This window comes from Gordionus sp. m RMFG-2023, chromosome 1, assembly GCF_954871325.1.
Source record: "Gordionus sp. m RMFG-2023 chromosome 1, tfGorSpeb1-WG-v2, whole genome shotgun sequence".
Lineage (NCBI taxonomy): Eukaryota > Metazoa > Nematomorpha > Gordioida > Chordodea > Parachordodidae > Gordionus > Gordionus sp. m RMFG-2023.
Window position 1 is genome coordinate 37875716 of NC_088775.1, and position 72089 is coordinate 37947804.

Here is a 72089-nt window from a genome sequence, read left to right on the forward strand (position 1 = left end):
TGGTATAGTTAAATTACGGATGTTATACTAATAAAAAGTATAATAAAAATTAAAACCATTGGTATCTTTACAGAATACAAAATTTATTGAATCGGTAATCGGCCGATATCAATTTCATATAGGGAATATTGGATCGGCCTCCGAAAAGTGGTATCGATACACCCCTAAAAAATATATATCCAAAATGATTTTAATTTGATATTCAACCATCTTCTATAAAAAATTTTAAAAACAATTATCTAAGAGGGATTTAAGTATAAGTATTATTATGATAATAATAATAAAATAAAAATGTATAATATACTTTAATATGTTTAACAAAGTTTGTAGAGGAGTTTATTGAACCTTTAATAACTTTTTTACTTGTGCAATTTTGACATTCAGCTTGTACCTTGTTTTTTTTTACAAATTACTTTATAAAATTTTCCATCTAGAATTTTAAGATTGGAATTTGATTCAGGAGAACCTATCTCCATAATTTCATCTTCACTACTATGATTGTTAAACTTTCTACAAATTAAAAAATATTACATATAAAATATATCCTTCTCTTATTTAGTTTCGGTGTTGTTATTTTTAATCTATCTATCTTTGTGACCTGTAAAATTTCCAACTAATTTTGGTTATCAATATATTTAAAATATAGCGGGAAAAAATAAAGAAAATAATACAAGATTTCACGAAGAAAATAAAGTTACATTGTGTGATATGTAAATATTTTAAACATGAATATTAAAAGAAACAGTATCTGTATCTTTTTAAAGAAAATGAAAAAGATAAAAGATTCTTTTCAAAATAAAGGATCTTAGATACAAATACTAGTATCTTATTAAAAATGTTAATAAGATACTGAGTACAAGATACAAAAGGATCTTGTATCATAGCTACAAGTATTCGTGGTACTGCCCAACTCTGTGTATTTCTTATTGAATATTTGGTACTAATTTACATAATTTAATTTTATTCAAGTTTTTATTATTATATGAGATTTATAATTATAATGATCATTTCTTTTATTGTTATGTGTCTCTGTATAATATTGTTTTTTAATTTTTTACTTCCATTTTATTATATTGATTTCTGTTATAATTATTATCTGTTCCACGATAATAATTATTATAATGATTATTTTTATAATTTTGACATTGAAAACTATTATTAGGATAATTTTCTTTTATCACTGTTACCGATTTATAATTACATAAATATTTTAATCTAAACATTGCTTCCTTGTAAGTTGAACTTTCATCTCTCGGTTCCATTGCTTCCATAGCCAAAAATAATTCATCTGGTAAATTATGTATTAAGCTTAAAGTATTTTTACTATCGTAATATATCAAACAATCTTCTAATTTATCAATGGATTTTGCTTTATTATTATGGTCCTATATTGGTTTATTCATATTTAGAGATTTTATTATTAAAAAACTTCTTTTTTTTTATAAGATCTTTTACATTTCGATCATATCTTACGTGTTTTAGAATTAAATAAACATAACATTCCAGAATCCACTTTCATCTAGTTTGAACATGTTCCAGTAGCTAAAGTCGTGTCTAAAATTATCTCTGAAAAAATATCTAAAAAAAATCTCTGAAGTACCTATTCTGCCACCATGATAACTTCATGGAAGGCGATGATTAAATTAAATTTTATTTCTTTTTATTATGTTTTAATAACAAAAATTTCTCTTATATATACAATTTTTATAATATGATATTTACATATACAAAATTTAAGAAAGGAAGAATTTTACAAAATTTAAGAAGAATTTATTTTAGTTAAAGAAAAAGAATTTACTTTAAGGTTTTTACATATAACAAAGTACAAAAAGAAAAATTGACAAAGTAAGAAAATACAATTTTGTTTTTAAGGTTAAATAATTTAAATGACCTTAAAAGGTTTTATTTTATATTTAACAATACCTATATCTAGATATGTTTTAAAAATATTATATCTTATATAAATTTTATTAATAATTTTATTTACCTTAACAAATAAATTTATTTTATATTCTATCTATAAAAAATAATAAGATTTTTTAATGATATTTTAAATTTATTATATAGATTTTAAGTGCTTCTGACAGAAGAAGAAAAACCCAAGGTAGAGAGCATATTATTAAAATATGGCATAACATGGAATTAAACCTTGTTATAAGAGTGGAAGATTCTAGTGAAGGTGAATCAACGCTGGTTGATGTATCTTCATCTGAAGAGGATTTAGTAGAAAGTCTTCCTAAAAAAAGATGGTAAGAAGCAAAGTCTGTTACAAAAATGAGGGAATATATATATATAAAAGCCGTGTCACAACAAATTTAGCCAATAGTATTATTTTAAAAAATATTCGTCCAATTAAAATCATCCTGAAAATGTTAAGCCAAATGCAATTTCTATAGTATGATGATTTTATATAATACCCATACATCACCAGAAGACGTTAAAGATATTGGTAATTTATGTTACATATGATTTTATATTTCACATTGTATACTCAAGGTCAAGATGCCTCTTTTAAATAAATTATCAATAAATGAAAATATATCAAATTAAAAAATATAGTCTAGCCATTTCTCAGAGAGTTAATATTTAGATTTTCACAGTATCAATGTTTAAATTATCAAATATATTTTGAATTTTATACAATTATATATCTTTTAATTAGGTGATTTTTATGCATAATAAAATATTTGCATTTATATGATTACTAGCTGATAGATCAAGTTTGACAAAGTATTAGAATTTTCTCCTTAATTTGATGATGGATGAATTAAATTAAAAACCATGCTTCATGAATTATCACTTTTATAAAATATCATAGGTCTGTAATTTTAACTTGGTAAATCAATGGAATTGTTATCATGGAAGCAGATTTTGATTTTGTTATTAATACAACTCAATTGCCGTTAGCATATCTGATATTTTTAAAATTTTGCCATTTATTACCATATTGACTATCGTATAGGATATTCCATGGTATGCATGCAACTTTCAACTGAATATCTCTCTTATCTTTTCTGAAGATTTGGTCTTCCTACATCATTCCATAGTTTTGTATAATTTCTCATCACTTCATAATTGTTGTATGTATGTTATTTATATAACTTATAACATTTTTGTTAAATGTATAACCTTTTTGTTTTACTTATAATTTGACTATGATTGAAGTTAACCTCTTATTATTTGTTAACTTAGAATATCTTATTTTTTCTATTGTAATTTAATAACAATGTCTTAATTTTATATTTTGTGTAATAAATCATTTATTATTTGGAGGGGTTGTGGTTTGTTTAAAATTTAAATTAGGATGAACATATTTCCACTGATTTTTATAAGGCATGGTACTTTAATATGTATTCATGAATTTCATATAAATACCAGGAGTTAACCAGTAGAATGATGGGAAAATCAGATATTTCTCCTTCATTTGATGCTAAATTATTTTGAAAAATTTTCCCAATAATATAAGAGGCAAAAAAAAAAATGTACATATTGAACAGATTTAATTCTTATAAACCCCTTACATCGGACCTATTTTTCTGGATTCAAGGAAAGAATAAATTATGGGTTTTGCTGGGTTTGAGAATTTCACAATTAAAAAAATTTTCAAAATTAATAGGGTTTTAGATGCTTGAAAATTTTTTCATTTTAAATATGTGCTAGATATTGACCTGAATATCTTTTTTTGAAGACATGGCTAGGCCTGATCAAAAAACCAAGGCCCATGCAACTTTCATATTCTGATTTTATTTTAAATGCATTATGACTTTTAATATATTTTATTTCAATTCTCAACTACCAAAATTATTATGGTCTTTTTTGGGTTTGAGAAAATTTTCTCAAGTGCGTGGACCTGGCTTGGGAATTTTTTTAATTAGATATTAGGCAGAGGTGTAATATTTAACACATAATATTTTTATGCTCAGGTAAAAGCTAATTTAAATATATTTTTACTCTTAGTCTTTAAAGACAAGCGGGGAAACTCTTGCCCTGAGAATGGACTCGCTAGTAGTCTGTCTTGTCGTCGGTTGTACGATAATAATATTTTAGAATGTGAATAAAGTATTTTATTGTTAACTATTAAAAATAACAAATCTAAATAATGTAAAACTGATTGATTTTTATAATATAAGATCTCTTTTCATATCAAAAGTAAATCATTTATGTAAATATATATCTTATAAAATAAGGTTTTCTATATTCAATTTACATAATATAAAAAAAGTTAAATTTAATATATCACACGATCGCCTTAAACCTTCATTATCTAAAATGAAAAGGTATATTAACACAAAAAAAAATCGTTACGAATATGTAACAGTCATAATGGGTTGGACTTGGTCTGAAGTATGGGTGAGCTGGGTTAAAATGAATAAAAAATAGGTATGGTCTTAAGAGATTTACCTATCTCCAGGCATAGGAAAAAATTTTCAAAATTACTATTGGTTGGCCAGACTTGAGAAAATTTTTTTAAAAAATAATTATGGGTTGGACTGGGCCTGGAAAATATTTATATAAATTATATTAGGATGGGTTTGGGGAAAATTTTTCTAAATTATTCTCAGCTTGGATGGGTGGGAATTTTTTTATTAACTTTGGGTCAGGCATTGGCCTAAAAAAATTTTTGCAGGCCTGGGCTTGGCCTGATCAAAAAACCAAGGCCCATAAAAATCTGATTTTGATTGTATTTTTAAATTCATTATGATGGGCTTGGAAGAATTCTTTTAAAATTATTATGGCTTTGTACCTTGCATGGGAATTATTTTTAATATTAAATATTAGGCATAGGTGACCAGTAATATTTAACAAATAATATTGATAGTATCAAGTAAAAGCTTTAACTATATTGACTCAAAATATAGTATTTACACTGTTTTAATGGATTTGAAAAGGGGAGGGGGTAAAAAGAATAAAAATTGGATATTATTTTCAAATAACAGGTAACAACTATCATAAAAGTAAGGAGAAAATTCTCTATCTCCCCGTCATTTTTGACGGGCTATCTACTAGTATTCGAAATATTTTAGACTATTGGAGAAATCAGAGTAATCGATACTCAGAATTATGTAAATTGTCTGATATCATACTGGCATCCAAGTTAGTGTGGAAAGATATTTTTCAACTAGATGTAATTTGAGTGAGACGAATCTTAAAATATTAATTGTGATGCTTAATTAAAAATTTTAAGTAAATAAAGTTAAATGTTGTTCATATTAAAATTAATCATTGATATTTATTTGTTATATTTATAAATTAAATATTATTTTATAATGTTGAAGGTTTTATATGTGTTTTTTATTTTAATAATGAAATAAAAAAAATATTGTTCTCTATACATAATTCGAATGTAGGTTTGAATACAAGTGTTCAAACCGATATTTCATTTTTTACGAGCCGAACCTGAACTTTAACCGTTATTATTATCCGAACCGATATAAGTTTCGGTTTGGATCCCTGGTTGTAATTATATTCTTATTAAAGATTTATGTTTAACTTTTATTTTAAGGGCTGCAAAGAGATAAAACAGCCTCAATGATCACAAACAAACTTTTATATAAATACTATCCGGCAGCCCTAATAATTGGTATGTCAACAGCTTCTTATGAATGTAAACTATCATTCTTATACTTACATAGACATGGCGAGTCGGGCTCTTAAATATTATTTTAAGCTTATAAAAATTCCCTCTACACTCCTCCCACAACTCTCTTGTATAAAAAATGGATACAATATATCATAGATTCTTTGCCTTTATTATATGAACAATCGAGATAAAATATTTAAAAGTGGGAAAAATTTATTCAGGCTTTTTGGAAATAATTTTTTTGTATTTTATTTAATTGAATTTGATTGGTCAGGTGGGTTGCCATTGGCCTGTGACTTAATTTACACTACTTTTGCTTTATATTTAAACATATTTCCCAACGCCACAAATAAAACGCTATAATTTCTGAAAAAAATACTATGGTTCAACTATTACAATACCTATACTTAAATAAATAGTCTTATTCCATGTTATATTTATAATATTTTTTTTAAATAGTAAGGATATGTTAATAAAGCTTAACTCCAAGAAAAATTAACTGTTAGAAATCATCTATTTATGTGATAGGCTTTCATTAAAAAATTGGTTGATATAATACGGACCATAAACAGTGCTGCGAAAATAACGATAATAATATTTGATACAATATCAATATTATAAAAAAATATATATTAACAATTTTTTCTATATATACACATATTAATGTAACTAACCAAATATAATTAATTTTCCCCTGATAACAAAAAATAATATGCTAGTAGTCAACCGTCATTAATTTATTCAAATCTGAGTTAATAGTAAATGCGGAGGCTAGAAAACATGAAGAACCTATAACTCCTACAAAAGGCGTTAGATATAGAGCGTATTGAAGTGATCGAAATTTTTGGGCAAAGCTGGGTAATGGAATTGTGGAGCCCGCTGGTAATTTTGATTTTTCCAACCATAGATCCAACAAATTTTGAGATACCGCGCCAATGATGTAAGAGCTAGAGGCATCCCCGAAGGCGTGAGAGATCAACATTTGCAGGGCTTGGGAGGTGGAACGACGTTCGGGGGGCACGACCGAAAGGGTTATATCCACCACTAGCGCCCAACAGGAGCAAAAAAGACTCTCCGCCAAAAATATGGCGATCCAAGCGGAGCAATTTGCGGCAAAGCCCAGCCAAGAGGCAGGATAAGAATAGGCCGTGAATTTGGCTAGGTATAAAGCTATCATGAGTATTGGGGATCCTATTAAAAGTGCGAATCCGCAGACAAGGGGGTCTATCCGGGATTTGTTAGAATCAGAGACGCGATGTTTTAAACGTCGGGCTAACTCAGAACCACCTATTAAGCCTATGGCCCCGGCCAGACAAGTCACTAAGCCAAAACGCAAACCGATTTGTTCCTCAGTGACGGGGTGCACATTACCCTTCGAATTAGCGGATAGTTGCATGAAGGTAGGAGCCCATAGAGCTAATGCGCCAACTACGAAAGATACCCATGTTATACCGAAGGTTACTCTAGTAAAAGTGGGAATGGATAAAAGATAATTGACGTCCTTTGACCATGTGGATAAAGATCGTAAGCATAGGCAAGTGTAAGAAATAAAGCTATTCACAAAATCTTGTCGTGAAGTATAGGAGAATATTTTGAACGATGACGATGGCTGTCTATTTATCACAAGCAATGGTTCTCCTTCTCCGTCTTATTTAAATAAAATATAGTCTATAAATATTATATTCATTCATATCTGATCTAATCTACACAGTGGCCCCTACAACGGTGGGGTCTGAGCAACTGCTTATAAAAATTTAAGTGGGGGTACCATTTAAATTTATTTTTTTATTGTTTTACTATACCCATCCATAACCAAATGATTTCAGGTTTATGATCGAACTCTACCTCATGATTCCGTTAATACAAATATATTAAATTAAATAATAAGTGGGAGGGAGGGGGGGGGGTCTTATTATTACATTTTAATAAATTTTGGTCGATGTTTAGCAAATAAGGTTGTATTCCTAAATTTCTTGTCATAAAATTATTTTTCTAATTTCAAAATATGCCCAAAAATATTAACCAAAACAAATGCTTAATTAATAATTGCACATGCCATAATATAAGAGATGATAAATGGACAGACCATATTAGAAAAAAACATAATGAAAGAAAAGCTTTGAAAAAGTAGATTTTAAGAATATTTTTTAAAATTAGACGAATAGCTAAGTGGTTTTTTTATTAGATATTTAATTGTTAATACATCTTATAATAAGATGGCTTAAACTGGGGGTGTAATTATTACACGTGTACTAGAGGTTAAAGAATCTAAAGATTTGTCAGATTCTGAGAATTGTAAATTCATATAATTAAAATATTTTTACTAATACATTATTTCGCTTCTTCTTCTGATAATGATGATAATTCTAGACTTATAATTCAGATTGGAAAAACTATTCGTTTATTTAACCTTATCGTCTAAAATTTTTCTGCTTTCCCTAATTATACAATTAATTTATATAAATATTTATTAACCATTCCTACTACCTCATGTACTGCCTAAAGGGTCATGAATGAGTAAAATTAAATTAATGAGTATTAAGAAATATATATAAATTAATATAGAATTCTTTTATAGATGGCATCCTATTTCAGAATAGGGAATAAGATTATAAAGATTGAGATCAGAAAAGTAGATGGATCTATGGGATCAAGAAGATGGGTAGAAGCTACGCGAATGGAAGCACAACAAAGATACGGGGAATTGTTCCAGGAAAGGTCCAAGAGACAACATTACGAAAGAAGTACTGAGCAAATTTGGGTCAAGAAAGGCAAATTAGAGTGTTGGTCCTGTGGGGGGGGGCATATGTTGAGGTATTGTCCCACGGCGGTTTTAACATCCAATAATAACGAGTTTTTATCGGTGCAGGAAGATGGAGAACAGGCTAAAAACTCTGTAGGAAGATAATATTTAAGGGAAGTGATGTTGTATTATTGTACTTGGTTTTTTTTTTAAATTAGTATATTTGAATATTATTGTACTTGTTTTTTTTTTAATTTGTATATTTGAATAGTTATTGTACTTGAATTTTTAAATTGGTATATTTGATTATTATTGTACGGCAATTTTTAAATTTAATATTTAGTATTTTTGTATATGAATATATTGGAATATTTAATTTTTTTTAAATATATTTGAATGTTTAATGTTAAATTATTATAAAATTGTTAAGAAGTTATGAACTTCGAATTTTTTTAAATTTTTGAATATTAATTCTTATTATATTAAAAGGAAATTCAAACTTTTATAAAAAAAAACATTATAAATTTTGGTAATTATTGCATTTTGGAAATCATTAATAAAGTTGTAAATTTTTTGTTTTAAAGAATTGAATTATTTAATTGTAGTTGAAAAATTCAAACTTTTATAAAAAAATGAGATTATAAATTTTGGTAATTATTGTATTTTGGAAATCATTAATAAAATTGTAAATTTTGTGTTTTAAAGAATTGAATTATTTAATTGTAGTTGAAAGTATAATAAAGTTGACAATTTTTACGTTAAATTATTTTAAATTTTTATTTTTAGATTTCACTTCTACAACATATTTCACTTTTACACTTCTAATAATCTCTGCAAATTCTCTCGAAATATCTATCAATTACCTCTTAAGCCATAGAATAATTACCGATAAACTCAAATCGTAACAAAACCCACTATAATGTTAATTTTATATCTGTGTTCTTTATTAAGATAACTCTAATAACATTAATAATATATCCCCTGTAGATCCACCTCATAGGAGAATTGATGCTGAAAAGTATATCAACTTCGTCAAAACTTACATGTAAATCTTTGGCGCTTCCTGCAGTTTCCCATCTGAGTCTGTCTTCAGTAAGGCAGAGGATACAGATCGTTCACATCGTAGAAGCTTATGGCCAGAAAATTTATAGGCTCTCATATTTATTTAAAAAAAATCTAATATATTATAATTTTATGTATTAAATATTACAATTTTATATTCATACTAACATATATAATATTATTCAAAATAAAATTGATACATTAAATATATATTTTTTTTTAAATTATATTCTAAATTGTAGAAATAAAAATAATATTCTAAATTATAGAAATAAAAATATTAAATAAAATTATCTATTTTTTCATAGGAAATATGGATTTTTTATTACATTTAGCTCAAAGGGGGGTGGTAAAAAATCAATATAAATATCGGATCGGTATTGGTTAGATTTTGAACCAATATCGGAAAATATCGGATCGGTGAAAAATATGTGTCGGCATAGCCCTAATCGAATATATAAATTCTTTTTGAAATATGATGATAATTAGGATTTTTATATTTCTCTTATTCGATTATATTAATCCTTTTTCCGAAATAGGATAATTCGTTTATATTAATCGAGTATATTCGTGAATAAGATGAACGGCGTCCTCGTATGGACAAAAAAGCCACATTTCTATGAGAAATTGGTGAAGCGAATTCAACGGCGTCCTCATATGGACAAAAAAGCCACATTTCTTTGGGAAATTGGTGAAGCAAATTCAACGGCGTCTTCCTATGGACAAAAAGACGTATTTGTTATTGAAAGACGATGTTCAATTAAGCCACTGGTTATATATTCGGACAACGATGATCAAGAAAGCCACTGGGAAACAAGCTAACGCTCCATACTGTAGTGACTACTTATATATTTTGACAATGATGTTCAAGGCTATTGAAAAACAAGTAATTCTCGAATATTTATGGGATTAAAGTGACCGACAAACCCTGGTGCATTATATATTTTTTTAATTTAAAATATTATGTACTATGCCAACATTTAAATTATGTTGTAGCTTTTTTTTGGAATATAAGGATGCTTGATCTGTTAAGGGTGGGTGTATTATTTTTTTTACAAATGTATATTCATTTGTAAGATAATCCTGTCATTTTTTAAAAATGTATTTTGTGAATCCCAAAAAAAAACCCCCGGAATTTGTTCATAAAATTTACTTAAGACTAATAATAAAGTCATATTTTTATTTGCATTGTAATGGATACCCTCATCTTTATAAGGTATAGACAAATTAGTATTTTAGAAAAAAATATTATAAAAATATAATTTATTAATAAGCTAAATTTTTTAGGCCTTAATTAATTATTTAAAAAAACCATATACCGTCTATAAGAAACGCTTAAACAAGATAAAATGCTGATGTTCAAAGTAGTACTGGGGAAAAAAATCCCCCGTAAAATAACCCATGTATTTCTCTTCGTAAAAATTATTTGCTATAGTAATAAATATAATATCTATCCACAATTACGATACAATGATTAAGCAGTGTAAATGTAACAAAAATAAGGTATTAACAATATAATTTGGTTGAGATGTATTTTTAAATACCTTGAAAACATTTCCATAATTAATCGGTTATGTTTTTTATCCTTTCTTATATCACTACTCGAACGTTTTCTGATTTAATAATTCTCATTAATGGTGAAAGTTGACTCAAAACTCGATTGATCTAAACTGATACAGAATATTTGAAAAACATTTGGAAATGCATTTTTGTATGGGTATAAAAATTTGACAAAATCTGATGTAACACAATCTTTATAACTTTCTAAACTTTTTACTAATAATTTTATAACCATTTCAATTACCAATCCATCTTTAGTCATGTTGGTTGCAAATAAATGTTTTAATTTTGTTTATGTCTTATAAACAGGCGCGTACGTAGGAATTTGGTCTGGGGGCGGGATAATAAAATTTTTAAAAATATCAAGCATGAATTTATTAGGACTATAACTATTTCTAATACTCGATTTTAAATTAATGTGAATTATAAAAAATAATATGTATAAACCGGCATATAAAAAACTAAAATAAATGTGAATTAAAAAATATTAAACGGATATAATTGGCGGTATATGAAGAACTATAAAATAAATGTGAATTTAAAATATAAAGTGAATATAACACTATAAGAATCACTTAAATAACCCAAAATAGAAATTTGAATTTTTTGAGCCTTTAAAATTTATATATAAAGTATAAAAAATTTAAATGTTGGAAATATAAATTAATACACAAAATGTTTCTTAGGAACAGAGTTGTTAATCGCTACTTTTAAAAGTAGCGCGCTACTGCTATCGCTATTCAAAAAAAGTAGCTCGCTATTAGCTATTATTTTTCAAAAGTAGCTTTAGCTACTTTTTATAAAAAAATTTGTTTTATTTTTTGCTTATAATGTTATTGTATAGTAAATATATAAAAATCAACATTTATAAATATTAAAATATAGTTAGTTTTGATTATAAAAAAATTTATGTAATAAAAATAAATATTTATGGTAATTTGTTGCATTTTATAAGTTCAACTATCTGCCGTGGTACATATATATGATATCTCTGATAACTCTACTATTAGAGCATCTTTCATCACTTTAAAGTTATCTGCTATTTTATTCATTAGTGTGCGACATAAAATTGTTGTACCAGAGGATAGAGTTGTAATCATCATGGTAAATGATGGATTATCAACCAAGGACATTGGCTGAATTGTATCAATTGTAAAATCAACAATAACTCTATCAGCCAATTTCTAAGAAATATTAGCATTTGGATTATTAATTAATTTGGTTTGATTTGAATTAGTCTTTTTGGATGTAGAGTCGCCAAAATTATTTAAATGTTTCTCCATTTCCTTAAAGCTATTGGTATGAACAATCTTATAAAATAAATATTATTAGAATGTAAAAATGACAATTTACCTTTTGGTGTTTTTGAGGTTATAACTGGATTGATTTGAGGAAATATTTTTTTTACATTTTAAACAAATAAATTTGAAGCCAGTTTTGGTTTTTATATTTATTTTAAAAAAAATTTCAAATCTAGGGAATGGGAAATTTGTACTATAGCTATTAAGAACATTTTCTTCCCTGGTATTTCCCATTTCATTAATATCATTGTCTGAATCACTTTCAACGATTTGGATATCCATAGGCGATGGCATTTTAAATTATTAAACCGTGATTTAGGTTTATATTACAAATGAAAATATAAATTACAAATTGAAAATATATATCAATTTAAAAATTAAATAATAAATCCTAAAAATTATAATTAATTATGATATTATATTAAAATTTTAATGTTTATACTTACCTTCATTATATTTTTTAAATTTCAAAAAAAGTTGCGCTAAAAAATTAAATAATTACAAAAAAAGTAGCCGCTATTAGCTATAGCTACCAAAAAAGTTAGCGCGCTAAGTAGCGCGTTTAACAACTCTGTTTATATATTTACAATGTAAAATCCAATCTTCGTTGGTGAGCTAATTTTTAAATTATCTCATCCTTGCTTGTCGTGAAATGCCTATGAATATTCAAAAGATCCATACCTTTAAATCTACTTTCAGAAGTAGTACTTCTTTGTATATTTTTCAGAGACCTACAGGCTCGGCCCTCGGTCCGGACGGTATTTTAATCTTTTTAAATACGGGCCGGGCCTAAAAATTTTTTAAAAAAATATCCGGGCTGGGCTGTATTTTTTAAAACAGCCTATATTAATCGTTATTATTAGCTATAAAAATAAAAATAAATAAAATTTATTTTAAAAAAATCTGGACAGGGCCGTAAAAATTTTTAAAAAAAAATCCGGGCCGTGCCCTGTAAATGGTACCTCTGCAGGACTCTGTTATTTTTCTTAAAAAGAGAATGTTCTTGTCGTATTTGTAAATACGTACATTTTATATTTTTTTGTTTACGCGAAATGCCAATCAACCGATTAAAATAAGGTTGATTGGATAGAAAAATTAGATGTAATATAATATATGTTAATAATATTTTTTTTTAGTGGATAATTAATTAATTTTTATAAAAATTACGGATATTTTTTTTATAAAGAAATGAATTTTCTTTTGAATAAAATTGTTGGATTTATATTGTAGTTTTATTTGTCTTTTGATTTGATAATTTCCTATAATTCTTGACGATTCGTTTTTTAGAAAGTTTGGTTGAGTTCCGGGAATTTGTTTAAGGTTAGTAGTTGTTTTAGTTTGTGTTTGTAGTTTTTTTTTAGTGGTGTCTTGTGACGCTGATAGTTTCCTAGGAGTTATTCGGTTTAGAAGGTAAAACAAAAAATTTTTAATTATATAATTTTTTTAAGAATCTTTGACTGCGCATTTGTACTAACCATTATACGATTCTGATAGAGAAGTTTTTATTTAAGGTGCTGTATTAATATTTTCTACAAATATTTAAATTTTTGTAATTGATTATTAGTAATTAAGAAATTTATGAGCAAATGGTTTATTTTTTTTGGCCTCATAGTTTTGGGGATAAGGTTCTCTTTTATAAGGATTTGGGTTATAAAGTTATGTATAAGAACTTTAATGAATTGGATTTAGGTAAACAGTTGATTACTGTGGGAATATTATTAATGATGTATTTATTGATTATTATATTGAAATTGTTGGTAAAAAGGGGTACTGCGGTACTGGCAGGCATGTATTGCAATTGGAAGAAGGACACTGCAGTGTCAGATGTTTATAAAAAGAAAATGGCAGAAACGTATTTTAATTTAATATCGGATATTTATGGGAAGAAAATAGCAGACTTGGAAAGTAATCTAAAAGATGTTTTAGAGGAAATCAAGGCTGGAAATGTTGGGGAGAGGTCAGATAGGATCCTCCTGGAAATGAAAGAAATGAAAGTAGCAATCAATGCGTTGATAAAGGAAAGCAAAAATCCGGTTAAGAGCCAGGTGGGTGATAGAAATATGGATAAGAAATTTAATGATTACGAGGGAAATAAAGGATCGGAAAATAAAAGATTTGTGGAAATGATCATTTGCCATCGTTGCGGATGGCGAGGACATAAAAGGGATACCTGCGTAGTCCCAGAGCAAAGGTTTAAAGATGGATTTCCGTTAAAGAGACCTGATATAGGAAATGCCAATGTAAAAATGGTTAGTTTAAATGGAGTCCGATTATGTTTTAAGTGTAAAAGGCCGGGACATGTAGCTGTAGACTGCATGGAAGCATCTCAAAATTCGTGTTGACTATATGATTGCAGAGTGAATCATATAGGAGTCGGGGCTCCGAGAGTTCGGAAAAATTTGTATAATAAAATATTTAATATTATTAGTCTAAATGAGGGAAATGATAGAATTAAAGTAAGAAATCATTCTCGTAATTTCCCTGAGAGGGAGGTTAGTCGATTTAAGTGGGAACAATATCCGAGGAATATTGTTCGTTATTCTCTTAGAAGGGATGTTAGGAATTTTATTTGGGAAAGATGTCCCATGAATCTTATTAGAAGAAATGTAATTGTCAGTAATAAGAATTTAAATCCCGATTTGAATTTAGGGGGCAGTGAGAATGCCAATGAAATTATTATTTTAGTTAAAATAAACGCTGATTCTCCGATTAAAACATATGATATTTTAATGACGGAAAAATTAGATGGACCATGTTTGTGTCCGAGGGTTAGTTTGAAAATTGACCATAGGAATATATGATGCTATTTGACACCGGGGCTAGTATTTCTCTAATGTCGCAGGAGAATTTTTATAAGTATTGGCCTGGGGGTAAACTGGAAAAAGAGGCTATGTGTGTCAGGCAGTTTGATGGATCGCAAGTCGCTGTGTTGGGAAGGGCCAAATTGGGGGTTAAACTTAATGATACTATATTTTTCCTTGATTTATGGGTAGTAAAGGAAAATGTTGAGACTGTTATGGGGTGGGATTGGATTACCAAGCTTGGTCCTCCCAATAATTATTGGAATATTTTTAATACTAGTGATAATGTAATAGTGGATGTTGAAGAGAGTGAAAATTTGGATAATACTAATAATAAAATTTGTGAAATTTCGGAGGAGATGATGGAGAAATCGAGTAAGTTGGATCATAATGATGAGGGGAATGAGAAGCAAATTGTGGCCGGGGGAAAAGAGGATTGGAAGGTTAATCAAGCTATTCCTATTCTAGTAAGGCAGTATGGCATTATTTTTGATGAAAAATTAGGTTGTTTAAATGATTAACAAGTTGATGTTCAACTTAGGGAGGGTTTTTCACCGATCTTTTTGGCTTGTCGGCGAGTTCCTTTCGAATGGAGGAAGGAGATCGATGAGGAGTTAGATAGATGGGTGAAGGACGGCATTATTATTCCTGTGGGATATAGCGATTGGGCAACTCCGTTAGTGCCTGTTAAAAAGGCAAATGGTAAATTGAGACTTTGTGCGGATTTCAGGGTCACGGTAAATCGATGGGTGGTGGAGGTTAAATATCCATTGCCTAGGATTGAAGAGATTTTGGCTCAGTTGAAGGGTGCGAAATATTTTTCCAAGGTGGATTTTTCGTCGGCGTATTTGCAGTTACCTTTGAGAAAGGAGATCCGTAAATTATTGACGATAACGACTCCAAAGGGTTGTTGCGTTTTGTAGATTACCATTTGGGTTGAGTGTATCTGCTCCCATTTTTCAACGGACCATGGCGTCAGTTTTTCAAGGATTGGAAGGAGTATTTTACTATATGGATGATGTGTTAATCACTGGAGTGACGCCGGAGCAGCATAATCAACGTATGGAGGAAGTGTTTAGGAGAATTCGTGATAAAGGCTTGAGAGCTAGTAAGGAGAAAAGTGTTCTGGGGGTAATGGAGGTTGAATATTTGGGTCATCGGATTAATGGAATTGCCTTTGGATAAAAATTTGAAGAATATATCGAACATGAAACGGCCTGACACTAAGGCTGAGTTGCAGTCTTTTTTGGGTATGGTCAATTATTACCATAGGTTCGTGGAAAATTTTGCAAAGGTGGCGGCGCCGTTATATGATTTATTAAAAAAAGGAATTCATTATGAGTAGAAGGATGTACAGCAGATTGCTTTTGAAATTTTAAAGGAAAAAATTGGAAAAGAGCCAGTTTTGGTGTGTTTTGATAATGACTTGGAAATTGTTTTGGCGGTAGATGCCTCAAATAAAGGAGTTGGTGGTGCGTTATTACAGGTAATAGAGGGCTTGGAGAGACCTGTATTGTTTTTCTCGCGTGTTTTTCGTGAGGTGGAGACCAGATATTCTGTGATTGAACAGGAGGCCCTGGCTGTGATTTTCGGGTTGACAAAATGTCGTGAATATTTGATTGGTAAAAAATTTGTAATTTTTACTGATCACAAACCGTTAATTCACTTATTTCGGAAAAACAATCGGGAGTTAATGATGTCTCCCCGGTTACAACGTTGGTTGTTGTTGGTGGGCAGCTTTAATGTGGAGATCCGATATCGTTGCGGTAAAGAGAATTGTTTGCCTGATAGTTTGTCCCGATTAGGATTAAGTGAAGAAAATGATGAAGGGAACAAGGATAAGGTTCGAAACAGTGAAAAAGCCCTGGTTTGTTTGCTTTCGCATATGCTCAAAGGGGGTCCTACCAATTGGGAGGATCTTAAGTTGAGTACATTGAGAGATATAGAAATGACTAGGATAAAGTTATGTGTAATGGGGAAAAAGACTTGGGAGGAGGATTGTAAAGTTTTTAAAAAGGTGAAGGAGGAATTGTCTGTGATAGATGATTGTTTAATGAGGGGTAATCGTGCCGTATTCCGTTCAAATTAAGGGGCAAAATTTTAAATTTGTTACATGCTGGACATCAAGGTCAAGGGAAGATGAAATCGTGGGCCCGTGAATATGTTTGGTGGTCGGGTATGGGAAAAGATATTGAAAATATCACAAGGACATGTGAGCCGTGTAATTCGTGTGCGGCGATGCCCCGAAAGGAGGTGGGTCAGATATGGCCTAGGTCGAGAAAACCGTGGGAACGCTTACATGTTGATTTTTTCGATTTAGACAAAAGGTCGTATTTTTTAGTAGTGGATTCGTATTCGAAATGGATAGAGTACGAGGAGGTACATGGATATACCACGAAAATTGTTGTAAGGAAATTGAGGGCATTAATGGCCAGGTTTGGATTGCCGGATACCATTGTATCTGATGGAGGACCTGCCTTTGTTAGCGAAAATTCCAAGCAGTTTTGTAAAGAGTCTAGGATTCGACACATTTCCCGCCCTATCATCCCAGCTCAAATGGTCAAGCTGAGAGGATGGTAGCAATTGTTAAGAATTGGATAAGAAAGGCCGAATCAGGGGAATGGGGTGTATTTGGCCCAGTTGTATTACCTCAATTCTAGGAATAAGGAGGGAGTGACACCTGCTGAATTGTTTTTGGGTCGGAGGACTAGGGTTCCCCTAGATTTTCTAAGGGCCGAGAGTCACGAGAAGGGAGTTTTGGAGGACCGAAAGATTAGGTTTGAAGTTGGAGAAAAAGTATGGACTCGTTTGTTTGACGGGAAGGGCAGGAAATGGGCCAAGGGCATTGTTGGGGTAAACAGAGGTTCAAAGTTGAATTTGATTCAATTAGAAATGGGCGGAACAGTGATGCGCCACAATGATCATATAAGACCGCGGAAGTAAATCTGAGGTACCTCATATGATAATATAAATATGAAAATATATGTATAAATAAAATGAAGGTGCATCCCGAAGGATTAGACTCGTTTCCGAGCAAATATATGTAAATGAAGGTTTGGGTAACATATTGTATGTGGGAATGGGAAGTTAAAGGATCAAATAGGAGAGGGGCTCATCTTAAAGTGGTAAATATATATATTTATGCAAGGTTAAAGCATGAAGGAGTAAAATGTACGTGATCGGTCGGTAACCTTTTTGTTTGAGTTATGTATTATTATATGATGGTATTAGAATTTATTGATAGATGTTTATGTAAAAAGTGAAATTGAATAAGGATGTTATCTCGGTAATATTACGAGAAATTGAAGTATATGTATGTATATGTAATGTTAAGTTAAACTGGTTTAATGTTCCGGCTGTCGGTAATAAACAAGGAAAAAAGATTGAAATTGTGGTAATATATGTATTGTAAATGAATAAAAGTGTAAAAAAATAAAAGGAATAGAAAAGTTGTAATTCATTTTGTGAATACATTTTTGTTCATAGCCTTATAGGATTTTTGTTCATAGCCTTATAGGATAAATCACGGTTGTTGAACATTGGTATTGGTACTGGGAAAATATTTTTTTTTAAACAAAAAAAGATATAATTAATTAAAAAGTTTTTTTTTAAAAAAATTTGTTTTTTTGGTTAGCACGTGCGGCGTGTTTGAGTTATTTGGTATTAGGAATACATTGGTAAAAAAGGAATTAAAATTAAAAAGTTTTTGTTTGAGTTTTTTTTTTATTTCCCCCCCTTTTTCTCTTGTTTATAATTTAATGGTCTGTGTATGTGTGGAATACTGTAAAAGGAAATAGGAAAAGTTTAAAATGTGTTTATGTTTTGGAACGCAATCATGGATTGATTTTGTTTTTGTGTATGAAGTGAATTTTTTTTAAGGAAAATTAAATTATAAAAGTGTTTAGTTAATTTAAATTTTTTTTTGTAAACGATTTTTTTTTTAAATTATAAAATTTTTTTTTTTTTTCAATTAAATTCCCCGAAATATTAAATTATACTTCTTTTATAAATTGAAGTTTTTGTTGTTATAAAGTCAATTTTTTTTACAAGAAATCATTACTACCATTTTCTGTAAACTAAAATAAAGAAAAGGTTCACGTATATCCTTGAACCAGATATCCACAAATATTTTATCACCTTCGAGAAATGGAAACAATCTCACGACTTGTGGACCTTGGAGATTTCTATCTCCAGGTCACATTAATCAAGAAGCACGATGGTATGACCCTGGGAGAAGGACGCCGGAAGGAAAATCAGCCACCGACATATGGGATTAGACGGAAAAAATGTTATAATTGTCAGGGAGAGGGTCATCTTAGACATCAATGCACGCAACTACCCAGGAAGTTTAAAATGTGTTTATGTTTTGGAACGCAATCATGGATTGATTTTGTATTTGTGTATGAAGTGAATTTTTTTTTAAGGAAAATTAAATTATAAAAGTGTTTAGTTAATTTAAATTTTTTTTTGTAAAAGATTTTTTTTTTAAATTATAAAATTATTTTTTTTTTAAATTAAATTCCCCGAAATATTAAATTATACTTCTTTTATTAAATTGAAGTTTTTGTTGTTATAAAGTCAATTTTTTTTACAAGAAATCATTACTACCATTTTCTGTAAACTAAAATAAAGAAAAGGTTCACGTATATCCTTGAACTAAATATCCACAAATATTTTATCACCTTCGAGAAATGGAAACAATCTCACGACTTGTGGACCTTGGAGATTTCTATCTCCAGGTCACATTAATCAAGAAGCACGATGGTATGACCCTGGGAGAAGGACGCCGGAAGGAAAATCAGCCACCGACATATGGGATTAGACGGAAAAAATGTTATAATTGTCAGGGAGAGGGTCATCTTAGACATCAATGCACGCAACTACCCAGAAAGTTTAAAATGTGTTTATGTTTTGGAACGCAATCATGGATTGATTTTGTTTTTGTGTATGAAGTGAATTTTTTTTAAGGAAAATTAAATTATAAAAGTGTTTAGTTAATTTAAATTTTTTTTTGTAAACGATTTTTTTTTTAAATTATAAAATTATTTTTTTTTTTCAATTAAATTCCCCGAAATATTAAATTATACTTCTTTTATAAATTGAAGTTTTTGTTGTTATAAAGTCAATTTTTTTTACAAGAAATCATTACTACCATTTTCTGTAAACTAAAATAAAGAAAAGGTTCACGTATATCCTTGAACCAGATATCCACAAATATTTTATCACCTTCGAGAAATGGAAACAATCTCACGACTTGTGGACCTTGGAGATTTCTATCTCCAGGTCACATTAATCAAGAAGCACGATGGTATGACCCTGGGAGAAGGACGCCGGAAGGAAAATCAGCCACCGACATATGGGATTAGACGGAAAAAATGTTATAATTGTCAGGGAGAGGGTCATTTTAGACATCAATGCACGCAACTACCCAGGGATCGTGTACCTATGGGGGTGTTATCGGAGAATCCGCGGGGAGAACCATATGAGGGACAAAAGAGGATATATAACGAGATGAATGTGTAGCAGCCGACAACTTCTGTTCTTATGGGACCGGTCATACCTGCTGATAGGCGTCCTCCGAAAAGACCAAGTTATAATGATGGAGTGCCACAATTAGGGGAATCTCGCGGACATCGAGAGGTAGATATGTTGCAGAGAGCTATGGCTACTATAGCTACTGAGGTTCTACCGACGACTAGTGCAGGGGATTTTTGGAGCAGTCCCATGTCGGCTTAGGGTGAGGAATATTCATTTAACATGAAGGTGAGCATGAACATTTTTTTTATACATGTAAAAAAAAATTTTTTGTTTATCGACATGCCCTGATCCCATAAAGGGGTGGCATGTCGTATTTGTAAATACGTACATTTTATATTTTTTTGTTTACGCGAAATGCCAATCAACCGATTAAAATAAGGTTGATTGGATAGAAAAATTAGATGTAATATAATATATGTTAATATTATTTTTTTTTAGTGGATAATTAATTAATTTTTATAAAAATTACGGATATTATGAATTTTCTTTTGAATAAAATTGTTGGATTTATATTGTAGTTTTATTTGTCTTTTGATTTGATAATTTCCTATAATCCTTGACGATTCGTTTTTTAGAAAGTTTGATTAAGTTTCTAGGATTTGGTTGGGGTAGATTTTAGATAGGTTTTAGTTTGTGTTTGTAGGTTTTTTTTTAGTTCTCTCATTAGTTTACTAATGGGAAGAGTTGTTAAACCATTTTAATACATGAGGAATATAATCTAAAATGTGTTTGAAATAATGCAAAGCATCCATAGCATTTTTTGGGACTATATCAACCATAGTTAATCTTTTAAATATAGTTATTCAGCTAATAAGGCATCATAAGATACTTTAACATCTTCATGATAAAAATTTAACAAATATTTTTTTTTCCTATCACTATCTGAAAAAGGTTGAAAAGGCTTTTGTGAAAGTAATATTTGCAGATTGGTAAGAGCTGCATGATGAATTAAAAACCATTCATTTATTTGGGTTAAAAGTGTATCTAAGAGAGGGGACATTTGTTTTATAATACTCTTCTACTGATCTATGTTAATGTTTTGACGATGAGCTTGCCTTGCTGCAAGTCGAGGAGACAAATATTAAACACGTATAGCTCTGCTTTTAACTCAAAAATAACATATAAAATATGAAATTCTTCATCAACATTAACCCTAATTTCCTTGAGTTCTAATAAAATGCTCTTTGCCATTCTCATCTTCTTAATCAAGTCAATGTCATGTTTTTGAAAAATATTACATAAAATAATTGTATAATTAAATAATAGGGGAGACCGGGGCGAATTGTCCAAAAAAAATTGAGAGGCTGTGAAAATTAGGAGAAGTAACTTATCAAAATAATTTTAATGTTATTTTATTCTTTATATAATTATCTACGGTAGAAATTAATATCTAATAAAAAAATATATAAATTTTAAAAAAATGATAATTTAAATTTTATGTCCTTTCACGTTACTTGTCATAGCGCTTCTTTATTTTTAGATTTTTAAAAAAAATTTATATAAAAGTGTTGATTCTAAGTAAATAAATAAAAATAAATTGTCAAATATGTTAAATTTATTAGGGTTCATCTATATCACATATGTCGCCCGGAAGTACTTGTTGTCACTTAAATCTGTTATATAATTACTAAAAATAAGTCAATCATCTTCATATTGTCACTAGTGGTCCTAGACAAACTAGTGGCTTCTAATGTTTTTATAAATTTAGTTGGATTTTTTTTATTCAAATTAATCCTTGCTTAAAAATGGCTAATACGCACCCCGCTAAAACCTTTCCCAGGTCTTCACAATTAATTAAAATATAATTTTAAGATATTAAATTACCATAAATTGTGTCAATAATTTTATATATGATAAAATGGAAATTTTTTATCATTTAGAATTAATATTAAGTCCAAACAACGAATATAAAAAAAGTAAAAAAGTTATTAGTGAAAATGTAAAATTTTAAAAAGTTACTTTGGGTATTGAAATTTAAATTTGCATTTAAAATTTTTCATGAGCAATTTTGTCCGAAACATTTTTTGACCTACTTAAGCACCTTATTAAAATACATATTTGGCTTAAATTTCAAATCTTAAACTTTATTAATTTTTAAATTATTAGAGAAGGAAATACCTACCCCGGGAACACATTATATTTGGTCTCCCCTACATTCTAATGAGAAAAAAAATTTGGAATAAGCATTGAATCCAATAATTTTTTCTTGCTTCTGAGGAAATATTTCTTACAGGCCATTGTGATATTTCAGTAAGAGCATTAATAATCGGCTCTTCTAACTACATAAAAGCTGTTACTGCTTGATGGCGGAGAATCTATCTCGTTGGACAAGCTTGCAATTTATTTCTCCCTGTTGGCCTAGGAGTTTCACAAATAATTATTATTTGACTAGAAATTTGAAAATGGTAGATAAATATTACGACGTCAAAAATTTGAAAATAATAGGTAAATATTATGCCAAGGAAAACTTGAAATCGAAATTAATTGATAAAATAATTTAGTATATGAATGTGATAAATAAATATAATTAAATATATATTTAATATGAGATAGGAATAAATATTAACAAATATAAATTTATATAAACAATAATATTTTCAAAAAATATATCCGGCATCTGCATTTTTTGGCTTTGACCTGCCCCCCCCCCCCGCTGCGTACGCGCCTGCTTGAAAATTAAATTGGCTATCTTTGATTTAAATTTTATTCAAATTTTCTAATTAGTTTATATACAAAAAAAATGGAAAAATCTATAGTTTTATGATCCTCTTCTTCTAAGTATTCTGCAATTATAATGTTTCTCACCATAATGCTATATCATAATATATATACATAAAATTCTCTAAAAATCACAGAATAGGTTTTCTACATATGGTGGAATATATTTCCAAACAATTTTAATAAAAAGGGAATGATTCTTAACGTTATTTCCAAATTTAATTTAAAATTTCTGAGTATATCTTTTTTTTATAAAATTTTGTCATGGTATTCCAAATGTAAATTATCGAAAATTTACGCATTTCCGCTTTGTGTTAAAATTTTGATTGCATTAATGTGAATTAATAAATGTTGATAATTATATTTTAAGGCAAGGATATTGATAATAATTATTAGAATCTTGTTGATTAGTATGAAAAGATTGGTTACAATTATTAGAATATTGTTGTTTGGGGATGAGAAATATTTTGATAGATATTCTGACATTTGATTTTATCATAAGGCGATGGATTACGATGGGGAATAAAATTGGTGTTTTTTGCTATCAAGTATTTTTTAAATTTCTTCTGTGTAATAACTTTAGAATCGTATTCGGATAATATGATTTAATCTTCGATTAACAATTTGGTTCTAAGTTTCTTTATTAAGCGTTTATTAATTGTCCCTTAAAATTTTCATCAAATTTATATTTGTTTTTTTATTAGATCTTTTAGATTGTTAAAATAATCTATAGTAGATTCGAAGGTTTTTTGAAATGAGTTAAAGAATTTAAACACAAAAATGGGATTCGGTTTCTTCTCCCGAGTTTCTAAAAAAAATTATTAATTTAATTTAATATTATCGATTATTAGTTTTTTTATTTATCTCTAACGCTTACTAATAAAATATTATTTTTTAAGAGCTTGGATTTGTTATATATAAAATAAAAAAGTGATTGATTTTGATTTTTAAAATATTAATAGGTTTATTGTTCTTATTCGTCATTAAGAAGTGTAATATAATAGTAAGTAGATATCTGCAAATTTTTAAAAAAAAATTTAGGTTCGAGTTAGGTCGAGTCCAATAATTTTTTAAAAATTTCGGGCTAGGCTACGTCGGGCTTAAATTTTAAAATATATCATTACATTTTGCCAAATAAATTGATATATTTTAAAATTCTTGCAAGAAACAAAGCGCTAATATTTTTTATTTATAATATTTAAATAAATTCAGGCCTGGCTGGGCGAACAAATAATTTTTATTTTGGGTCGGGCTCTTCGGGATAAATAAAAAAAATTTCGTTTGGGATCGGCCGGACTGGACAAATTTTTTTAAAAAATTCGGGGGGCTTGAAAAGGCCCGATGCAGATCACCAATAGTTTGATAGATAGTGATAACGCCATAATGTAAAAAGATATTATATTTATTTTTATGATATTGCCAGCCATTGGGTTTGTTAAATAATTAGTTAATCAGTATTACAATTTCTTCCTTGTTCCATAAATATCTCATTTACTTATATGCTTCTTGAACGTTCTAAAGCATATAAGTTTTTCCTTTTAACAAATAAAATACAGTATTTCATTACAACCCATTTATAAGGTTATGGAAACCGTCGAAGATTTATAAATCCAAGAACAAAAGGCCAAAATGGCAAATATTTTGCTGCTAGATTTTTGTTACATATGATACGGGGTAACTAAAAATAATTATATCATTGAATAACTTTATTATTAGATTACAAAATCAAAAAAATCCAAGCTTATATAATAGTTTGGGAGCTATTTAATTTTTTTCGCCAACGTTTTAACTTTAATAAGTAAATATTTCAAATTTGGTCAAATAATGTATTTTAATAAAATGAAGAGGTTTGGACAGTTATCACACCATTTTTGAAAATGAATTTAAAAAAATATATATAAGTTTAAATAAATAATAAAAAATTATGCATAAAATTTTATTGCAACTATATATTTCTAATATTATAGACAAATTATTGTTATATCTGCTTAGGAAACATGGAAGAGACATTTACTTTTTTTTACCCCAGTTGTCATCCCGTCCTATTCTCCCGTATACTGAATCATAAAAAAAAATAAACTTGAATAAATATCTTCGACCATCTTAACGTCATCTATACCGATATTTGGGGTAATTTTGTCATCATTCCCGTTCCCTTCGACATTTTCGGCGCTCATTCTCTTGGCAGATGGTGGTATATTATTGACTTTGGCCTTGAAAATAATAATGAGGATGGCACCGAGAAGGGGTGTAGTTCGCAGGCCCCAAACCCATGTGCCCGTCGCGTGGGCTAACCAGGAAGAAAATATGTAGCCTAGCCCGCTACCCACGGGGATGGCGAAGTAAAAAAGGCTGAGGCAAATCAATCTAGCATCGTTACTATTATTGTTGGCGTTGGTGGGCGGGAAAAGGTCGGCAAATATTGTGGGGGCCACGGTGGAATAACTGGCTTCGCCGAGACCCACTAGAGATCGCAAAAGTAAAAATGCCCAAAATCCTGAGGCTGTCACAAAGGAGGAGGCCAAGGTGGTGAGGCACCAAACGGAGACACCCGATATTATTATGTTCTTGCGATCGCGTCTATCCCCGAGGTAACCAGCGATCGGAGCGAACAGCATGTAACAGCATACGAACACTGTCTGGATGAGACCAGCTGATCGGTTGTCCAAACCAAAAAAGGTCTCCAAGTCTACAAGAACAGAAGCAACGGCGTAGCGATCCGCGTAATTCAGAAGATTTATAAAGCATAATATGAGAACGGTCACGTAGGTCGGTTGCTGAAAAAAATGAGTGAATGAACGAAGTAAATTCATCTCCAAAATGTTATTATCATTGTATATTTTATACAGACTAGGGCAATCAGTTATTGTCACAATTTCGTAGGCAATAAAAATTCTGGACTATTTGAATTAGAGGCGATAGAAGATGGAGTATATTGTGAGAGTTAATACCGGGTTCCATAAGAGAGTTCAAACGTATCCTGGTCAAATTCAATGAATGTATGACTAAAAATATTGTAAATACTATACGGAAGGCGACGTTGTAAATAAAATTGACAATAAATGTAAATGCCATGACTAATTGTATAAATACTTTTAAAAATGTGTTATATTTATTTATTATAATAGAGTTAAAATTATATAATAGAGAAACTTTATACTAATTAAATGATCTTTTTTATTTATTAGTTGCAAGTTTTTATATTGTTTAATTAAATTCCATGTGAATTAATTAATAATTATAAAAAGAAATGGTAATGGCATTCAAATGAAAATATGTGATTATTTATATTTACTAAATGGATTGAATGAATACCATGATTCCTTGATTATATTTTTGAGATTTATCTGGGTGGTATATATTATAGAGGCCAGCTAAATCAATTTTTTAACCTTGACACCTCGAGATGGCAATTTTTTTGGATCTAAGCGCTTCACGGCAATTGGAAAAACAACGTAAAGGAAAAGAATCTCAAACTCAAAATATTTATTTTATTCTCTATTTTAGTGTTATGCATTAAATTATTATTCAGCAATTTTGATAATTTAATTATGTTTATTTATTTTATTCTATTTATTACAAAATATGCTATGGAATTAGTAACTATTTCTCTTTCTTATTTTTTAAATTCATCTTAAAATTGCTTCTGATATTTGGGAAGAATAGTAAAGAAATATAGCATTAATATTTTCAGGCCTGGGTCGGGTCCATATTTTAGATAATTCTTCAGTTGAACAGGACTATATATATTACTGCTAAAATTTTTCTTTTACATTCTATTAATAAAATTAGAAAATCATGCTTTTTTTTATTAAATATTTAGAACTAACAAAAGAAGCAAATTTTAATATTGGCATAAGATTACTTTATAAGGTTTAGTAGTATGAACAACGCTGCGTTGCAGACGCAAATAATAAATTTCAAATGGTAGCGTGTAAATTAATTACATTTCCGTTTTTTCTGTTTTGCGCTTATAAACATTTAAAAAACGCAATATGATTTGCTATTTGTGGGATGTATATTGGCTCGACTCATTCCTAAACATAGACTAAAAGCAAAAGAAAAATTATTTCAAAAATATAAATAAAACGAAAAAACAAAAAAAACGAGATAATAAATATGAAAAATAACAATACCAAATACTTAAAATAAGCCAAATTAGGTTGTTCTGGTTCAAAAACTATTTAATCTAGACTAAACAGCAATTAAGTATCAAAATTAAATCGAACCAGGACACAGCCTTAAGTTCCTATAATGTTAGAAATATATAATTTATCTTCATTAGGTAGAAAAATGAAGGATGGAGAAGGTCCATGATAATACAGAAAGCTAACTTGTGCCTTTTATGCTATTTCATTTTTATCTACAACGCTAACCACCAAATTATTGTACAAACAAGTTATGACATTAATTCTATTCAATCTAAATTTCCTATTTTGATAAGGAATATTTTCCACTTTACCTCCGTGAGCATTTGAATAAATTATGTTTCAATAGTTCACAGACCTAGTGGAATAGCCGTATGTATATGTCAGTTATTACGTATGTCTTATTAAATCTTTTAAGCAAGTGAATTTCTTCTTAATTCGAATGTTACAAATAATATTTAGATATTTGTAGCATATCTCCACCTATAATGACTTTTTTATCGTTAAAAAATTGAAAAAATTAAATAACTTTGAAAAACAATGGTTATCCCAACCTAATATTTTTCAATATAAATTTATATTGATTTTAATAAACATATAAAACAATTTTTAAAATATTTTATGCTTAAGTACATATTAAAATCTAACCCTTACTTTCTCCGGAATGGAAAAAACACCTGAGATATTTTAAAAAAAAATTAAATTATAAACTTTATCATTTATTTTAAATTTCTTTATTTTTATTGGATTTTTCATTAGGAAGGACGTCAATTTTTAGCTTTGACCCGCCATATCTTCGGAACTAATTGAGTAAGAGCGTAAAAAATTAAATTGCATAGGTTTGACTAAACTGCAAATGCCTAGGTAAACTGCAAATGTTAGGTAAATATTTGATATATACTCAATTAATTGAAATGAGATTCATCTTCTTATGATATAAATAACTTATAAAAATTAAATTATTAGATATATTCAATAATAAAGAGATATTCATTAATAGTTGTATTTTCTTTTATCTCTTAATAAATAGTTTAAATCCTTTAATATAATTATATTAAAAATAATTATAATTACATTTTAAATTTCAAGATATTACCGTAAGATGGTGTATTATCATACAATTTAGTAATAAATATAATATTAAGAGTCCGACAGACCAGGAACATCGTTAATAAAATATGGGCCTAGCCGGTGGCCATAAAATATTAATGCTATACTTTACTATTCTTCCCTTTTTGCCTGATCAAATATCACAAACAATTATTAGATGAATTTAAACAATAAGAAAAGTTTTTAAGAGTCAGGAGGTGGGAAATCATACCATAGCATATTTTGTAATAAATAAATTTAAAAAAATTAAATTATCAAATTGCTGAACATTTACGAATAAAATGAATATTTTGAGCTTGAAATTTTTTCCCTATACGTTTTTTTTTAATTCGGACTATGAGTCGCCTAGGTCTAAAAAAATTTGACCTCTCGGGCAGACTTTCTTAAAAGAAATTGATTTTGCTTGTCTCTTATAATATATACCACCCGGATAACTCAATTTCAATCAAGATCAAAGGAATAATTGTATTCATTCAATCCCAGAAAAGGGGAATTTAATACATGCATTCGAATTTTTCTCCTCGTTGCATAATTTTGTTAGTATTAGATCTTCATGTGTGATGGTACCCTCCTACCTAACTTAAGTGTAAATAATATTTGTGTCTTATAGTATAAGTTAAATGCTATTGACTAGGGTTGGCCGATTTAGATCAGATTTAAATCACCTCGATTTTTTTTTAAAAATCAATGATTTAAATCAAAATTTAAAATAGCGAAAGATAAGGGCTCAGATAAGCAAATCTAAAATAAATAACCAAATTGCACTAGTAATTACCACTTGTTAGACAAAATAGTTTATGTTTTATTTCATTTTTTGACATAGTAGAAAAATAACTGCTGATCCTAATCGCAATGGTGAAAAATTATTTAATATTCTAAATATAAAACAAAACTAATATAAAGAATCTACACATATTTTAAAATTTATTTTATCAATATCGTAGACATTGGTATTAGAATTTAATTGCTTAAAAAAACAAATTTTCCAGCCTTTTCTGTTCCTAACCAATTCCTAAGCTTCGAGTAAACAACTCCCTACGAGAATACTATCTTGACTGAAGCGCATGGTGAAAATGCAATAAATAGTTGTTTTATGATTTTTAAAATATTTACATCCTTTAGAAAATTTCCTTGAGCCATCCACCATTCAATAGGGTTTCCTTTATTTACTATATTATCCGAAAACATAATTTTAGTAAATAAGTCTGATCTTGCTTGAAACTTTACCAAGATAGATAAAATGTCAGTGTTCCGCATTCCAATTGCCGTTTCCATTTTATTGGTTGTTAAATTTGAATGATATTTCGGATTTAATCGGTAGGATAAAAAGTGAGGAGTTAAAGCTTGATTGTATCGTTTAGGAAATGATGAAAGTTGATAACTACTTATTTTTTAACATGTAAGGAGGTGAAATTTTGTCGAATAATATACTATGTCTGAAATATTTGATTTATTTCTTTCTAAAATTTTTAAACATTTAGCAATTGGTTTTAAGATTTCAATATCCTCAGCAGCTCTTTTGAGTGTAATATTTCAATTTTTTAAAAAAGCAATATCGATTTTATTTTGATTGCTTTCACATATTAAATTTTTTTTATCAATTCAGTTATATAGGCATCTAAACTATCTATTCTGAGTTCCAACGAACATCATATGGAGTGACAAGAGATCGCCCTCCCTCTTGTTTCAGTTTGAAACTTGCAAACTGATTTTTTGAAATACTTTACCATGCTAACTATTTGTTCCCATTTTCCAAATCTTTTGATAGTAGACTTAAAAAATGAGCACTACACCCATAGGTTATTATATAATTTTGAATTATTTCTTTTCAAATCCTCCATCATTTTTGTCATATTAGCTGCATTGATCGGCTCTTTATTTGAAAAATATCAAATTACAACATATACCATTATTTAATATTTCAGCAATTTCCTGACGTGTTCCCTTGAGCATTAGTACTTTACTTGCTGTTGTAGTTTTGTATTTTTGTAATATATTTATATATATATATAATATTATATATGAAATGTCAATCAAAAGTGATCTTTTGAAGTGAGTTTTTTTTTAGTGGATTTTTTAATTATTTTTATTGTAACAAAGGATAACGGTTTTTTGTTAGGAAGCTTGGTCTTCCAGCTGAGGGTATGTCAATTTTTTTAATTATGATTATTTTTTGATGTGTTATTTTATGAATATATTCCTGATTGGATATATATACATTGATGATAATAAAATAATGTTCTTGATATATGTTGGTTCAATTGTTTTTTAATGTTGCCGATGGCTTCAGGATCCGAAGATATGGATTAATAATAAACACAACGCAATGTAAATTAAGTAAAAGTTGTTTTTATATCAATGATTTAAATAATGATTTAAATTGTTGATAAGGAAATTAAAGGATAAGAAATGTAAGACCAGTAAAATTGCATGTTAAAGATACAAATTAATTTATAAAAATTTATAAAATGAGATATGTATGTTGGTCCAGCGTCTACATGGCAGAAAATTTAATGGAGGCAAACCCCCCTACAAAATATACAGTGATATTAATAAAAATAATCTTATAATAAGCTTCCATTTATAATCACACAACAAATTTTTTTTACTTCCTTTCAGTCCTATTTAGGCTAGAAAAAATAATTAAATCTCTAATTCTTGCTAATAATTGAATTGAAAAGCTGTTTGGGTAACTCCTTTGGGATTAATTAGAGAAGAAAATATAATTTGGGAATCTTCAATAACTTTGAATGTTTGCTAATTATTAAATAAATAATTTGTTAAATTTTAAATGATTTATTATACTCTTATTGAAATTTATATTAAAATTGATCATATATATATGTTAACCTCTATACTTTTAGGAAATTAGCAAATAAGAATAATATTAATATTTTACGTGTGAAATTGTAAAATATTATGCTAAAAAATAATAAAAAGGCTTAAAATTTAAAAAGAAAAAAATTTATAGTTTCTTATTATTTGTTTCTTTTTAATTGACATTTATCAGAATAAAATCAAAATCGTATCAATTATTGAATTTAAAAAGAATATAATTCAAGTGAAAAACTACCCCCCAAAAATCAATGTCTCCAAAAATTAATGTCTACCCCCTCAAAAAAATATCAACCCCAAAAAATACCTACCCACCAAAATGCCAAAATTTTGGAGACATTTGTCTCCTACCCACCCCGGCCATGTAGACATTGTGTTGGTCCATTTTTAGTCCAGTTCTAATTAATAGGATATATTATGATGAATAGTCCAATTCTATTAATGTTTAAATATTATTAATTTGGCTGTGGTCAATTGAAGTTGTAAAAATTTATATAAAATATTTGAGTGTTTAATATAGTGCTCATAAATTGAGTGATCAGAAAGGGAAATAATTTTGATAAAATTTTGGTATCATACAAATGAAATTATAGTTACTGAGGTAATCTAAAATTAAAAGGGAACTCATTACAATTATTAGTATTGTAAATTGAATTTTAACCTTATTTTGAAGAGATTGGTGGGTAAGTTAGTGTCATAAATAGAACTAAATTTGAAATAAAGTTTGTAGGTGAGTTGGATACATAATATCAAATGATATGTTAACATTGGTTTAATTGGAATTAGACATATATAATATGTAATATATATATATGTGATATATTTGATGGGAATTAAACATATAATTGTGATGGATAAATATATACATATGTGATATATTTGAGGCTTAATTGAAATTAAATATATATTGTATTTAATTGTAATAGATAAATATATATGGGATATATTTGAAATTTAATTTGAATTAAATATATAAAGCATTTAATTGTCATCAATATATATGTGATATATTTGAGGTTTAATTGGAATTAGACATATAAAATATTTAATGGTGATTGATAAATATATATAATATATTTGAGTTTAATTTGAATTAAACAGAAAAAGTACTTAATTTTAAGTGATAAGTATATATAGGTGATATATATTTAAATGTAAATTAAATGTTATCATTGTTGAAACATATATGATTATTTATTGTTAAATGCTAGAGGTGATGCATTTTACAATTAAATAAATTTTTTGAATGTAAAGTTATAATTAAGATTGTTTGAAATGATAATTTATAAAACTTTTAAATTCAATTTTTTTTTCATTTTTATTAGATTTTACAATATTACCTGTCCAACAATTGTAATAATATTTCTGTCTTTATTTTATTTTAACAATTAAAATTTTTTTTTTGAAAATCAAAATATTCTATTTAGTTACATGTAATTTATATAGTTTTCATGCGATTATGCCATTAATTATGAATACATAACAAAATTGTAGTTTTATGTAATATATGTAGTTTTTATCAGTCACCAAAATTATATTTTTTTTATGTTTACCAATGTTCAATGATTATGTTAAAAATATTACATCTGATGATTTTTTTTTAAATCAAAAATTTTTTAAACAAAATATCACATTAATTACGTATATGTAAAGGAATTGTAGTTATATATAATATATATTTTGATTGCTAATCTTTGATAAAGAAATATATGTCATATATGTTTCATTTAATCCCTTATATGTTTCATTTAACCCATTATATGTTTCATTTAACCACTGAGGTGTTGGAGATGAAAAATGGTGTAAATTTGGAGCAGTGATGACCAAGAGCTATGACTCAATGAAAAGGCCTGAAAAGATTATGAGAAGATGATATCAAATAACTGATGAGAAATGAAGCGAATTTCGGGAAAATTATATGAAAAATGAAGAATATCTTAGAAAATAAATTATATATTTTTTAAAAAATGTAACACGTGGTTTCTGAAGGGTGGGCGTGTTGTAATTTTGTATTTTGGTTATATATTTATATATATATAATGTTATACATGAAATGTCAATCAAAAGTGATTTTTTGAAGTTTTTTTTTAGTGGATTCATTAGTATTGTAACAAAGGATAATGGTTTTTTGTTAGGAAGCTTGGTCTTCCAGCTGAGAGTATGTCATTTTTTTTATTATAATTATTTGATGTTATTTTATGAATATATTTCTGATTGGATATTATTATATATTGATGATAATAAAATGATTTTCTTGCTATATGTTGGCTCAATTGTTTTACTTGCAAGATAATATTAAACTGAAATTTAAAAAAACGATATTTTACAATCTTAGTTAATTATTTAAATAAAATTTGAAATATTTGGTTTAAAATCGCGATGTGCATCAAAAAAATCGCGATTTAAATCAAAAAATCTATTTTGTTAAAAAAATCACGATTTTTGCAACCCTACTATTGATTCTAGTCATCTATTTTGCGTCTCTAGCCTCTCACATTTTGGCGTGCATAAAAATGGAATGGAGGCGGGGGTAATAATCTGGGTTTTATTTTGACTATTGTTCGTAATTGCCCAAATCAGTAAATGTCAATGGTACGGATTCCTCTGAACCGAACCTTGGTGGTTTCGTCCATAAAATCGGTTCCGTGGCTGGGTTGTGATTTGTAACATATCTCCAATTTTGGACAGGTATAAAATTATATATTGTCTTTTTAGAATAAAATAATACATAATATTAAGAAGTTTCGGAATCTATTTATTCGCTTTACTCATATACAAACTTAGTTCCTATCATTGATATATTATATGTACTCAATTAAATTTTATTTACCATTAATGACGTTATAGTTTAAACTATGATATAAATGTTAAGTTTAGGAAATCCAAATAATTAGATAATTTCAAAATCTCTCTTTTTAAAATAAAATAATATTAAGAAGTTTCCGAATCTATTAGTTCGTATTCATATACAAAATTGATATGTTATAATACCAGGCGTGTACGAAACGGGGGGGGGGGGTGGGGGGTGGGGACAAATCCCTTCCCCCCAAAGCCAAAAAATGCAGATGCCGGATTATATTTTTCAAAAATATTAATGTTTATATTAATTTATATATTTGTTAATATTTATTCCTATCTCATATATATATATATATTTAATTACATTTATTTTTCACATTCATCTACTTTATTTTATCAATTAATTTCAATTTCAAGTTTTCCTTGGCGTAATATTTACCTATTATTTTTAAATTTTAGTGGCGTAATATTTATCTAAATTTCTAGTCAAATAATAATTATCCCTGAAACTCCTTGTCTAACAGGGAGAAAGAAATTGCAAGCTTGTCCACCGAGATCTAGTCTCCGCCATCAGGCAGTAACAACTTTTATGGTGTTAGAAGAGCCGATTATTAATGCTATTACTGAAATATCACAACTTGAAAGAAATATTTCCTCAGAAGCAAGAAAATTATTGGATTCAATACTTATTCCAAATTTTTTTTCTCATTAGAATGTATTATTTAATTATACAACTATTTTATGTAATGCTTTTCAAAAACATGACATTTTAAGATGAGAATAGCGCAGAGCATTTTATTAGAACTCAAGCTAATGTTGATTCATATTTTATATGTTATTGTTGAGTCAAAAGCAGAGCTATACGTGTTTAATATTTGTCCCCCTCGACTTGCAGCAAGCAAGCTCATCGTCAAAACATTAATAAAGGATCAGTAGAAGAGTATTATAAAACAAATGTCCCCTCTCTTAGATACATTTATAACCCAAATAAATGAATGGTTTTTAATTCATCATGCAGGACTTACCAATCTGCAGATATTACTTCCACAAAAGCTTTCCCAACCTTTTTCAGATGGTGATAGAAAAAAAAAATATTTGTTATTATCATGAAGATGTTAAAGTATCTTATGATGCCTTATTAGCTGAATAACTATGGTTGATACAGTCCCAAAAAATGCTATAGATGCTTTGAATTATTTCAAACACATTTTAGATTATATTCCCAATATATTATTATGGTTATATAAATATTAGAAACTCTCCCCATTAGCAAATTAATGAGAAAACATTCTCTTTTTTAAGAAGAATAACAGAGCCCTGCAGGCCCCAGATTTTTTTTCATAATTTTTTTTTGGCCCGACCCGGTTATTTTTCAAAAAATTTTTAGGCCCAGCCCGGCTTCTTTGAAAATAAAATTTTCAGGCCCGGCCCGAATTTTTTTTAAAATTTTATTTATTTTTGATTTTTATAGCTAATAATGGCGATTTCAAATATTTGGTTTTAAAATATACAGCCCGGCCCGGGTATTTTTTTTAAAAAAATTTTTAGGCCCAGCCCGGGTGTTTTTTTTAAAAAAAAATTCGGGCCCGGCCCGAATTTTAAAAAATTAAAATACGGTCCGGCCTGGGGGCCGGGCCTGCCAAACTCTGAAAAACATACATATGAAATGAAGTACAACTTCTGAAAGTAGATTGAGTGGTTTGGATCTTTTGAATATTCATAGGCATTTAACGCCAAGCAAGGATGAGATAATTGAAAAATTAGCTCAAAATATACAAAATACAATTATTCCTAAGAAACCTTTTGTGATATTTCCAGCATTTGAATATTTTTATACTTTATATATAAATTTTAAAGACTAAAAATATTCAAATTTCAATTTTGGGTCATTGATTCATATGGTGGTTATATTTTTATTTTATAATTCACATTTATATTAGTTTTTCAATGCCGGTTTATATATATAATTTTTTTATAATTCACATTTTAAAATTGTTGTATTAGAAAAGTCCTAATAAATTTTTACTTAATATTTTTAAATAACTGTAATATTTCTTAAAAAATTATATTATCCCCCCCCCCCTCCCAGACAAAATTCCTGCGTACGCGCCTGTATAATACTATCCTTTTATTGTAAAATAAAGTAAAATTTATTTTGAAAAATCATATAAATGTAAAATTAATATATATTTCTTTAGAATTATGCAGAGTTGTTAAAGGATAAGATCAAAGGATCGACGATTCTGGATTCATCCTAATTTTGACAATTTATCCGGGATATTCTCTTAAATTGAGGATCGTGATCGAAATCATTTTGTTAAATATTCGACCCTTCGATCCTATTAAAAATTTATTTTTTTTACTTAAAAAGTATATAAACAAAATAAAAAAATTTTTAAAAAATCTACCTCCAACAGTGGCGCCCCCCCCCCCAAAAAAAAAATTTTGCGTAATTTTATTTAAAAAACGGGTTCAATTTAGAAATAAAATAATATATACGATATCAAAATTAAATATATTTTAAAAAACAAATAAGAATTTTCAATTTTAAATTATCATATAATTTAAAAATATATAGTAAAAATTATATGTAAAATATTAAATATATTGTAAATATTTTCTGGCATAGTTAAATTAGATATTTATAAATTTGATAATAAATTTTATATTGTTAAACTAATTAGATAGTTTTAAAAATTTTAAAAATTTTTTATTTTTAAATAAAAGAAAAATCGTTTATGAAATCTACGAGAAAGTAAAGGAGATCGCTAATATGTTTGGAATTGAAATGTTTAAACCTAGAGTAGTTTATAGACAGTCCAATCGCTTAAATATTGATGCATCTATGATTGTGGATTTTTATAAAATAAATATTTTTTTTCCCCTTATTGATACATTTTTATTTCAATTAAAGGAAAGATTTATTAGTAACAATTTATTTTAAAAAGATTTTATTTTCTTTTGCCGGTTGAGTCTGAATACACTTGAAACGCGAGGAGATATTAGGAAAATTTCAGAGTTTTATTCTGATGATTTATCAGTGATAAATTACTTTTGTGATGTCGAATTTTGGTATAAAAATCTTGACAAGGGTATTCTTTAAGACCAAAAAATGCTTTTCCAGGCCCTTTCCATATGTAATTGCACTTTAAATTCCCTGACTGATATTAAAACACTGCTTTTTATTTTAGCTACCTTAATTAATACCTGCACTAATGAAAGGTCTTTTTCAACTTTGAAAAGGTTAAAAACTTATTTAAGAAATAGATCGGTGAAAGCCGTTTAGATGGATTAGCCATTTTAAATATTTATAAGGAGATTATTCTAGATAAAAATTTGATTCTAAATGAATTAGCCAAATCTCAGAGAAAAGTAGACCTCTCTTTATAAATTCAAATCATAAAATTGCAATATGATTATAATATGTTCTTGGTCATTAAATTTTTATATGCAAAACTTAATTACAATTATTTATATATTTTTTATATTATATTATTTTTAATAAAAGTATTGCATTTGCAATAAGAATTATTTATATTTTGATAATTACTCATTTGTATTAATTATAATTGTTAAATTATATTTTTTTAAATACCGCAGTAACTAAGTGAAATAGATTATAAAAAATGATACAATCTATCGTGCATTGGGCCATGGTTCTAAAAAGGAATATCTATCAGAGGAATAAATTAAATCTTATTGAAATTATATTATTACTCTAAAATAAAAAATAATATAGTCACTGTTTTTATTTGTCTTATTTTATTATTCATATATTTGCAAATAAATAAATTTTTTAAATTTTAATATAGGTGTATTCAAAACCAAAAAGAATGGGTATGAACCCTGGGCATCTTTATATGTAGCCCATGCTTCTATTTGGTCTTTACATTCGGTACCACAGTTCAGTTTACTCTTTAAAAATTGGTTACAAACTGAACCGTGACTTTTGTTAAAAGGCCAATGATTAGGAAAGATCAAAAGGTTCAAGACCTGGCCATGTTGTGGAAAGGGTGTTGCTAAAAACTCTATCAACTGTATTTGCTGTCGTAAATGGTTTGCAATAGGTGTAAAGGAAAACATGCACCTTGCAAGTGTAACATTTGTTTGTAGAGAGTATGCAAATAGGGTGCAAGATGATGATGAATAGATTGATTTTGATATTGAAAATATTGTGACCTAATTGAGCATTTTCAAAAAAAGCAAACCAGCTTGCATTTTTATTCATTTATAAATTGTTCAATTTACGCAATACCATTTGAATTGCAAATGTTCAATTAGGTTGCAATATATAAACAATGCACTTAGCACAGATGGGGGCATTGACTCGGCAGTAGTGACAAGGATATAGAGATGTCTTCAATTCTAACCAATAAAAATGATTCCCTAGCCTTGTATGCATGCTAAAATTTGTATGAGAATGTTAGACATTGCATTCTGTCTAGTGGAAGAACATGAGAAATTAAGGCAGTCAGAGTTTGAAAAAATTGCTCTTATTTTAATCTGATCAAAAATTTTAATTTTTTATTTTGAAAACCAATAAAAACTCTGAAAACACACAAAGTCTGTTGGAAAGAACAGATGAGATTGATTAGATGAATAAGTAGGTCAACACAAGCAAATAACTGAAAGGAATGAAACATAATAATGGGCATGATGCCAATGAGAAAAAATAGACTGAGAAGGACAACTGAATGAATAGGAGTGACAAAAGAGAAGTTTATGTGGTAGATAGTGATATAAAAATGTTAGGCTAGGATAGTGGTGAGATGCCCAGGACCATCAAAAATGAAAGGGGATTAGAAGGGAAATTGGACTACCTGGAAAGTGGGAAATAAAAAAATTTTTTATTAAAATTTCAATAGTTTAAATATTTTCTTTCTTGAATCTCAGCTGATTTAACTTTTTTGTCAAACACATAGATTAAAGATGAATATAGTAAGCCATAAATATGCTTTGATCATCTTTTTAAAATTTATATATATCATGCAGCTTTTTTTACAAACCCTTAAGCCTATGATAATTTACCCCTCCACCCTAAAAAATACTTTACCCCCTATTTATTCTAAATTTTACCTCCCTACCCTCTTCTACAAAACAAAATTATTAAATAAATAAAATTAGATCATACTCACTACCTCCTTCAATTTTATTTATATGATTAGTCTTTATAACTATATATCCCCTCCAATCTCAATTATAATCTTGCCCTATACCCCTCTCCCATGATAGATGTCTGATATTTTATACTTTTTTTGGAATGCATAAAAAAATCTTTTAAGAGAACTTAAATAATATCAAAGTATAAAATTTGACTCAATTTAAAAATTTAAACCAAAAATATTTATAAAATTTAAGATAACACAGTATCAGATATATCCTAAAGAGAAAATGCCATTTTTGTAGGTGTATAAATATGTAGATTACATTTTATTAAAAATTAATTTTGGAAGTAATTAAAACTAAAAAAATTTATATTAAATAAAAAAAATGTAGGACAAATATCAAAATAATTTTATTAAAAATTCAAAAAAAAAACTTTAAAAATCAATATATTCAGAATTGTCTATTACTTCTATGTAAAACTCTAAATATTAATCTACATCTAATTTATTGTTAAAAAATATATAATTTAGTCATTATAAATTAACATTTACTACAATAGAAAATAGAATTAAGAATGAATTCATATTTAACATTTTTATTAAAAATGCAATAAAAATAGGTTCGGTGCTGAAATATTCCCACAGCTGATTTTGAGTGAAAAAAAAGATTTGCCTAACTTTGATCGTAAAGTCATTTGATCGTAAATTTTGTCCATTTTTTTCTGATTGGTCTATTTAATCGCGGTAAATTAAAATCATTTAAAAACATTATGCTTAATACTGTAGCTGATAATTTAAGACTATTTTTTAAAAGAAGAAATGAATCATTACAAAGTATGATATATTTAATTTGATTTTTAAAAAAATATTTTTTTAGAGTGACACAAAATCATCTAACAGCTGAAGGTATATTTAATACTAAACTTATCTAGATTACATACATTAATTTAGATAAAGATTCTCAGTGTAATATAGATCAGAATATTAGCCAACCCAGTAGCTCATCTAGTAATCAATAAGTAACAAACAAAATAATTATTTTTGAATAAACAAGCTAATACAATTCAACAAATACAACCACAACATATACAGCCCCAAATATTACTAGAGATAACTTTTACCCTCCAATTTCAAGTAACAAAAATAATTGTATAAATTAATAAACATTTTTTTAGATATATTAACAAATGTGGCCCAAATACAAAGTTTTGCATTTAACCACACTAATAATCAAACTACTTTTACAAGTAGATTACAAATATTTTTTTTAAAATATATTTTAATATAATTAGACTTGGAAGACATTAACAATGCAGGAATTTTATTAGACTTACATAATTCCAACAATGAAAATTTAAGTAAATAAATTATATTATTACATTTACATAATCTGATTATTACATTTACATAATCTGATTATAAATAATTTATATTTTGACACTGTAATTTTTAGATATACAATATATTCCAACTTCAAAAGGGAATTTGTGCTTGTATCATGATGGATAATATATAACAAAAGAAAAGAATATTCAAAATCTAATTACTCAATATAATTTAAAAATTATAAATAAATATTTATTTGTTTAAAACTTATGTATAATTATAATATAGATGTATAATAAAATATAATATTCTGACCAAATTATCAATTAATTTTATTTATAAGTTATAATTATCTAATAAATAATAAATTGTAATCATATTTATCCATTGCTTCCATTTCCATTATTTAAAGGAGTTCAAAATCAGTAGCTCTTCTTTCTTCATTATCTAATAAATAATAAATTTTAATCATATTTATCAGTTGCTTCTATTTCCATTATTTAAGGAGTTCAAAATCAGTAGCTCTTCTTTCTTCATTATCTAATAAATAATTGATATATGTTTATTAATAGGTATACTTTATTACACTAATCTGATATAAAGAATTAGAAAAATATTTCATTATTTAAGGAGTTCAAAATCAGTAGCTCTTTTTTCATTATCTAATAAATAATAAATTTTAATCATTTTTATCAGTTTATTAATAGGTATACATTGTAATCATATTTATAGTTGCTTCTATTTCCATCAATTAAAGGCATTCAAAATCAGTAGTTCTTCATTATCTAATAAATAATACATTGATATATGTTTATTAATAGGTATACATTATTACACTAATCTAATATAAAGAATTAGAAAAATATTTCCATTATTTAAAGGAGTTCAAAATCAGTAGCTCTTCTTTCTTCATTATCTAATAAATAATAAATTTTAATCATTTTTATCAGTTTATTAATAGGTATACATTGTAATCATATTTATAGTTGCTTCTATTTCCATCAATTAAAGGCATTCAAAATCAGTAGCTCTTCATTATCTAATAAATAATACATTGATATATGTTTATTAATAGGTATACATTATTACACTAATCTGATATAAAGAATTAGAAAAATATTTCCATTATTTAAAGGAGTTCAAAATCAGTAGCTCTTCTTTCTTCATTATCTAATAAATAATAAATTTTAATCATTTTTATCAGTTTATTAATAGGTATACGTTGTAATCATATTTATAGTTGCTTCTATTTCCATCAATTAAAGGCATTCAAAATCAGTACCTCTTCATTATCTAATAAATAATACATTGATATATGTTTATTAATAGGTATACATTACTACATTAATCTGATATAAAGAATTAGAAAAATTACGTGCATATAAATTCATATGAATTAAAAAATCGACCATTTTGACCTGAAATGGACAAAGGTACCATTTTACGATCAAAATAATACGATCAAAGGAGGCCCTCCCAAAATCAGTACCTCTTCATTATCTAATAAATAATACATTGATATATGTTTATTAATAGGTATACATTACTACATTAATCTGATATAAAGAATTAGAAAAATTACGTGCATATAAATTCATATGAATTAAAAAATCGACCATTTTGACCTGAAATGGACAAAGGTACCATTTTACGATCAAAATAATACGATCAAAGGAGGCCCTCCCAAAAAAAGAAATATGGTAAATACAAACAAGACACATTTAACATTTAAATTTAATAAATTTTAAAATATTTATATTATAATTTATGCAATATATATTTATGAATATTTAATTAAATATAAAATATTTAAATATATCTAAAGTAATATTTATATATTTATATAAAGTAGGCCTATTTATACGAATAATAAATTATTTGTTTTATAATCATTTATTCGATTCGTTGATAAATTGTTAAATAAATCTAACATTTGTCATTTCTATTTGTTGACCAGTCAATCTGGCAGGTGATGTTTGTGTTTAAAAAAATTCTAGCACAAATTTAAAAAAATTTTATTTACCACATTTTTTGAATCTCACGAAAAGTTTATTTTTTGAATCTTATAATAAATTATATTAAAAATTACATATATTACATCTCTACAATAATTATTGTTAGCTAGCCTAATTATGTTAGAGGAGAATGCTACTGATGAAATTATACTTGATGTTGAAGATATGAAAATTTCCTCACAAAAGAGAGCAATCATATGGGATCAATATCAAATCCCTAAAGACGGTGAAAAGGCTGCTTGCAATCAATGCAAGAGTATTATAAAATGTAAAGGCAAACCAACATCTCCTTTTAATAATCATTATAATAGGTTTCATTCACACTTTAATAAAAAAAATAATAAAATTGACATCTTTTTAAAGTCTACACCAAATTCTTCAAAAAAAATTAATTTTAAGGAAAATTTATTAAATATTTATAAATAATAGTATACCTTTTAAAATTACTAATTCAAATGATTTTAAAAATTTTATAAGTCTTGATTGTTCTGAAAAATCAATATGCTTTAATACTCTTAAATTGCATATGTATAATACATCTGCAGAAAAAGAACAGTTGGTAAAGGAAATAATATCTAAAAATAAAAGTCAGATTAATTTTTCATCTGACATTTGGACTAGCCCAACACAGGTTCCTTTTTTTAGGGCTAACAGCCTATTTTATTGATGATATTTTTAAATAAATAACATAATTTTGGATGTCAGTCGAATAAATGAAACACATTCAGGTGAAAATATATTTAAATCCTTTCTCAAAATAATTAATAATTATAATTTAGAGAATAAAAATTTTTATAAAACTTTAGATAGTGCAACTAATAATAAAACATTTATTGATACATTTTCTTTAAAATTTCCATTAATAAAAATAGGGCACATCTGATGTTTTGCCCATGTAATTAATTTAATATCCAAAGAAATTTTAAAAATTTTAGATCCTTCAATTCTAAAACTAAGAAACATTATTAGAATGATTCGTAATTCCCCTAAGAAATTAAATTTATTAAAAAATATATGTAGTTCCCTACACCCTCCCCTAAATTTTTTAAGACCAAAATTGGATTGTGAAATAAGGTGGAATAGCACCTACCAAATGATTGAAAGGGGCTTGTTGTTAAAGCCTGCTATAACAAAATTAGTTAATGAAGTAATAACTAATATTAAATTCTTCAAGAAAAACAAATATAAGAGGTAAACTAAAATTTATAATTAGGTTATAATATAATACTTTGATAATATATAGGAAGAATGGGAGCATCTTATAAAAATTAAAGCTATCCTATTGCCTTTATATGAAACTACAAATACCATTAATTGTAACCATATTTAATATGAAAAATATAAATAAAGACTCCTAAAAATATACTCACAAGTTTTATATGGTACAATTTTTTAATGTATTTTGACATAAAATTTATATTTAGTTTTATAATCTGCAAATTAAAAAATAATTTGAACCCAATTTTTTTTTCACCCTAATATTTAATCAAAAAATATTAATTTATAAAATTTTAATTGCCTTGTCCTAATCTCAGACTCATATTTTTTTTAATAAATAAGAATTAAAAACATTTTTTTATATTTATCTGGTTTCTTAAATTATAAGCCTCCTACAACTACAACTTTTAAGGCATTAATCTTTTTTGTTTAAATTTTATTTATTATACATGGATAAATACTGATATTTGTATATAATAACTGTCACAACGACAAGATTGTCATTGTGCATCAAAACCTAAATATAAAAATAGAAAACAAATATATATATATAAAAGGAAATTAATAATAATTAGGAATTACGAAATCATAAAATCAACTTTAATTCTTTATTCAAAATTATAATAGTAAACATCATAAAAAAATAAAATAAAATTAAATTAAAAAATTAAAAGTAAATTTTAGTTAAAATAATAATCCCCTTTTCGCATCATAATTTCTCCATTATATATCCTTTTTCTTTAATCAACATTTACATAGTCTCCCTAGCGAAGAATAACAAGTTCTACATCCTACTTGTTAAAACTGTTAAAGTATGAAAAAATCTACAAATCTCACACGTTTTTTTCTCATTTACATAGACGGGGATATTTTAATAAAACATTATTTTTTGTTTACGATTTGCATAATGCATTTTTTTTAAAGTAAAACTGCAACACCCTTCCACTTAAGTTAGACCCACCAATCTGCGAATAATCAATCTTCTTTCGATCTCGACTTATTCTTCTTAATTTTTGCTGTCTTCTAAGTTCTAACGAAGGCTTTGTCGCTTGAAATTTTTGAATTCTATCTGTCGCTTGTCACCCTGTGAAACGATCAGCTTTTTATTTCTGTAGGCCACTGACGAACTTGATAAAGGCTTGTTTTCCACGATCCACGCTTGATGAACGATTATCGATGCCATCCAGTTTCATCGTAACTTGTTTTCTATCATTCTCTTGTAATCCACGATTAGCTTTTTATCTCGATAAACGATTGATCTGCGATAAACGATGGTTTTCACGAATTCTTGTTCGTCTTGACCCTCTTTTATATCAATTTGCTTGTTTTCCCCCTTTCTCTTGTAATTGATTGGTTGTTGCCTCTAATTCTTGTAATCGTATCTATCTTTCAGACTTTCGGGTCTTCTACGACAGTTTGCCCTTGTTGAGATATCGGTTAATCACATCTAATCTACTTCTACCTAAAATAATCTATTTACATATCTACATTTATCTCCTCTAAACTCATTCTGCCTTTAATAAATGGCGTAAATTATACTAAATCTTAAATTTTATAATACGTAGCAAAATATAATAAATTATATAAATATATCACATTCTATCACCCCTCTCCCCTTAATGAAGCCTAGACCCATATTTTCATTGAAAAATTTACTTGTACTCATCCTTTAGCTATATCTTCTTTTCAGCCATGTCTATAAAAACCTATCTTTTTAAAAAAAATTATTTGTGTATTTATTTCCTCATGTACTCTTTGACACTCTCTTTAAAAAAAACTGCTGAAATATATAAATCTCTTTTCACATACGTTGTTGAGAAATCAATGACCTAATCATAAAAGTTTTCATACTTACGTTTATGAACAACCTCTTAATTCTAATCACTATGGTTTTCACCCCACGTCTTTGAATAACTTATGAACTCTAATCATTATAATTTTTCGCACAACCGTTGTTGAAAACTGATATGTATATTTCTAACGCATGTTTTTCTTTCTGTTATTATTAGAATAATGTTGCATAATTGATCTCAAATCTTATTTATGATTCAAAAAAAATAAATATCCGATCTCAAATTGAGCTCGATTGCGGCATAAATTTTCTAATGACGAAAAGCCGATTCTCTCTATGAAGATTTTTTGGTTAATCTACAACCTAATATACTAATTCACATTAATCCTTGAGGCTGTTTTATCTCTCGCAGCCCTTAAAATAAAAGTTAAACGTAAATCTTCAATAAGAATTTAATCAACTATTTCCTAACAATAAAGTTTTATTCTAATCTTATTCACCGAATTTTTTAATTATTATATCTCAGCAACCTATTAGTTAAATATTAACTTTCGCAATTTATGTTTCTATTTTTTGTCAAAGTTATTTCTAGTGATCACTTGATAATAATTCTAAAATCTAAAATATCATAGTCTTTATTAGTTTCAAAATTCCATTGGTTTTTAGTTTACCAGTAACTTCTAAATATAAAATTCCTAATTATCACCTTTAAATAACTAAACACAATTATCTCTATCTACTATGAATGTTACCTTTGTCTTTAATTTTAGATTTTATATCCTACATAAACATAATCTTAACAACATAATATTTCCTTTTCATCTTTATTTATATATTTTTCTTACGTTCTTCTGGAATTTTTTTTTTTTTGTATTAGAATACAGTTTGACACCTCTCCTTGTTGTCCCACCGGTCCCACACTGAAGGTTGTAAAGGGCCGGTCTCCTCCGCTCTTCGGCACCACTGTCACAACGACAAGATTGTCATTGTGCATCAAAACCTAAATATAAAAATAGAAAACAAATATATATATATAAAAGGAAATTAATAATAATTAGGAATTACGAAATCATAAAATCAACTTTAATTCTTTATTCAAAATTATAATAGTAAACATCATAAAAAAATAAAATAAAATAAAATTAAAAAATTAAAAGTAAATTTTAGTTAAAATAATAATCCCCTTTTCGCATCATAATTTCTCCATTATATATCCTTTTTCTTTAATCAACATTTACATAGTCTCCCTAGCGAAGAATAACAAGTTCTACATCCTACTTGTTAAAACTGTTAAAGTATGAAAAAATCTACAAATCTCACACGTTTTTTTCTCATTTACATAGACGGGGATATTTTAATAAAACATTATTTTTTGTTTACGATTTGCATAATTCATTTTTTTTAAAGTAAAACTGCAACAATAACTATGACCAATAGTCAAACCTTCTAATATTTAATATTATATTGTTCTAACTGACAAGAAAATTATTCTTTACCTTTCATAAAATAATTTAAAATGATAAATACAGGAAAAAAATACTTAATCCTTTATAGCATGGAGGGGTGAGGGGCTATACCTCTAGTTGTATAAAAATATATTATTACCTATTTTTTTTTGTATAAATTTTAGCTTAATATTTGTAGGTAAAGTGTATATCTGCAAAATAATTTTTAATTTTGTTTGATTAGACCCCACCTAATTATGCCTATTATGTGGGTTTTCCACCTGATATTAAGATTTAAGCAATCATTTTTTTTTAATAAATTGGTTGATTGACTAATACTTGTATAAATAAATAATATATTATTTACATGATAGGTTACAAATATACTTTTATGCACAAATACAATTAGTTGACTAGATAATACTTTTTATTTAAATATAAAAAATTCCTCAGGCATATATATTTATAAATGATTTGATAATATATTATTTACAGGATAAAACTATACTATAATGATAATTTAAATTTCTTATATAGATATAACCAATAAATTTATTTATTTCAGGAATAATAAATAATGGATGAAATAAAAGCCATTTGTCATTATAAAAAACGAAGATGTTTGTTTGAAGCAATGTAGCTGCACAGGAAATCTCAATATCTGTGGCCCACGTGCCATTGCAACCCATTTTGTTTTTCACAATGTAATCCATTGTGTTATCCCCTATGAATCCGCTAAATAAATTTATATGTTTTTCTTGAACCATAAAGGATATCATAACACTCCTGATTATTTGATGATATTGCTCATCATTACTGATTTCCTTGCTAAGACATCTAAAATAATATTTAGAATTATAAGTTGTTATTAATAAAATACCTGAAAAAACAGTTTCCATCACCTATAATTGGATCAACCTTATCAGGATCCCCCAAGCTTAATGATTTCTGATTTTGAGTATTTTGCGACACAATCAAAGTCATGCCTAACTTATCAGAATGATATTTTTTCCATTCTGATGTTGTAGGCTGGAAAACAAATGGAATCTTGAGAGGTTGATAATTATGAACAAGTTTATTCACTAAAATAAATTATATATTTTAAACTAAAAAATGGAATACGTGTATTTCACCTCTGTTGCTTATTAGAATAATATGGACCTTTTTTAATAAATAAAATGTATAGTAACTAGTGTATATTACAACCTACAAAAAGCAAATTTTAAAGTTAGGGGTTCAGTGCTTGTACCTTTTGTCATATCCAGTCCCATATTGTTTGGTATATTATTACCTAAAATATAAAATTTACTTATATAAATGTAATTTTGTTACTTGAGGACAACAAAATCGGGCCTGACATAGCATTTTTAGCAAGAGTATTGCAAGGTTGTGACTTGAACCCCATTTTATTTGGTATTATATTATTACCTTAAATATAAAATTTACTTATATAAATGTAATTTTGTTACTTGAGGACAACAAAATCGGGCCTGACATAGCATTTTTAGCAAGAGTATTGCAAGGTTGTGACTTGAACCCCATTTTATTTGGTATTATATTATTACCTTAAATATAAAATTTACTTATATAAATGTAATTTTGTTACTTGAGGACAACAAAATTGGGCCTGACATAGCATTTTTAGCAAGAGTATTGCAAGGTTGTGACTTGAACCCCATTTTATTTGGTATTATATTATTACCTTAAATATAAAATATACTTAAATAAATGTAATTTTGTTACTTGAGGACAACATCGTGCTGGAGATAGCATTTTTAATAAGAGGATTATTGTTGAGATTTGTCTAGATTTATTAAATTATTTTATATAAGATGTAATTTTGTCACTTGCTGAAAACTTCCTCTGTTTCCTCGAAAGGCCAATCACTGATAAGTCGGATTGCCTATACCTACCTCTTTTTTCCATTTTGAGAGGCATTTTCATACTTTTTAGCCTCTTCAAAGTTTTGTCATTATCTTTGATTTTAGTCTCAGTCATAATTGTAGTTTTTATGACTGGAATCATTACATTTGTATCTATATTTAATATTAAAAAATTATTTTACAAAAAATAACAATACCTTGTTGACTGTTAATAAATTTGGGCATAACTATTGGATTTAGAAAAATCATTTGATCCACTTCCAAAACATCAAAATATTTTCCTCCTTGGACAATATCTTCAAGTTTTTTTAATTTTTCAAGAAATATATCAAAGATTTCTTGAGGAAGGTGTGACATTAACCCTGAAAAGGGAAGCAATATTCTTTGTACCTTTTTAAATTTATCATTGATAGATAAATTTTTTGTTAAAGGAATAGTATCATGTTTTGAGATATTTCGGTATGATTGTGATGTGTTTACTGGTGGCATTAATAATGTGTCTTGCGTATATTTTTTACTCCATTTCTCACCAAAAAGATGACTAAGATAAATGTCGAATTTTGATGTAGCATGAAGTGCTAATATATGGCGACAAGGAAGCTTGATACATTTCAAAAATTCATATGTACAAGAATCCAATGTTACCTTAAATTTAACACCTTTTTCGCAGATGAATCCTTGGTTTAAAATAGTATCCATATTGAATATTTGAATTTGATTATGTAGCAAAATTTCGTTTAAAACAATCTTGAAAGCATATGGGGTTAAAAGAGTGGAGTATGCATGCTCCGGGGTATATGATGCGTATGTTACAATCTGTTGCCTCTCTACACTCATTATATTTCTAAATTGCCTTTCATATGCTTGGGAACCAACCACTGTTGATAAATCTGAAAAAAGGTCGTTTAATGGTGAATATTTGTTAACGACTCTTTTTATCTTTTGATTTAATGATTCAAGCCGGTTATTGGTTAGATTGAGGAGATGTGGTGACTCATTTCTCCAGTATATCACCCATTCTTTCCGGATATGGTGCCAATTAATATTAAAATATAATGACACTAGAGGCATGTCTAATTCAATAAGTTTTGAATATAGATCATTGTATATATCCTCTGTCTTGCTATAGACCATTTTTTGTAATATATCCAGTACTATCTTAATCTCAGATGAGGTGATATTTCTTTTATCCACTGTAATTTCTCTCTTAAATATTCTAAGAGCATGAAATATAGAGATATGTATGCTCACCCCAGGAAAACTATCATAAAAGGCATGTCTATCTGCCATATCTTTATCTGCAACAATAACCTCTAGATCTTCCAAGTTATTATTATGGAATTTCATATAATCACACATCGTTTTGACACACTTATAGCTCTCACTTTGTACAAGCCAAAGTGATACGATTTGTGACTCACCATTACCATCAACAACCAAAGTGATGAATAAAGGCATTCCATAATTATTTAATTTGTAGGTAGCATCTACAAACATAACTTCAGGAAATCTTTTTAGATTTTGTTGCATTATCCTGTCCTGAAAGAAAATACCTAGCAATACATCATTTTCTTCAGCAACCTCAACAATGGCTCCTTTATCTCTTTTTAATAGTTCAAAAATACTTGCTAAATCATTGGTCTTGGTTTTATTAATTTTTGTCTGGACATTATGTATATCTTTAAGTGTCATTTTTTTACCCATTTTCAGAAGAGATTCCTGAATTTTTAGCTTGTTTGCCTTTAGTTTTAACGAATTTTTGACTATTTGCCTTTCTTCCACAGAAAGCATTCTTTGTTTAGGTAAGGATTGGAAAGTAATACTATCTATTTATATGAGTTATATTAATTTATTATAATGTATAATTATACTTAAATCATGATTACAGTGCTCATCAACTATGGTCACAATTTCTAAGTAATGTCCAGTGTCCTTATGTTTAAGGTATAATGTAAATTTAAAGGAACACTTCTTGCGAAATGTTTAGGAATTTTTGATATCCTTGGAGTTGCTTTTTTGAATTGTGCCACCATATTTGCAAGAATAATAAACTTTTCGATATTTAAAAAGATTTATAACGTCTACAGGATATGGTGCTTTTAGTAGATAGGACCTTGCTATATAGACATTTACAAAATTAGAATTCTCAAATTCTTCAATAGTCCTAGATAATGAAGCATATGAAGAAAATATCGCTCCAAGATGTAGCATCTATAAATATGTTTTGAATATTTAATTAAACCACACCTTATTATATATATTATATATCATTACATGAGAACTAAGCAGAGGTATACCCTAAAATAATAAGACAAGAATTTAACAATTCCTTGAGAACTCTAAAAATTTAAAAACATCTTAATACCACATATTGGTGTCAACAGACTTTATACAATGTTAAATTAATAGTTCATTGCATAACTTACTATAGAATTAAAGTTTCTCATCATGAAGTAAGATATTTGTGTAATATATAATATAATCTATTTACTATTAACTAAAGAAATTAGCTTATAAAATAGATAACATTTAAATTCAAATGAAAAAGTATTTCGAATAAAATATCTGCATTTCATGTTTAATTATTGGATTTAAAAAAAATTGTTTACCTTTGTACTTTCTGTTTCTGTGTATTCCATATCAGTAAATTTATAGCAGAGAAGTATATTCAAAATTTTGCTCTAACCAGTGAACACCTATTATTTAAATTTAATATATAATAAATATAAGCATGTACTTTAAGAATCTGTATATGATAAATAAAAACAATATTGCTGCTTAGTTAATTATTTAAAAATGGTAACTAGCATATAAAACAGACTAAATTAAATTAAAATTTAGAGTACCATAAAATATCTGATGTCATATATAAATTAGGTTTTAAAAAAATTGTTTACCATTATCTCTTATGATGTACCTCCTATATCAGTAAATTTATAGCAGAGAAGTAGAATCAAAATTTTGCTCTAACCAGTGAACACCTATTATTTAAATTTAATACATAAAAAAATATAAGCATTACTTTAGGAATCTCTATCTGATAAATTAAAACAATATTGCTAATTGGTTAATTATTGAAATATAAACTAATGTATAATTCAGTAACTTTAAAAATAAAATCCAATTTTTTTATAAAATGGATGATTTTAAATATCGCGGGTACAAGGAAATAAAAATATTAAATGAATGTGCGATATTTAGTTTTTTCACAAAATATCGCTGGTGTTTTCACTAAATATCACAGGTGTTATGTTTAGTTTTTTCACTAAATATCACAGGTGTTATATGCAGTCATGGCCGATATATACTGTTTAAAGTCTTCCAGATACAACTGTAAAATGTTAATTTAAGATTTAATTTAGTTTTTTAAAAAAGGGAGCCATTATCATTTTACAGATAATTAATTGTATCTCCTGAAGTTTAAATATCTACAGATATCCAATTGAATATCGTGATTGCTTAAATTTAATTTATTACTAAAAAATCACGATTGGTTAAATTTAAATGATTACTTTAAAATATAGAAGTTTAATCATTTATCGATTATATTGAACCTATATTATCTAAAAATCCTCGACTATAATCTTTGTCAGATCACGTAACATTGTATATGTAAAATATTTAACATGTAAGGATGAATATATTATATTTTATATTATAATATTTTAAATTCCAAAATTTCGATGAATTTAAACAAAATGCTCAAAAAGACACATTATCATGCAAACCATTGGCGTATCTAGTATTTTTTTTAAGGGGGAAGGGGAGGATCAAATAATTAAATTTCCTCCCAGGCCCACATTTGGCAGGCCTTCGCTCCACTTCGACTTTCAGCCGGGTTTCCTTGGACTTCATAAGTCATCTAGAAGTAATTTTAATAATGGTGGGATGATATATAGGGGGCCGGGCTCGTCTACGTAATTTCGTTATAATATATGTTAAATAATAAGGGTTGAAATATATTTTAATAAATTTCGGTTGGTATTTAGCGAATTTGGTTGGTATTTAGAAAATTGTTATATGTTGACTTGGTTGTGAGTATCATTAACCAATAATAATGTATAATTTTTAATAATATATTTAAATAAATATATGCCGTTAAAGAATTGAATGCAAATTGTTACTTATATTTATTATCAAAAGCATTTATTAGTAACATTTATTAAAATATTAGCTGTAATGTATTCTATAACTGTCTAATACCTAATATTTTATATAGGGGCGTCGCTAGCTTTTACAATCTCAGGAGGCTCAACTAAAAAAAAAATTATGGGGGCCTTCGCCCTTCATACCCCTCATTTACAGGGCTTCGGCCCGCTTATTGCCCGGCATTCGGCCGGGTTTTTTATTTATATATTATACTTTTTAAAAATTTGCTAACTCTGAATAATTATTATGAATTCTATATTTTAAATTATGCATACAAAATAAATTAGCATATAAATTATTAAAACAATAAGTCATTTCTAAAAATATTATTTTTTAATACAAAATCTATTTATTAAAATATAAAATATTTTCGATTGCTGGATATGCGTCTAAAGAATTACAAGTGATAAAAAAGGTAATTCATATATATGCCTCAATTGATAATGGTTTTTAATATTATAAAATTAGCAACTTACATTGACAAAAGGTCAAGAAACTAAAATAACTGATACCATTTTTAGACAATGTTTTATAGAATGGACTAATAAGGAAAAATTATTAGGCCTAACCAAATCAACAATTTTTGAAGAAGAGGATATAAACAACCAATCCAAATCATAAAACTATATGGTGGTTAGAGCTTCCTCTTAAATGACATGATGGAAGCTAGATAAGTAATTGAGAAAAAAATTGTAAGATATTAAATTTCTAAAAGATTATATTCCATTTTTAATGATATATAAACAACTACACAGTTGACCATTATTGCTTATAAAATAGGCTATCATATCCTCTCAGCAGCTGTAATATAATCTTAAATTACATAGCCACATAAATAATAGATGCTGGTTAATTTGCAGTCATAGCCACGACATTTACTATATTATCTTATATCAGAATTTATTATGCTAGATAAATTGATAAAACAAAAACAGGTCCGTGAAGTTGTAAAAACGATGTAAGGATCAATTAACAAAACCTATGCCATTATTTAGAGTCTTAATTGATCCTAATTGATCTTCAAACCAGACATCAGCAGAATTAAAGGTTTTTGAGTTATAAGCAAAATAATGAAAGTGCGAAGATTTGCAGCTGTAAGAATGATTTGAGGATCAATTACCGAAACTTTTATCATTGTATAGCCCGTTAATTGATCCTAATTGATCTTCTATCCGGAAAGCAGCAGAATGAACCGTTACTGAGTTATGAGCAAAATAAGAAAGTGTTGGCACTAGGCTAAAACCGAAAATATAAAAGATCACGATCTGAAACTTGGCAATTATTTAAGATTTAATTTGTGCGTTAATAATATCCAAACCGGATATCGATATCACTAACCGCAATTGAGTTATGACCTGTTTTTATAGCGTGAAGTTGTAAGAATTTTTTTAAAAAGTGAGGATCAATTACCAAAATATATGCCAAAGTGTGGTGCGTTAATTGATCCTCCAGAATCTTTAAACCGCATATCAACAGAATTGAACCGCTCGTGAGTTATAAGCAAAATAGAAAGGTTTTGGCACCTTGCCAAAATTAAAAATTTAAGCAATCATTTTTTTAGTTATAGCCAATATTTAGTACCTTAATTGATCCTCCATATTCTTTAAACGGAATGTCAAAAAAATTAAAGGCTATTGAGTTATAAGCAAAATAATGAAAGTGCGAAGATTTGCAGCTGTAAGAATGATTTGAGGATCAATTACCGAAACTTATATCATTGTATAGCCCGTTAATTGATCCTAATTGATCTTCTATCCGGAAAGCAGCAGAATAAACCGTTACTGAGTTATGAGCAAATTAAGAAAGTGCTGGCACTTAGCCAAAACCGAAAATATAAAAGATCACGATCTGAAATTTGGCAATTATTTAGGCTTTAATTTGTGCGTTAATAATTTCCAAACCGGATATCGATATCACTAACCGCAACCGAGTTATGACCTGTTTTTAAAGCGTGAAGTTGTAAGAATTTTTTTAAAAAGTGAGGATCAATTACCAAAAACTATACCAAATTGTGGTGCGTTAATTGATCCTCCAGAATCTTTAAACCGCATATCAACAGAATGAACCGTTCGTGAGTTATAAGCAAAACAAAAAAGTATTGGCACTTTGCCAAAACTGCTAAAACCGAAAATAAAAAAGATCATGTTTTGAAACTTGGCAATTATGTAGTATTCAATACGTACATTAACAATCACCAAACCGGATATCGATATCACTAACAAATACCGAGTTATAACGGTTTTAAAAATGTTAAGTTGGCGGAAATATTTAAGCTGTAAGAACGATTTGAGGATCAATTACCGAAACTTATACCATTGTATAGCCCGTTAATTGATCCTAATTGATCTTCTATCCGGAAAGCAGCAGAATGAACCGTTACTGAGTTATGAGCAAATTAAGAAAGTGCTGGCACTTAGCCAAAACCGAAAATATAAAAGATCACGATCTGAAATTTGGCAATTATTTAGGCTTTAATTTGTGCGTTAATAATTTCCAAACCGGATATCGATATCACTAACCGCAACCGAGTTATGACCTGTTTTTAAAGCGTGAAGTTGTAAGAATTTTTTTAAAAAGTGAGGATTAATTACCAAAACTATACCAAATTGTGGTGCGTTAATTGATCCTCCAGAATCTTTAAACCGCATATCAACAGAATGAACCGTTCGTGAGTTATAAGCAAAACAAAAAAGTATTGGCACTTTGCCAAAACTGCCAAAACCGAAAATAAAAAAGATCATGTTTTGAAACTTGGCAATTATGTAGTATTCAATACGTACATTAACAATCACCAAACCGAATATCGATATCACTAACAAATACCGAGTTATAACCGTTTTAAAAACGTTAAGTTGGCGGAAATATTTAAGCTGTAAGAACGATTTGAGGTACAATTACCGAAACTTATACCATTGTATAGCCCGTTAATTGATCCTAATTGATCTTCTATTTGGAAAGCAGCAGAATGAACCGTTACTGAGTTATGAGCAAATTAAGAAAGTGCTGGCACTTAGCCAAAACCGAAAATATAAAAGATCACGATCTGAAATTTGGCAATTATTTAGGCTTTAATTTGTGCGTTAATAATTTCCAAACCGGATATCGATATCACTAACCGCAACCGAGTTATGACCTGTTTTTAAAGCGTGAAGTTGTAAGAATTTTTTTAAAAAGTGAGGATCAATTACCAAAAACTATACCAAATTGTGGTGCGTTAATTGATCCTCCAGAATCTTTAAACCGCATATCAACGGAATGAACCGTTCGTGAGTTATAAGCAAAATAGAAAGGTTTTGGCACCTTGCCAAAATTAAAAATTTGAGCAATCATTTTTTTAGTTATAGCTAATATTTAGTACCTTAATTGATCCTCCGTATTCTTCAAATGGAATGTCAAAAAAATTAAAGGAAAGTGAGTTTATCAACAATAAATATTTCAAGGTCAAATTTCGACCTGACAAATTATGGATATTCATTTTTTAGTTCTCCGTTGATATCAAGAAGTTTAATAGCCGAAATTAAAATGTAAAAGTTAATAACAAAATTAATAAAAACAAATTACGGTACACTAAAACAAAATCTAGTGCAGCGACAGACATTCTATTAATTTTGGCATTATTTAATCATTGTAAATTTTTTTATGAGCTTACTAAATGTTTCAAGGTCAAATTTATTCCACTGAAATTATATATGCACTGTCCTATTAAATTTTATCGTTTAAAAGGCCAATGATAAAGCTCTAAAGCCTATTATATTATTCTTATAAAAGTATATTCCTATTTTATTGATAGATCTTAATTATATTAAAAAATATTAGAAGAATGTAAGTAAACTTGAATAAGTAGCTATCTAGAAAAATTATGTATTATTTAATTTAGCCAAGTATATCGGCCTTTATGGCTTTTGTACTTGTCGTTATATTTTAATCTAAGTCGAAGATTTTTTATGTAATATAATAGTGAAGGAATGGTGAATAATATTATGTACGAATAGTAATATATATTTGTTATAATCACGATATATATTTATTATAAGCGTGGGGGCGTTGTGTTCTAATTAATGTTGTTTAAATTTTTCGGCTTGAGTACCCTTGGATATTTTATAGGAGATATGTGGAATTGATTGAGATTTCATCCAATCGTCAGGTTGTTGTTGTAGGTACGGGAAGGCCCGAGATCAGGGAAAAGATCATAACGTTATCTAATATCCCTGAGAAAGCTATATATAAAGATTATAAATTATTTTAACTATATAATACTTGGTTCTCAGTTATTCAATTCGATGTACAGATATTGTGTAATATCCCTGGTTATTCAATTCGATTTACAGATATTGTGTAATATCCCTTAGAAAGCTATCTATAAAGATTATAAATTATTTTAACTATATAATACTTGGTTCTCAGTTATTCAATTCGATGTACGGATATTGTGTGATATCCCTGGTTATTCAATTCGATTAACGGATATTGTGTAATATCCGTTAGAAAGCTATCTATAAAGATTATAAATTATTTTAACTATATAATACTTGGTTCTCAGTTATTTAATTCGATGTACGGATATTGTGTAATATCCGTTAGAAAGATATCTATAAAGATTATAAATTATTTTAACTATATAATACTTGGTTCTCAGTTATTCAATTCGATGTACGGATATTGTGTAATATCCCTGGTTATTCAATTCGATTAACGGATATTGTGTAATATCCGTTAGAAAGCTATCTATAAAGATTATAAATTATTTTAACTATATAGGTTGCGTAAAATAATTCCCCCCAAAAAAATCACAGGAAAATAATTCTTAAAAAATTATTCCCCGGAAAAAATTCCCTTAGTTTTTGTTCATTATAAAATATTAAATTATTTTTAGAAAATTAACAAAGTAGGAAAAAAAATCCCTAAATAAAATATGTTAAATTTTCGAGAAAATCAACGAAATTAAATCCTATCATCTACTATTAGATATTATTATTGAAAATCAAATTTTAATTTTAAAAAAATATTATTATAAAAAAATATTTATTTTTACACAAATTATTAATCATTTTCCATGAAGTTTTTAAAAATATATTAAAAATTTAAATCATTGTCTTCAAAAATAGATTAATTGAAATATATATTAAAACTAGATTATGGAAATAATCTCCCTATTTCTAGGAAAAAATTTGTTTTCACCTTTTTTTTTTCAATTTTAAATTGCACGCATAATTTACATCTATTTCTATAAAAAGCTATCATGTTTTCTTTCCGAGATGTCTCATATTTTAAACAGCCCTATATCGCTTAGAATTAAAACATAAATAATGCTAAAAAAAATCCTCAAACGTGTCGAGAATAAATACTTAACTTTCAGAAAATACTGATTATAATTTTTTAGAAATATTTTCGTTATTAAGCGGCAGGGTTATTTTTGATAATTTTAAAAAAAAATATTCGAGGATCTTTTTCCCGGTATAATTTTCCGGAAATTGATTTTCCTCTATATTTAATTTAAAATCTAAAAAATAGGGAATTTATTTCCGGGGAAAAATTTTCTATGGAATTTTTTCCTAAGATATTTTTTTCGGGGAATTATTTGCCAGGGGATATTTTTTTGGGGGGGATTTTGTTCCTGGGCAATTATTTTCGGGAATTTTTTTTTCCGGGGATTTATTTTCCGCTTACCAATGTAAATTATATCACTAAATTTGAATGTCTAAACATGTCTGGTTTTTAAATAAAAATCGCTGAACTGACAAGCCGCTTGCGCCGACTCTCCATGATCTCTATGTATCATATTTTATTATATTTTAAGAAGATATTAATTGTATTATTAACTAGGGACTATCAGGCATATTCGGATCAATAATATTTACCTTACAAATATGAAATATTTTAATATATTTATAAAATAAAATAAAAAAGTATTTATTCCTCATCTTTATTAAAAATATCCATGCGGCCAAAATTTATTAGTCCCGACCATGTTCCCACATGATTATTTTTTTTAAAAATTGCAAACTTATTGGTTAGGTTAGATTATTATTGCAAATATCTATTTTCTATATTTGTTACCAAGATTTACATTACCAGGGGTGGGGAGGGTGTTATTCTTTACGTAGCAAAAAAATATATTTTTTTAAAAAACAACTTTTTTAAAATTTATATAATTGAAACAAGAAATAATTAAATATATTATGATTTATAAGCTAAAATGATAGATTTCTAGGGCATCTTCATTAAATGCAGTGGGAGCAGTTAAAATCATTACATAAATTAAAATAAGTGAAATCACAAAATTAACCTTATTTAACTTTCACCAGAAGATATATACATATAAATAATGATATATTTACTTCTTTCTGTATTTCCAAAATATCTAGACAATTATTTCGATTTTGTGAGGCATAATTAAGTAGTTTTGGGCTCATCATAGCTAATAACTCCTTGCTTATTATCTTCCAGATTGTTACGAGTGGTTTAGATTTTGTTGAATCTCAAATTTGTATTTAGAAAAGATAGATTTTAGAATTGGAAGTGGCACCGCTGGCTGTCTTCCTGGCGATGCCATTATAATCTAGAAGATATATTGATAAATATTCATAAAGATAAGTCCTTTTCAAAAACGAATTCGAATCGAATGTGAAAGCTCTTTGAATAGGTACAAATAATAAAATCTACCATTTGTATTCGATTCGACTTATTCGAATAACTGAAATGAATTTTCTTAATAAAATAAATTTTTTTTTATTACAATTTGATTGCCAGGTTTGCATCCCTGGTTTTCATAGGGCGGGCCGTATAATTATTTTTTAAATATATCAGGGCAGAGTCGACCCTAACAAAAAAATTTCGATACCCGACCGGGGCCAAATATTTTAAAACGCCATTATTGTCTATAAAAGTTAAGAATAAAAAATATATATAAATTTCATATCATAAAACAATGTATTATATTCATTCACTTATTATTTTTCCCATTTCCAATTTTTCGATCCTCAGAAATTATTTATATTTTAAAAAATATGGGGAAATATTTTATAAAATACCATATTATTAGTGTTGTTAATGGGCTTGATTTGAGCCGATTTTAAAATAAAAAAGGCTAACTAATATTTTAGCCAAAATAAATTGACTGCGCCTTGAGATTTGTCTAATAAATGTCCAAACCTTTGTACCATGTATGAACAAATTTTCAGGCTTGCTAAGATTTTTTCGGAACATATTGAGTTAGCCGTTTTAAAAAATGGGCACAAATAGAATCGTTTAACAATATTATATATTTTTTTTTAATTTCTATAAATTTGAAAATTATAAGATTTTTAGCCTAGTGTTGTTAATCGAAAGAGTCTTGAGCCAAATTTTGGGTCGAAAAAATTGACCAAATTGATTTGAGTTATGAACTCGAGTCGTGAACTCAAGTCTATATCCTTAAATCGACTAGAAACTTGAGTCGTAGACTAGAGAATGAGAATTTTCATAATTATAACTATTTCTCATTTTTATTATGAATTTCTTCAAAGTAATAATAAAGATCGTTGTTTTTTGATCTTATAGCATCACGCATATTTTTATTTTTTATATTAATGTGGTGCAGATATGCCCCAGGCTAGATTTCCATATCTACTGTTATTTTTTTGACGGATTTTATTCATAATATAATATTTGGACTTTACGCTATATAATTTAAAAAATTGAGCATTTTTATCAGAACTAAAATCTTGGCCATTATGGATTAAATGGCCATACTGGAGCTAATGGGAGGGAGTCTGAATTTAGTTTTTGCATGAATAATTGTAAATGTAAGAGGAATTTGGTGACGTAATGGAAATGGTTGTTTGATATATTTTCTTTAAGAAAGGTATAAATCGGGTCTAATTTTTCAAGCCCGGCTGGGCCCGAAATTTTTTTAAAAAAGTTTTGCTGACCCGGCCTGAATTTATTTAAATATAGAAATTTTTTTATAATTACTCAAAATAAAAGATATTGCTATATAAGTATAATCAAATATTTTTATTTTAAATAAAAAATATAACGTAAAATTCAAATATTTAAAAAAATTTCCAAGACCAGGTACCAGCTAGATTTTTTTAAAGAAAATATTAAATCCGATCCAGCCCCCATATATTTTTTAAAAAATAAACCAAGGTACGGGCCGGACTGATCTCTAGTCTAAGTACAAAAATAAAATTTTTTTCTTGATATTTTGATTAGATGCTTTAAAAATTTTAGTTATTCTTAATGTGTTAATTAAATATATTTTTTTTAAGAAATCACTAGATTTATTAATCACATGTGGGAGCTGGTTAATATTTTTTATAATTAAAAACAATATTTGTAAATTTTTATAGGGTGTTTGTAAAAATTTTTGATATTTTTAAACTTTAATTAACACGAACGTCAAAGAAGTTAAGAATGAAAATAGTTTTTTTATGTTATGAACACATGTATATTTATATCATTTTTTGAGTTTGTAAAAAAACATTTCGATAAAAATTTATCTTTGTTTTGATTATAACTAACCGTTAAACAAGATTAGCTAATATGCCTGTTTATTGAATGATAATAGAGCGGGGATGGTTGGGACACTTTCAAACCTTAATAATTTTAATATTAATAGACTTATCTGAATAATTAAAACATCTTCTGAATCCCAGAAGTATTGGCTATTTGAAATAATTAATATATATTTTATAAAGATTATATTTTTTTAGAAAATTTAATTTAAAAAAAAAAAATCTTTTTGCCCCAACTATGACAGACTCTGTGTACGTTGGGACACACATATGTGATAGTTGGGACACTCGTGAAATAGAGGTCTAAATAAATTTAAAATCAATAATCCAGTAAGACTAGATATGACACATATAATTTTATTGATAGTGTAATTCATAATCAATAACTATAAAAAAAATAGCAAAATTTAGCAAATTTATTTTGAGAAAAAAAAATTGTAAAAAAAAATTTCATTTAATCATAAACATAGTGAAAGATAAGTATTTAATTATTCATTATTCAAAATACTAAATTAATAATAAAATTATAAAATGAGCTAAAATGGCGTATCCCAACTTACTTTGACCAACTATGACCGAGCCCACTAACTTTATAAATATCAACCTTGATTCCAAAAGTTTGCCAGATTGGGAAATAGGTTTAAACTTTCCTAAAATCTATTTATTATGATTTTTGAAACGATAAAGGCAAATATTTTATATTAATTTTGGTATGCCAAAACTTCTTCTGTAAAAATTAAAATACTAAATATTTTTCAAATTTTTTTCAAATTTTTTTTAGCTAATCATGTATGACGTAATTATCTATGTTAAGCTCAAATTTCCAGTCTTATAACTAATAGCTCAAATTATAATCAGAGTGTCCTAACGTTCCCCTGTACTAAATGTACCCATATAATTTAAAAAATAAAATTTAAAAATCTTACCAAATTTAATTACGATGGAATATTTATTTATGATTTTTAAAAGAATTTTAGTTAATGAAAAAGATTGATTTATTAACACATCTGGTTAATATTTAAAATTAATTAAACATTATAATTAATAAAAAAATAATTTCTAGCATATTTATTAATTATAGAAAAAAATGATATTAAACACAATAACAGTAATTAATTAGAACACAACGCCCCCACGCCAGGGTTGGGCAAATTTTCAGAAAATTGTATTCGGATACAGATACTTTATAAAATTTTGTATTTTAGATACAAGATACTAGATACTTTTGAAAAATTTCAATAAGATATAAGATAAAAGCTTTATTTTCTTATCTATAATATAAATTTATAAAAAAAATTTAAAATAAATTGTAGAAAATAACAAATTTATTATAAAAGATAATGCGATATTCCATTTAATAATTATATAATTAGTAAATAATAATAAATCAGCATCATAAATCAGCATTATTTTTTAATATTATTAATTTTTCGTTCAATCTTTGACGATTTGATTAACCATATTAGCAAAGCTAAATAATCTTTCAACGGGGGCTAAGGAGAGTAATATTGTGTTATATTTAATAAATATTTCATATTTATAACTATTTAACATATTTATACTCCGCCTGTCATCTTTCATATAATTTAGGACCTTTATTTCAATATCATTTATTGAATTATTAGAATTGGATGTGGTACTTTTAAGGCAAAAGTAATCATCATCTTCATCAATTGAAGATTTTGTTGAAGTATTAATTTCAATATTATTTTTAAAAACAATTAAAACTTCATGTAATAACAAATCCTGAAGGTATTTTTTTTCTTTTTCACCATGAATCCAACGATTTTTAAAATAGGGATGAGAAATAGTTGCCAAAAATGCACTTTTAAAATTGTTATCAAAATCATATATATTTTTAAATCTTTTATTTAAATAATTTTCTATGGCAACAGCTAATGGTTTGCAAAATTGTAGATTGGTTTGAATTAAATTTGTAATTTTTTTAACGACATTTAAAATTGGAGCTGATTCTCCATAATAGCAGTTGATTTCACTCTGTATTTTGTCAATCGCTATAGCCAATGGGGCCATTATATTGCAATATTCTTCTAAATATTGAATTTCAATATCTCTTAATTTAGGAAATTCTAATTTTTGACATAATTTAGGAAGTTCGCTTTTAAATTTTAATAAACTATGAAGACTATCATACAAACTATTCCATCTAGTGCAACAAGGCGTAACTTATTGTTTTCCTAAAACTGCTTTGATAAGTTCTGCAGTTTTAGGCCTATTATTTGCATTCCAGCTTAGTACATTTAGCTATTGCAGGATGATGAATTTTAGAAATGTTAGTATAATAACTCTCTCGACATCTGTTGTGGCAATTAGACTTATCGTATGGCACAAACAACGAATGTGTTGAGGCAATGTTATTGAGGCTTCTTTAGACCCTTAAATAAACAAATAATAATTTTATTTGAATAAAAATTTTACTAAATTTACAATATATAATAAATTTTAAAGAAGTATTAAATAATACTTTCAATGATTTCGAATTCTATACATTCATCATCATTGTTGTCAAGGTCATTCTCTACAGCTTCCATAGAATATCCAAACTCCTTGAAAGCTTTCTTAAAGTTAGAGCCGTTATCTGTAACAGTTGCTAAAACTTTTTCGCAATACCAAAGTCACGATGAATTTCTTTATTATGATCATCTTGAAGTACTTAAAAAAATTTGCCATTAAGTATGCTTAGTTTAAATTTATTGTTATAATTTTCGGTTGAAGAATCATCTGAAGACGAAGATAAACATATTATTCTATTTTCGCACAAATTAAAGCCTAAATAATTGCCAAATTTCAGATCATGATCTTTTATATTTTCGGTTTTGGCTAAGTGCCAGCACTTTCTTAATTTGCTCATAACTCAGTAACGGTTCATTCTGCTGCTTTCCGGATAGAAGATCAATTAGGATCAATTAACGGTCTATACAATGATATAAGTTTCGGTAATTGATCCTCAAATCGTTCTTACAGCTTAAATATTTTCGCCAACTTAATGTTTTTAAAACGGTTATAACTCGGTATTGGTTAGTGATATCGATATCCGGTTTGGTGATTGTTAATGTACGTATTGAATACTACATAATTGCCAAGTTTCAAAACATGATCTTTTTTATTTTCGGTTTTGGCAGTTTTGGCAAAGTGCCAATACTTTTTTGTTTTGCTTATAACTCACGAACGGTTCATTCTGTTGATATGCGGTTTAAAGATTCTGGAGGATCAATTAACGCACCACAATTTGGTATAGTTTTTGGTAATTGATCCTCACTTTTTAAAAAAATTCTTACAACTTCACGCTTTAAAAACAGGTCATAACTCGGTTGCGGTTGTGATATCGATATTCGGTTTGGAAATTATTAACGCACAAATTAAAGCCTAAATAATTGCCAAATTTCAGATCGTGATCTTTTATATTTTCGGTTTGGGCTAAGTGCCAGCACTTTCTTAATTTGCTCATAACTCAGTAACGGTTTATTCTGCTGCTTTCCGGATAGAAGATCAATTAGGATCAATTAACGGGCTATACAATGATATAAGTTTCGGTAATTGATCCTCAAATCATTCTTACAGCTGCAAACCTTCGCACTTTCATTATTTTGCTTATAACTCAATAGCCTTTAATTTTTTTGACATTCCGTTTAAAGAATATGGAGGATCAATTAGGGTACTAAATATTGGCTATAACTAAAAAAATGATTGCTTAAATTTTTAATTTTGGCAAGCTTTCTATTTTGCTTATTACTCACGAGCGGTTCATTCTGTTGATATGCGGTTTAAAGATTCTGGAGGATCAATTAACGCACCACACTTTGGCATATATTTTGGTAATTGATCCTCACTTTTTAAAAAAATTCTTACAACTTCACGCTATAAAAACAGGTCATAACTCAATTGCGGTTAGTGATATCGATATCCGGTTTGGATATTATTAACGCACAAATTAAATCTTTAATAATTGCCAAGTTTCAGATCGTGATCTTTTATATTTTCGGTTTTGGCAAAGTGCCAACACTTTCTTATTTTGCTCATAATTCAGTAACGGTTCATTCTGCTGCTTTCCGGATAGAAGTTCAATTAGGATCAATTAACGGGCTATACTATGATATAAGTTTCGGGAATTGATCCTCAAATCATTCTTACAGCTGCAAATCTTCGCACTTTCATTATTTTGCTTATAACTCAAAAACCTTTAATTCTGCTGATGTCTGGTTTGAAGATCAATTAGGATCAATTAAGACTCTAAATAATGGCATAGGTTTTGTTAATTGATCCTTACATCGTTCTTACAACTTCACGGACCTAAAAACACTAAAATCTTTAGAAGAAGTTATGCAAATATAATGAAGTCTTGAGTTATTTTCACGGCAAGGATGCCATATTAGAAATTAAACATTTTGTAACTATAAAATAAGAACCAGAGTGATATGATGAATGTAATTAAGATTTTATATATTATTATCGCACCACCTCTAGTTGGTATTATAATAGTAGTAGTTTGTATTAATATCAAAAATATACTAGTATTAAAAATTTAATTCAAAACTGTTTTTCAAATAATAAAAAAATAGCTTTTAAAAAACATGTAAAAAAAAAGAAGAAAAGTTATCTAATTTATTACATACATTATGGGATAAATAATAAGTTAAATTTTAAAAAATATATATAAATAAATAGATGGCGTTAAATATTTGAAAGCAAGTTAATATTTATATTTATTATCAAAAGCATTTATTAGTAAAATTTTTAAAAATATTAACTGTAATTTATTATATAACTGTCAAATACGTTTGTAAAAGTGGTATTTAACCTAATCTTTTGTAATCAATTATATCTAATAGAGGATTATAAACTATAGGTTTACTTACTTTTTATAAATAAATCTCTCATACTTATTTGGATTTTGACCTTGAATTTTAAGAAAAGGCATATAGTTAATTCGAAAAGGAGGAAGGAGGGAGCATATTTTACTTTGCTGCCAAAATTACTTAAAGATGACCTCAAGTTTTATAATTACATGCATATGAAAAAAGTGAGTATATTTTTATATATAGTATTTACTGAGGTAAATATTTTTAATTTTTTTTATTCTTATAAATATATATATAAATTTATTAAAATTAGCTTATATATATTAAAATAATTTTATATTTAATATTGAGATCTTACCCTTATATTTATATTAATAAAGGTTGAAAAACTTATTAATTATTATTTTTATCGACACATTATATCTTATTACTAATTTTTATAATTTAAAATACATTTTTATAATTTCTTACTGCATTTAATCTAGATATCTTGCAACTGGGGATTCATATGTCTCCATGTCTTATAATTATAAATTAGGAGTATCCACTATTAAGCAAATAATAGGAGATACAATCAAGGCTTTATGGGATATTTTGCAACCTATCCATATGATGGTACCTACATTACAGATGTTTGAGGAAGTAGCTCAAGGCTTAGAGGAGATGTGGAACTTCCCAAACTGTATAGATGATATATTTATTTTTACTATATTAAAATTTTATTATTTTACTAGGGGCCATTGATGGGAAGCTTTGTAAGACAAATAAGCCTCCGCACACAGGAACACAGTTTTTCAATTACAAGCATGGATTTTCAATAATCCTTCAAGCATTGGTGGATCATAATGGCAAATTTATGGTTATAGATGTTGGCAGTTATGGAAGTCAAAGTGATGGAGGAGTCTTTGCAAACTCACTTCTATCAAAAAGAATTGAAAATGGTGAGCTTCCAATTCCACCCCCTAAGCTTTTACCTAATTCAAATATAGTGGTGCCTCATGTTATTTTAGGGGATGGAGCATATCCTCTGAAAAGATATTTGATGAAGCCATATATTAAAAATAATAATGATGATTCTAAAATATTTAACTACCGCCTATCCCGGGCAAGAAGGATAGTGGAGTGTAGTTTTGGGGTTTTAACCTCAAAGTGGAGAATTTTATTAAAAACAGGTAGAGGTTTCTCTACCTTTTTTTGAAGGCATCATTAAAGCAACTTGTATTTTACATAATATAATATTAACTAAACAAAATTTAAATATAATAAGTTTTGATCCTGTTGGTTCAAATTATCCTTTATGGAACCAACAGAGTATTAAAAATAGTTTTGATCAAAATATAAATATAAGAAATTTATTTAGCAATTATTTTAATAATATAGACATTTTGCCCTGGCAAACTAATATTTTAAATTAATATTTATTTTTTCAATATTTTGAATTTATATGTATTAAATTTCTTTATATTTTTTGGTATATATTTTATTTTTTTATAAAAATACAAGAACTTGTTTATAAAATAATTATTTTGTACCAATTTCCCATGTTTTAGTTTAATAAATTCTTAAAAAAAATTTATACATGTAAATAAATATTTTCTGCTATTCTATTAAATTTAAATACTTGGTGAATGGGTAATGAGATTTATTAGAAATTGAAACTGAGGTCTGTATTACTACTGATTTTTTAATGTGACATTTTTTTAAAGTAGCTTATATAAGAAAAGGATCCTGAGTGTAAATATCTTGCCTACTTAGTAAGCCTTGAGCTAGTGTTGTTAAACGGCTCGTTTTGAGCCGATTTTTAAAAACGACTAACTCAAAATTTTAGCCAGAAAAATAATGCCTAAACCCAGAGATTTCGATAATACATGTATAGACCTTTGTTCCTTCAATGAGCAAAATCTTCAGGCTTGCGTAATATTTTTCTGGATGAAGTATTGAGTTAGCCGTTTTTAAAAATCGGCTCAAAACGAGCCATTTAACAACACTAGCCTTGACTAATCAAATTTATTTTTATCAGACCTTTCCTAATATGGTACTTAAAATGATATAATTATAGGTCAGGCTAAGTTTAAAAAGCACAAAGCAAATATTTATTATTTTGTAATAAAAAATTTATAATATGTTTAACAATTATAATATATTTTAAAAATAAAAATATTTAAAAATATATAATTTATTTTTTTAATTGACTTTTATATAAAAAAATCATTTGAATAATGTTCATTTTCACTTTATCTTTGTGATCCTGTGGTAAAGATGACAATTCTTCATCTATAAATTTAGCAAAGGAGGATACCTCTTTTTATCCTCCTCTATTTTTATTATTTTTTCAAATAATTTTTCTCTATAATTTGTTTCTCCTTTTTTATTCGATTTTGAAATATCTTTTTCTACATATATATTTTCATCTGTGGTGATATCATACAGCGGAGTCGAATTTGATATGGTTATGTTGGATATTTGTGTTTAGGTGTTAATGTTTTGTTTAAAAAAGATAATGCTTCATAATACGGCCATACAGATATTTATGGTGGTCCTGCTGAACCACTAGGTTTATCCAGAGTTTTTTTATATTCTTTATTTTGGTTATCTCTTAGATTGTTCCATCTAGTCTTTAACTCATCACCTAAAAATATAAAACAGATAAATAATCATATTGTTTGCTCAATTATTGATAGTATTTAATTTAATTAAAAAAATTAAGTTTGCTCCTAAATAATTATTCAAAGATATTGATTAACATTGTAATACCAAATTTAAGAATTAAATAGTAAGCTTAATCTTTTTATCTAAATACTTAGATGAGATATATTAATACAATAAATTTAACTCATCACCTCAAAAATATAAAACAGAGGTAATGAATGATCATATTGTTTGCTCAATTATTGATAGTATTTAATTTAATTAAAAAAATTAAGTTTGCTCCTAAATAATTATTCAAAGATATTTATTAACATTGTAATACCAAATTTAAGAATTAAATAGTAAGCTTATTCTTTTTATCTAAATACTTAGATGAGATATATTAATACAATATTAATTCATCACCTCAAAAATATAAAACAGAGGTAATGAATGATCATATTGTTTGATCAATTCTAAATATATATATAATTATTGAAAGTGTTCAATTTAATTAATAAAATATATTCAAAAAAATTTATGTTATATTTATAAAGTTTTAATACATGATTCACCAAATTGTAGGCCTATATTTATCCAAAATTCTGATTTTTTGCGTGAATCCTTGTAACTTTCATCAAATTTATCATATATAAATTTAGATCCTCTTACAGCTTCAATTAAATCTAACACATTAATTTTTATTTTTAACATGAACAAGCTAAAATATTAGAAATAAAAAATTATATTTAGTTATTTTTAACAAGGTAGATGAGAGTAAAAGAGAAGATAAATGAAATAGTTATGATAAAATGCTATTATAATTAATTCAAAAAATTCTATTAGTTAATAATGTATATATGTATTATGATATTAGAATTAAAATAAAATTCTATTTAGTTATGATAAATAAGCTTAGTTATTTTTAACAAGGTATGTTACAAATAGAGAAGACAAATGGAAGAGTAAAATTTAACTCATCACCTAAAAAATATCTGTAAAAACTAACTATTTAAAAAATTCTATGTTATATTTATAAAGTTTTAATACCTGATTCACCAAATTGTTAACCTAGATTTATCTATAATTTATAACTATAAAAAAATTATAAGTAACGTTATAACGCTTTATAAAATTTGCCGGATCAAAAAGTCAAAATGTTTTGACTTCAAAATTTGCCGGATCCGTTTTCAAGACGGAAGGTATCGGAACGGACGCACTATGAACATATATATCATTTTTAATGAGATTGACTTTTGACGGAACGGATGTAAAAATCGGATCCGTCTCCACTATGAAACAGCCTAAATTTAAGTATAAATAATATAGTTGATTAGTGATTTTGAACTCGGCTAATTAGAATATTAAATTTTAATTTTCAATTAATATTTATTTAATAGGGTTATATAATCATTTAAATAATAAAAGTCAATAAAGCTTCAACTGTTAATGCTAAATTAATATTTAGTGAGTGATATTAATATTCCATTTTTATCACAGAATTTGATTGCAAGCTGACATAGTGAAAATATAATTTATAAGTATTAATCTAATCTAATAATTAAAATAGTATTCATTTAAGAATAATTTAGATAGACTTATTAATTTTTAAATTATAAAATTAAATCTATATATTACTCAATAAAATTATAAAAGAAATCATTCAGTGGGCAATCTAGAAAATTTATTTTTCAATGGGTTATTAAGGAGCCATCAAAAAAATTTTTTTTGCTACAGGGGGCTATTCAAATTTTTCAGGGGGCTTTCCCCCACCCTCCTAGCGACGCCACTGATTTTATAACCAATTTTGAATAATAGAGGATTAACTCTATGTTAATTACTTTTAAAGAAATCTCTATACTTATTTGGACCTTGAAAATATTTTTAGGAAGAGGAATGGTAATTAAATTTAAAAATGAATACTATAGTTGTTTAGTGATTTGGAACTCGGCTAATTACAAGATTTAATTTATTAATTTTCAATTAATAAATGATTATACTTATTTAATTAGGGTTATAAAAGAATTTAAATAATAAAAATCAATTTAGCTTCAACTGTTAATGCTAAATTAATATATTCCATTTTTAACACAGAATTTGACTGCAAGCTGACATAGTGAATATAATTTATATATATTAATCTAATCTAATAAATAAAATTGCACTCATATAATAAAAATTCAGATAGTCTTAAAATTTTTAAATAATATAAAATTTATATGTATTAACCTAATCTAATAATTAAAATAGCACTCATTTAATAATAATTTAGATAGTCTAATTAATTTTTTAAATAATAAGATCAAATCTATATATAATACTTATAATTAAGAATTATAAAAGAAATCGTTCAGGGGACTAAAAAATTTATTTTTAGTTCAGGGGGATATTAGGGAGCCATTAAGAAAAAAATATTATTTCGCTTCAGGGGGCTATTCAAATATTTCAGGAGGCTATAGCCCATCCGCCTCCCTCTAGTGACGCTACTGAAAGCATTATTCTAAAAATTTTGTCAAGTCAATTGAAAATTAATTCAATCCATTCGGCTTAGAAAAAAATAAAAAATTCTCCCATCTAACCTCACATTTTTTATGATGGCATATTAGCAAGGAATAAAAGGTATATTTTTTCTTATTTACACGCATTTTCCGAATCCATTAAAAGTTACTGTTATATTAAAGAAGTTAAGGGAATTGTAATGTAGGATTCCGGGTGGATAGAAGGGCGGAGATGGAGGTTCTGGGAAGGAAGGTAGTGAAGGGAATACGTTGTTTCAGATGTGGCAGAGAGGGTCACATCAGTAGGGAATGCAGTGTAGTAGGTGAAGTGGGAAATATGGAGGGGTATAGAAGATGTTTTAAATGTTCTAAGGAGGATCATTTGATTATGGATTGCCCGGGAATTCATGAGAGGGTAGGGGCATGACTGAGAAAAGGAGGATATTAAATGATTTAATAGTTTATAGTTTAAATTTATATAGATAATAGTTAATAACAAAATTATTAGTATTATTT

General features: G+C 27.2%; 2 protein-coding genes and 2 long non-coding RNA genes across 6 annotated transcripts; 1 reads left to right on the forward strand and 3 right to left on the reverse strand.

The window, feature by feature from the left end:
• Positions 1–6126: 6126 nt before the first annotated feature.
• On the reverse strand, positions 6127–39951 carry LOC135922532 (protein spinster homolog 1-like). Of its 3 annotated transcripts, XM_065456909.1 has the most exons (4): positions 39854–39875; positions 33852–34104; positions 25385–26309; positions 6127–7228 (listed from the first exon to the last, which is right to left on the reverse strand). In XM_065456909.1, the coding sequence occupies exons 3-4, from the start codon at positions 26115–26117 to the stop codon at positions 6297–6299; spliced, it is 1665 nt and encodes a 554-aa protein (XP_065312981.1). In that variant the 5' UTR covers positions 26118–26309; positions 33852–34104; positions 39854–39875; the 3' UTR covers positions 6127–6296. The 3 variants fall into 3 exon arrangements, with proteins under 3 accessions (XP_065312981.1, XP_065312980.1, XP_065312982.1); XM_065456908.1 differs by lacking the exon at positions 33852–34104 and having other exon boundaries at positions 39854–39951; XM_065456910.1 differs by lacking the exon at positions 33852–34104 and having other exon boundaries at positions 25385–26284; positions 39770–39929.
• A 1070-nt stretch (positions 39952–41021) lies between these two features.
• Positions 41022–42096, reverse strand: LOC135932086 (uncharacterized). Its single transcript, XR_010573282.1, has 8 exons — positions 41968–42096; positions 41849–41920; positions 41717–41797; positions 41595–41666; positions 41463–41543; positions 41341–41412; positions 41214–41289; positions 41022–41167 (listed from the first exon to the last, which is right to left on the reverse strand). It is a non-coding gene; the product is annotated as an uncharacterized LOC135932086 (long non-coding RNA).
• A 24867-nt stretch (positions 42097–66963) lies between these two features.
• LOC135925093 (uncharacterized) lies at positions 66964–67645 on the forward strand. The gene is made up of 2 exons (XM_065460273.1): positions 66964–67129; positions 67182–67645. Exons 1-2 carry the CDS (start codon positions 66964–66966, stop codon positions 67643–67645), a joined length of 630 nt encoding a protein of 209 aa, XP_065316345.1.
• Positions 67646–68295: 650 nt separating this feature from the next.
• LOC135932024 (uncharacterized) lies at positions 68296–70357 on the reverse strand. The gene is made up of 3 exons (XR_010573251.1): positions 70126–70357; positions 69642–69761; positions 68296–69076 (listed from the first exon to the last, which is right to left on the reverse strand). It is a non-coding gene; the product is annotated as an uncharacterized LOC135932024 (long non-coding RNA).
• Between the last annotated feature and the right edge of the window lie 1732 nt (positions 70358–72089).

What these genes read in the sequence shown, in the direction of transcription:
- LOC135922532 (XM_065456908.1), bottom strand. Translation starts at nt 26,117, where the DNA reads ATGAATTTACTTCGTTCATTCACTCATTTTTTTCAGCAACCGACCTAC. An exon ending in GGTCGAAGATATTTATTCAA is followed by an intron (nt 7,229 to 25,384) that starts GTTTATTTTTTT and finishes TATTTAAATAAG; the next exon opens with ACGGAGAAGGAGAACCATTG.
- LOC135925093 (XM_065460273.1), top strand. Translation starts at nt 66,964, where the DNA reads ATGTCTTATAATTATAAATTAGGAGTATCCACTATTAAGCAAATAATA. An exon ending in GATGTGGAACTTCCCAAACT is followed by an intron (nt 67,130 to 67,181) that starts GTATAGATGATA and finishes TTATTTTACTAG; the next exon opens with GGGCCATTGATGGGAAGCTT.